Below are 70677 nucleotides of genomic sequence, written 5' to 3'. Positions count from 1 at the left end.
ATGTTGATTGACATTTCTGCTGGTGAATACAGTGTTAGTAAATGCAAACTCAGCTCTGGACAATCAGCTGCTTATATTAAAAAAAAACAGTCAAAACAGTTCAAAGGTCTGACTTCATTCAGGGTAGTTTAGCTTAAGTCAATAAGGTTATGACAAAGGTTGAAAGTTGGTCTAAATGTGTGTTTGGGCTTTTTTTGTCCTCTCTGAGATACCGTCTGAGCATAATGTTGCCTAGTGATCATGTAGGTTCTTTATTGTGGGTACAAATATATTAAACCTTGACCTTAATGCTAACCCCCCAGTGTTGCAACTAATTTGGCATGGCACAATGTCAGTGGCTGCAATTCCTAAAATGATTAGGAGTGAATGAATTTAGACTAAATGTTTCCCCAATAAGATGCTGCAACAAAAGTCACTCTATAGTAGAAAACAGTCTCTGCACTGTGCACAGCCTTTTCGACTCAATTAAATGTATAAAAATTTGCTTCAGAATTCAGGATGACATTACATGGCCTTCAAAAATACATAATTTTTGTGTAGTATCACCTCTAATTCCCATAGGGGTTGAAATTTTAAAACAAACATAAACACTTTGTTTGACAAAGACCAGCATAACCATCAAAACCTAGGTCACCTTTTACCACTAAGTGAAACCTATCTTTCTGATGATTACATGGACACCTGAAGAGGCCCACAAGCCCGAATGTCTGATATTTGGCAGATGATTTCTCATGATCTGTGCCTTTTGCACAGGGTGTAACAATTCAGATTCAGCTCTCTGAAAGGTGCATGAATTTATGAACATACGGAGGTGCTTGTAGAGGAAAAGGTGTCCAGGCCATGCTTCCCAGTTCGGGAACAGATGGACAATTATGTCCTTCGTCAAGATCCTTTGAATTGTTGGGCCAGAAATGTATGACCTTCAGGCAGAAAAACATGTGAGGGATGGCTGGAGATGACCTTACCCAAAAATCCAGATATTTTAAAGCTAAATGATAAGACCACTCTCTGAAGACAGCTTTCAATCACAAAAAGCGAAACATGTTTTCAATAATCACCTTGAGACATGTATTACGGCCAGAGCGTGTTTAACAATACAATAAAGGAGAGGACATTAAAATTATATTTTATTCTGTCCAATATCAAACTAATTAGTGTAGCTGGTACTGAATAATGATTCTGCGGTAGTCTTGTTAATTAATGTGAGTGGCTTGTTTTGAAAGAGACGAAAGCACCTTCCATTAAAACTCAGAACAAATTAATTTCCAAAATAACACCTGATGAACTTATGTTTCACAGCCTCGGGCCAAATGTCATCAGTCTGCCTGGAAACACTTGCTTGCCTTTGCTTGCCCATCAGGCCCCTTGTTCCACCCTCAACCCCCTGGGTAAAAAGTAAATTGGCTTGTTTAGGATGACAGTATGACGCCACAACCCCTCCAGAATATACACAATAACAAGTTTTCCCGTGTGTGTAATGCTTCAGTGCATGACTGAAATTAAAAAAACACTTTATGCTCATTGATACCTCCTCTCCACTCCTCTCCATATGTGGCAAGTCCCAAGTCCTCTCCCAAACTTTTATCTATATTTACAAAAAAAAAACACATGATAAAAGAAAGCCCTAGATTATGATTTAACCAACCATATATTCTAGCAGATGTATATAAACAATATTATTTACGGTTGGAATATTTGCCATATTTGCAATGGAAGTCCATATTTACTAATGGGTTTTATGATCTTAAATTTGACAAGATTATGACAGATTTCTTCTAGTTTCTCCTGATTTATGCACATTATCTCTGATTTTTCTCAACAATAGAACAAGTCTGTGAGAGTCCATCCACTGCCTGTGAACTGAGATGTTTGTAATTGTGGCCTATTTTGTTCTGGAGTTTAAGCAACTCTTCAAGCAGGGTTGTAAAGTTTAAATGGTGCTGCTTTTGACAAATATAAAAATTTGATGGCAAACACATCTCTGCTTAACAGAAATATAAATGTAAAACCAAAATATCCCAGATACGAATGCTGCCATCTTGTGCTGAAGATGTGATTTGGAGTCAGAGGGTGCAGAGCAGTGATGGAGTCAGGCAAATGATCAAGTTCCCAAACCACACACCCTTCTGTTCCAGACACGAATATCACTCAGCTGTCGACCATGATGTTTCACCCTCTTTCTAAAGCATAATACTAAACATATAAGAACTTCTCAAGGAAACCATCTGTGGGAAAAGTTTATTTGATATATACTTATGTGCCCTCTGGTAACATGGAGGGAGAAGGGTTTATGACCTGTACTGGAGCTGGCCACCAGGGGGTGGTCAAGATGTTTTAGCTTCACAGCTTTAAAACATTAGGATATGTGGGTCATCAGACCGACAAACTTATTTTTATTCTACAGTCAAATAGATAGATACTTTTTTGATCCCGAGGGAAATTGCTAGAAATGAAAATCAGTATTAAACACATTATTATTGTGAAACTCACATAATATTGAAACAATGATTTTGTTTAAACGTGACGCACTCTGAATTGTGTGCAGATGTTTGTTTATGGAGATTATACATTGTGTTAAAATAGTCCAAAGTAAAGAAATCCTCAATCCTTAAGTGGTTTGATCACACAAACTTGATAAGACAAATGGTTTCAGATGTGTGTTCTTTGAGGCAGAGTTTAGAGATGACTTAATATGTAAGGGCGAGCATGTGTCAAGCTTCACCTTTTAATTTTTCAGTAAATTTTAAATGTGTTCTGAAGAATCACAATAAAAACCGATCAGATGTTGTCTGTCACACCTTTTGGACTATCAGTTTTTTTCAGTGATGCTAATGAACAAAAAAGTGAGGCAGACTCCTTTGCTGGTCATAATGCAGGGCACTTTAAGACGCAGGGCTTCTCTTCACTGTCTGTGTCTCTGTGTCTTTGTCCCACTTTTTCAATTGGCTTATTGTTTCAACATAAATAAACACATAACCAACAACAGATAAACAAAACGTGTGTCCCCCTTGTCAAATCTGAACAAAGTCACTGAACTTTAACCATAACCTGGTACTGAACCATGCAATATCTTTGCTTAGTGCAATATTATTAATCCGTTGGCATCATATAACACACTGACAATGCAATATCTACTTATACTGTGCATATCTATCTATTTATGCTATTATCACTTATTTATTATATGTGTGAGTTGTTGTTGTTGTTGTTGTGAATTTTTTTTTTATCTTTTGTCTCTATTTCTCTATATTTTAACTTTTTATCTTGCACTTTATCTTTTGTATGATTGAACTAAAATTTTGTTGTACAGCTGTGCAATGACAACAAAAGGCATTCATTCATTCATTCATTTATTCCTATGAACATATGGAACGGACAAGCTGTTAAAAATATCCCATAAAATTGCCTGGACCCCAAAATATTCAGAAAGTAGTAATGAACAAGGCAGCAGGGACCCGTAGAACCAATCCTAGTTATAGCTCAAATGGCTTGCGGAGGACAAATAATGCAGGTAACCCTGTAGCTGGTGCTCCTGTCTCTGATTGAACAACAAATGATCTTCAGCAGAAAAGTAGAAAAGAAACAAACTAACTAAAGTCCCATATATTTGTGTCTCAAGTCCAACAGACCTCAAGTTTACTCTACATAGATATGTATATTATTCATGTCACTTTCATTTAAACCATTGTGAACTGCTCAAGGCACACCAGCTATAGTTCTGAGGTGCTCCTGGTGTAATCCCTCCAGTGCGTTCTCAACAATGTTCTCAATGTGCTGAAATATAAAATATATATAATAATGAAATATAAAAAATATAAAAGAATTAGATGCATGAACTGCTTTCACTGAGCAGCAGCTAACTTCTCACTAAAGTTTAGTCCAGACACCTTGCAAAGGAAACTAGTTTTAACGTCTTGTATCCTTGATCTCATTCTTTTGGTAGTACTCATGACCATAGGGTTGGAATGTAGATTGACTAATAAATCCAGGGTTTTGACTTCAGGTACGGCTTCTCAGTTCTTTGCTGACACAGCACCAATCTTGTCTGTAGCTCATCTCACCATCAATGGTGAGAAATAACCTAAGATACTTGAACTCCTTTATTTGGGGCAGTGACTCTATTGAAGTTCTCCAGCAGAGTGCCATGGAGCACCATAGCATCAGACTTGGAGGTACTAACCTTCATCCATGCTGATTCACACTCATTTGCAAGCTGGTGCAAACTGCTTTTGCAGAGATGTGGGTCTGTTGGCTTCATCATTTCACGATCTCCAGAGATGCGTTATGAAACCACGTGTTATGCCCTGGTCAAGAGGTATCATCCAGGGTACCCGGACTAGAAGTTTTTGCAAACACAGAAGCTGAAGCCCTTTCGGCCTCCAAACACAGGTATGTGGCTTTAGGAGACATGTGGGCCCACCAAGTCCTAAATGACTCCTTTTTCAGCTTGGCAGCTTCCCTGACCACAGGCCTGCACTGGTGCGCTCTTTGGTTGCCATGAAAAAAGGCACAGATGACCTTTTGACCATGACTCCAAGCAGCCACCTTTTAACTTTGCCCATTTGCTCAATGTGCTCAGCCTCTGCATAGAGGTGAGTGTGAACGTGTTTGAGATTCAAATTACTGTTGTAGTTTCTGTGTTGCGGAAATTATTTTTATTTATTTATTTCATCAAAGAATAATAATTAAGAGATTAAGGAAGAGAGAGAGAGAGAAAAAGAGAGAGCTTTGACAAAGAGCTCTAACTAAAAAATATATGCAATACAACACTGAAACTGATTAAACAAGTTTGGGCAAACCTGACAACTTCTGTCATGAATACTTAAATATGCCAAAAGTGTTGAATAGAAATTACTCATAACATCGCTTCTTTAATCCATTCTATTTGTCTGCACGTATCCTATCCTACCAATTCGTCTTCTTCCTTCCGTCTCTTCTCTGTCCTCACTGTCTGCATGTCTCTATAGCTAATTAATCTATACTTTAACATACTCATCAGACCCCTCTTGATCACAGCTTGTATTTCTCTGTATTTCTGAATCAGCTCTATCTACATGACTGTCTGCAATGCTTTTCTGTTCTTCTCTTTCTGCCTTTCTCTCTTTTGCCATCTGAACATCCAGTGGCTTAAGAAAATATAGTGAAACAGCCATTACTCAGGGGCTTCAATTACCTTGAATTGCACATGCCCACGAGGACAACTGTGATACAATTGCAGTTTCCATAATGTTTAATACTAAGGAGGTTGTTTTCAGAAACAATAAGACTTTTCACCAAGAGCATAAGATACTGTGAGTCAAAATCTTGTTAAAGGCTTACTTACAAGACAGATATATATATAAAAAAATAAGCAAATAAATAAAAATCTGTATCTTAATACTAAGACTTGTGTCCCAGGGCACCTCTTCCCTTCCTTTTCTGACTGCCACAGAGGGATATATTAAGCGGGTTAAAAAAAAAAAACAAAAACAAAAGCGATACGACCCGAGGCAGCACAACATACAGCATGTAAAATATTTTCTTTGCTGCACATTCTGTGGTGCTTTGTTTTGTAGCCTGCAGGCTTTGCCTTGGTAATCGCATGCACAACATCCTAATGACTCATTAATTTCACTATATTAAACCTGTTTAACACCATGCAAGAATAAAAACATGCAAGGCAATAAAAGACAGACAGTCTCCAAAAAAATCATTTAACATTAAATAAACAAACAATTTAGGACAAATTTCTGAACTTTGATATTGTTACCATGATTTTAAAGCAAATAAGTGCCTAACGATTACAATGTATAGTATGTTGTGTAACACTACATGGTAGTGTACTCAAATAATGGATTTTGTATACATCTCTCTGTAGTGTGTATTTGTGTGTGAATTTGTGTGTCTTGTATGTAATTTAGTTTAGCAGCCCCTTGTGACACGGCTCTGCTGCCTGCCTCTTCACATCACTGAAGGATGAGTTAGGCCTAGTCAGGCATGACATCGTGACATGACACAGCTCATGTCTTTCTCCATTATGGTCCAATGCTCTTCCAGTTCCTTGTTATTGTTTTTACTGTGAAAACTGGAGCTCTTTTTCCATTTATCAGAAGCCCAGGGGATATGAATTCAATCTGACAGCTGTGATATGAGGCATGTAGCATATATAGGCCACAGGGCCGCGTCTCTCACCTGACAGTATAGACTGGATAGCTTGTCTGTGTAGTGTTAATGCATTGAAGACTATGAATGTCTTTCATATACTTGTATTAAAAATAGATCTTTACCTTATGAGAGACTTTCTGATGATGATTTTTCCTTAACAGACTTCACTAGAAATTTTGCACTTCTGTAAATACTGTGTTTGTCTGAATGGGGTCATAAGCTTTTGCTCTTTACTGGCTTCTGACAAATGGTTTGGTGCTTTGTCAGCTTCTTTGGATCATATTTCACTGTATGGGTTACCCAAACATCTACAACTTAAGTTGATTTTCTACTTGATCTTTAGAGCTATCAAATGTGACTTAGCTTAAACAAAGGATGAATTATTTTTTGATGAGATCAGTAGAGCAAAGTCTTTCATGGAGAAGGACTGAGCTCGTCTTTTTCGGTCTCTTATGCTCTGTGATTTTTCCTCACACCCACTCCCAGCAAGACCAGAACCAGCATTGCAAAATTATGCCGGGTTCTATATCCCTGCCTGTACTTGAGAAAAAAGGAGATATCATCTTGGGGGGACTCTTCTCCCTCCATGATATGGTGGTGGAACCTAGTCTGTCCTTCACCTCTACACCTCCTCCCACACAGTGCACCAGGTAAGCTGTATTTAGGTAGTCCTTAAATTTCTGTTGCTGCAAAGTTGTGATTAAGCAACTGTAATCTCTTGTTTCCATATTTCTGTGTTAGTGTTTAATGTTTAAACAATTTTGAGTGAAATAAATTTCTTTTTTACACAGCTTCACACTTACAACCATGTTTAAAATTTAAATTGCCTCAAACATTTTCTCTCTTCTGTCAGATTTAACTTTCGAACATTTCGTTGGATGCAAACTATGATCTTTGCCATTGAAGAGATCAATAGAGATGGCAAACTACTTCCCAACATCACACTGGGCTATAAGATCTATGATTCATGCAGTACACCCCATCAGGCTCTGAAGGCTGCCATGGAGTTAATGGGGAGTGAGAACAATTCAGGGGTTGAAGGAAAAATGCAGAGTAAAATCAACTGTCATGGCACTGTACCAGCAGTGATAGGAGATGGAGGCTCTACTCAGTCTCTTGTAGTGGCCCGTTTCCTTGGAGTCTTCAATGTGCCACAGGTAGCACTACAGCTGTTTATTATGAGTTAAGGCCAGGCAGGATGCAGATAGAATTGTGCATTGCTTGCGCCACAACATTTTGTGTTGTTATTACAACTGGGGAAGGTCAAATTCAAAAGTATAGCATACATTGGCAATAACCTTGGCATATTGTAAGTTAGCTGCTTTTTCCATTTGTTCATTTTAAAATGACCATTTCTGTTTCCTTTTATTCAGGTAAGTTATTTCTCCAGCTGTGCCTGCCTGAGTGACAAAAAGGAGTTTCCTGCCTTTTTAAGAACCATGCCCAGTGACTTCTTTCAGGTAGCAGGGATTACAACATGACATAACCTCTTTACACAAACAAAAATGTGTCCACATTTTTATTTCTGAAGTAATATATATCATGCTCTTCCACTTTTTCTAGGTAGATGCACTAGTACAACTTGTTAAGCATTTTGGCTGGACTTGGGTGGGTGTGATTGCTGGAGATGACGCCTATGGTCGTGGTGGAGCAAACATCTTTGCTGATGAGGTGGGTCTCACTCCCATAAATAAAGGATTTAATCAGAATAACCCACCATTGATGCACGCCTGATGTAATTTTGCATGCATTATTTAATCTATTGTGAACAAAATATTAAGTAAGCTGTCATGTATCCCCTCTATTTTCCGCTCTCAGGTTAAAAAGTTAGGTGCTTGTGTTGCCTTCCATGAGATCATCCCTAAGAACCGAGCACAGGCTGCCATTTCATCTGTCATTTCCAAGATCCGCTCCTCTGGGGCTCGGGTGATTCTTGTGTTTGCTGTGGAACAAGATGCAGCTGCATTGTTTGATGAAGTACTCAGGCATGATGCTTATGATATGAATTTATGATCTTTTTGATTATAAAGGATTACTGAGTTGGAATTTCTGATGTGGTTGTCATTGCAAAAATGCCATCTATATGTACTGAATTTAGAGAGAGGCTCACTGGGATTCAGTGGCTGGCCAGTGAGGCCTGGAGCACAGCTGCTGTCCTGTCCACCCCCAAAAAGTACCACCACCTCCTTCAGGGTTCAATGGGATTTGCCATTCGACGAGCACACATCCCTGGATTGCAAGACTTTCTGCTTCGCTTGCATCCCTTGACCCCAGACGCCCTTAAAGATCCCTTTCTGAAAGCCTTCTGGGAAGAGATATTTCAGTGCACCCTGAGTGTGCAGGCTGAAGGTCAGCAACATAATGCTGAGGGCAAACCCCTATGCTCTGGAGAAGAACAGCTAGGAAGCGTGAAGAATATCTATTCAGATGTGTCACAACTAAGGATTTCCTACAATGTCTATAAGGCAGTGTATGCCATCATCCATGCTCTCAAGGCTATGAGAAGTTGTGTTAAAGGAAAAGGACCGTTTCCTCTGCAGGCCTGTCCTGATGTAGATAATATACAGCCATGGCAGGTACCACACAGTGTGTTCACTATTTCAGTCTAGATTAACAGAAGTTTCAGTGAAGCAAAAATATCGTTTTTAGTATTTTAGATAATACTACAAAATGATCATATGCATTTTCTTCTCTTAGCTACTTCATTACATAAGACAGGTGGAGTACCTGAACTTATATGGTGATGAAATCAAGTTTGATGAGAATGGTGACCCTGCAGCAATGTATGATCTGGTAAATTGGCAGCTGACATCAAATGGAAACATGGAATTTGTCACTATTGGCAAATCTGATGAGACAGCCACAGTTGGAAAGAAAAAGCTCCAGATACAGGAACAAAATATTGTATGGAATGGAAACCAAACCAAAGTAGGGATCTCAATAGACTAAAACAAAATTTTGTGAATTATATTTTGAGTGGCATTTTCATGATGTGACTGTGTTATGACCACTGTAGTATGTATTTCCAATTTTGCTCAGGTTCCCTTGTCAGTATGCAGCAACATTTGTCCCCCAGGTACCCGTAAGGCAATCAGACCTCAGTTCCCTATCTGCTGCCATGATTGCGTGGTTTGTACAGCTGGGGAGATTAGCAATCAGACTGGTGAGGAAAGGCTAAATGCCTACATAACATTTATGAATCTGATGTACAGTTGCAGTGGCAAAGCCACAGTATAGCAGCTAAAGCGGTTTATCTTTCCTTTAGATGCCATAGAGTGTGTGCGCTGTCTGCCAGAGTTCTGGTCCAATACTGAGAGAACAGCCTGTATCCCAAAGCAGGTGGAGTTCCTCTCCTTTAATGACACCATGGGCATCACCTTGATGGCTATTTCACTCACTGGGTCGTTCTGCACCTGTGTAGTGGTCTTCATATTCTGCTTTCACAGAACCACCCCCATCGTCAGGGCCAACAACTCTGACCTGAGCTTCCTGCTGCTCTTCTCCTTGACTCTGTGTTTCCTGTGTTCTCTGACTTTCATTGGCCAGCCCTCTGAATGGTCCTGCATGCTGCGCCACACAGCATTTGGGATTACCTTTGTCCTCTGCATCTCTTGTATTCTGGGGAAAACTATTGTGGTGCTAATGGCCTTCAAAGCTACACTTCCAGGCAATAATGTCATGAAGTGGTTTGGACCTGCACAGCAAAAGGCATTCATTACCTGCAGTACGCTGATCCAGGTAAGGTCTTCTTTTACGTGATTTGAATCGTTATTCATTGGGGAATTTATTTAAAAAATTAGAACCTGGGATTTAAAAACTTTGTTTTTACACAGGTAATCCTCTGCACAGTGTGGCTGGTTATTGCTCCCCCGACAACACGCCAATTGATGCCACGTGAGAGTGCAGTCGTCATTCTTTTGTGTGACGAAGGTTCATCCATCGCATTTGCTCTTGTTTTGGGATACATTGGCCTGTTGGCATGCATTTGCCTCCTCTTGGCCTTTATGGCAAGGAAACTTCCCGACAACTTCAATGAGGCCAGATTCATCACCTTCAGCATGCTCATTTTTTGTGCAGTTTGGGTAGCCTTTGTTCCTGCCTACATCACCTCTCCAGGGAAGTACTCGACAGCCACAGAGGTGTTTGCTATCTTGGCCTCCAGTTATGGACTGCTGGGTTGTATCTTTGCACCAAAGTGTTACATAATCCTACTAAGACCAGAAAAGAACACAAGGAAACACATGATGTCCAAAGTTGCCACTGACAAATTTTAGGAGATCTTTATTACACGTATATTTTATTTGTTGACTTCTTTTACTGTCTTTTTAATAAGATATGTTGAATTCACTTAATTTCATCAAAATGTGTATTTTTGTGAGAAAAATAATGTAAGTAAGTGGTTGCAGAGATGTTTTTAACCCCCCTGTCCTTGACTATAAACAGTCACATTTCACCACTAGATGGTAGTAGCATTCTGTCAAAGCTGCCTTCTGTCATTTATCATCTGCTACCAGGAAATACATAACAGTGCTATCACACACCATTATTCTTACTAATAACTTTCCCAAATGACTTTGTACATTCTCCTGTATAGAAATTCAACTCCTACATTACAGTAAATTATAACCTTTGTTGTAGTTAATGATCTACTTTAACTTTACAAACTCATTTGGTCAGTGATATAGCAATAAAAACAAGCAAAATAATTACAAAAACAATCCAAAAAAAAAAAAAAAAACAACAGAGAGGTGATGTTTTTCTAGGAACCTCTTGTAGAAAAGATACCATGGTTATACTTACAGTTTACAAAACACATGAATCAATTGATTTTATTTTTCCTGCTTCATGACACTCTCTGGATGTTCTCTGTGCCAATCTGAAGGACAGCTCAGTGCTAGATCTGAATGGGATTTGGCAGCAGTGTCCATGCTGATTTGACCTGCGACAGAATGATGAGGCCCAGGGTCTCTGAGGTACACTCTGTGGAAATCCCAGCTGTCACTGGTTAATTAAATCCTCATACTCCAGAGGCCTTTACATATAAACATCACGCCTGGCTGTTCCCTACAATAACAAACTAAAACATCAGACGTTTTTCCTGCTCTCCACAGCTGCTCTCAGACTAACATTGACTATCCGCCACTGATCGATCTGTTGTTCCTCCCAAGGCAGAGGAATAATAAATCAGAAGACTGTGACGTCTCTGACGTCCATCATGGAGACAGACAGTAGGAAAAGACATCAGAAGGACAGCAGTGTTTTATTTACATTGTATACCCAATTTCCATTTTCAACTCTTGTCTGTCTTCTCTCCTGACACAGATTACCATGAGATAGTGAATTTCTGTCCTTTTCTTCCATTTTTGTTTCATTTCAAAAAGTAATCCTTTAGATGGAAGAAGTATTTAATTAAGGCAAAGAGAAAAGATCATCTCCATTCAAGGGTTAAACAATTTGAATGAGAAAACACAGAACTATAATTCCTTTAAATGAATAGGCCATCAAATTACAGGCTCATAGTAGTAAAACAGATTGTTATGACTGTGTAAAATTCATTAAAAGAGTGAGTAAGTGTAGAGATTAAGTCCAGAACCCAAAAAATCCATTCCTAGAAACACAGTTGTGAAGATATAGGTTAGCTGACAGGTTCAAGGTAAACACTGAAGGAAATCTCAGAAGAGATTTAATAAAGGACATACACTTACATCTGCTTACATACAGCTATTTACTCAGTCTTGTCATCAGTGTTTTGTTTTTTTTTTATTGGCCATAGGCTGACTGAGTCTTTTCATTTAATGACAAAAGACTTTCACAAGGACACATAAGGGTTTACTTCACCAAAAAGAGAGGTTACACAAAATATTGTGTTATGAATGTGAAATTATGATATAATATTTTGGGGTGACAGAAAGTGTTAGCAGTGATTGGGCAAGAGATATATGGATGGAAAAAAACAACATAATAAAATCCAGCAGCCTTGCAGTTAAAATCTGTTTGGTGCAGCCTCTAACATTTGACTTGTTTTGGCAATGCCAAAAGTGTTGCTTCAGCTTTGTCATCTGTTTTGAGGAAGTGGTTTCTAGAGCTGTTAAGAAAATATTCTGTTAATGTCTTTCAGTTGGGGTTGTTAACAATCCGCTTCTGCTCGACAATTATACTATTTGAGACTTTTCCTTACACCCAATTTTGAAGAGTTTGCAGCTAACACCACAAATTCAGCAGGGAAATCACAATTACAAAAGCAGAAATTAGCAAAATGTGTCAGCTGCTGGATAACAGGCACATGTACTTTTTTTCAGGACAATATAACTTGTGTAGATCCTGATATATCTTACCTGGATAAATCTCCAAAAAATCATAACATATGCAAAATACAGTTGAACAAATATTACATTACCAACATCAGGCAAAATACAAATGACTTTAGATTTGTTTTAAAACATGATAAACTTTCCAAAAATGAGTATAAAAATTGAATCAATAACTCATTAGTAGCCATTTATTGCAGCTGTAAGACTATTCCATTTTACTGTGAGCTTCAGTATTTCTGTTGTCTTCGCCACCTTTTGTACCATGTTGCCATGTGACTAATAACAGCATTAGAAGGCATAACGTAGCATGACAGAAAATCACGTGACTTTGCATAATCACAATTTGAGCCAATGATACATGTATCTTGTAAAGAATGATACCGTGACCTACATTTTCTTTTCATCATCCATAATTCTGGCTTCTTTCCTGAAACCAGTTCCTTTCAGGTAGCTTTTTCTCCATCTTTCTTTCACCTATTATGTTAGTGAGAGCCACTGTCAAAGACAAGATGAGCACCATAGAAACTGCAGCCAAAACTAATGGTCTCTGCCATAATAGCACCATTCACTGAGGGCCATGCGGTAGCCTACATTATATAGGGTTGTGAATGATCTGAAGGTCTCAAAAATCCACGGAAATTGAAGTAGCAATAGTGATGATGGATGTTTTTGATATGTCTGACTCATTATGCTAATCTAATTAGGCACAAGATCCATAGGGTGTTCTAAAATGGGAGGACAGCTAAAAAATGTGTTGGCAGATTGCTATCGAGAGACAGCAGCACAGTTTCTCACACTGAATAATATAAGTGAGAGTGAGCAATTTTCACAGCGTTCAACACAAACACTCACATATCCACTGAGTAATGAGTGAATGTTTATGATGGGATGTCAAGGTGGCACCGCACTAACTCATGAGCTGATATTATGATGAGATGTTTATTGCTATTTATGCAGGCATACATATGCAGATATTTTGCTACAGCACTTTCACCAACAACATTTAATAGCTTAGATCAAATTATGCACTGAAAATATGATCCCATAAGAAAAGTGACAATGTTTGAATACAAATAACAATGAGTATTAATAATTTTGAGAATTTTTATGTATTTGTTGTTGTTTTTATGTCTCAGCTTTCAAAAGTCAATACTTTTCAAGTCTTTTCAATTTCATGTTAAATTTTTTATTGATCTTGCATGTTGACCGTGAGGTGTTGGTATTTCCCACTATTTGAACACATGGAGATTTTTAGTGTCTCTTTTAGGCCTCAGAAGAATAGTAAAACACTTGGGGGCCAAGATACAGCACAGAAGGCCATAACTTGAGGCTAGTATTGCAAAAAACATCTCCCCAGCAACAATATATTTCCCAGGAGAGTTTATATAGGCAGCCACAAAGGCCACCCAGACAGAAGATTAGCATGGTGAAGGTGATCAGTTTGATTGTATTGCAGCCCAGAACCAGTGAGAAGCCCACCACAGAGCCCACAGCACACTGAAGAGTGATTTTGGGCCAACAGCTGAACATGATGTCCTGTGCTGAACATCAGCACATAGGAAAATAAAGTTTGGTCAGAAAATAGGGCAAAAGATGACAACATCTAAAATCTCAAGGAGACATCTCATTATACAATCCAAATCATGAGGAGGAAGACACAAGGAATCATAAGGATCTTGAAGAATACAATTAATTTCTATAAGTGACCTTGTCCTCACGTTGACAGCAGGACTGACTCTGTCCTGGCAGCATACAGTGAAAGGCCACCAAGACCCCCACAGTGGGGGCAGAAAGGAGATACACAATGCAAACCTGATCCCAAACACCGTATGTCTCAGCATATAAAACCAAGAAACTGACCAAGCACAACTTCAGCGACAGCAGGAGCAGAAAACTCACCTCTTTGTTGTTGGCTGGCATCATAAAACAGAGGAGAAAAATTAGGAGACAAAGGGATAATTTACAGCATAATGTTGAATATGGTCCTTTTTTAAATTATGATTGTGATATGATAATGGACCATGAAACTGCAGTGCCCTGACACCATTACTGTCTTAGCATGATGAAACAACAGTGAAATAGTCTCCAAAATGTGATTTGGCATCATCTGGGATGGTGCTACACTTTACCAAGGGTGTGTGTCACTCATAAAGGAAGGTAGCAAATGTGGCAGCTGTCAGTCGTGCCCCAACAGCTGAGATGATTCCTATGGTGTCACGGTATGAAAGGAAATCCACCTGCTGTGGAATCCAGACTTTGTAGTGATTCAGATCAGAGCTGTTCAGGACATCAAATACAGTACAGAGAGACAAAGCACATTTGTTACTGTATTCAGGTAAAGCACATTTGTTACTGTATTCAGATAAATCTGAGGTTGTTATTATTCTCTCTGTTTTTTTTTTTCTTGCTTGCCTCCCACAAAGATGAAAAACATGGATTTTATAATTTAAGTAATCATTTTGCTATTCAACCAGTGTAGTAAAGCAAAAATAAGAGCTTGATTTATACTCAAAAAATATACAATACAATAACACAATACAAAAGTAATTAAACAGGTAAACACATGACAGAGCATTGATCCCTCGATTAAAAAATCAATTAATAAATGAAATTTAAAAAAAATCTATATGTATTTCCCTTGCAATTCTCAGGTTCCACTGTTTCACAATCTGTAAGAATTAGACTTTTAAACACTTACAGTAGTTACTCATGTAAACTGTGAGGAGTACAAGCCACATTTTGGGCTTCACCTTGATCTTAAAATAATCTTTCTGAATGTCAGAAAAAACAAACCTTTGACTATTGGTGAACATTCCTCTCAGTGACTCACTGACACTCAGACTCTGAGTTAAATAAACTTGGATCAGTGATGGGTGGTCCCACTGGTTGCTTACACGAAGAAGAAGAAAAGCTACGCTTCAGTAATTACCGGTATTTTTTTTTCTCTTTTGTATGTTCAAGCAAGTATGAACCCTCAAAGTACCTATATCTCCTTCAGCAGAAAGCAGACAGTCAAAGGAGGACATAGGCCTCCCTTTCTGTACAGCTTTTCTTGTACCAGGAGGACAAAGACGTAGGCACACGGGATCAGGTAATATTACAGGAATATTTCATCACACACTGACAACAACTGAACAGCAGAGACACTTTGAGAGAGGCTAGAATAGTGTCTTACAATGTAAAAAAAATAAGAAACATACATGCTATTGTCCACTCCACACTGTCCACATATATGAAAGTCAACTGACCTGTGAGAGGACACAAAAGGGCCAGCAGTAAAACTGTATTGTTCCCTGAGCTGAAACACACTGGTTGGTGATATCATATGAGACAGGAAGGTCTCCTCTCTTTTCAAAGTTAATCCATTCCTTCAAAGGTGTTAAGGTTTAATGGGCACTTTGTGAAGGTAGTGGTATATCAGACAAGGGTCAGCAAGGTTATTTCATCATGTCTGAAAATGATAACGCTTATGGCAAGAATGTAGAATTTCATTAACTTGTGGAAGCTGCAGCCGCTGGACATCAGAACACTGGCCTCGCAGGAAGGGACCTTTTCCAGGTTCACAGGCCAGCATATTTTTCTTCATCTGTTTTGTTCACCTATGACCCCTGAGCACAAACACAATGTCCCTGCATTAAGAGAACATCTAAATAATATTTCCCAGAGTTCCTTCATGAAAGGCCCAAGGTCAGGTAAATTCAGGATGGAATTTATGTGAGCCAGAAATGTTCCCAGTCCATAGATATCAGCTTTCCACCAGGGAAATCCTATGGTTCCAGCCAGTGAGGGAATGCTATGAGATTAAGAAACCAGATCTCATTTGCAATCCATTTTGTATCTACTACAATCTGATGGACCACTTTCTCAAACAAAATCTGTCAAAGAAATGAGAAGCAGAGGCCTATCATGTACCTAAAGGGATGCATCTACTCCTTCTAATATCTGTATGCCTCTGTGATGCTTAAACGGTTTCAATAATCCTATGCATTGTCATCTTGGATAATGAAAAACAGTGATATTGAGAATCAAGAGAGAACTGCAGATGGTAAAAAAAAGAGACAAAATATTAAGGGAGTGAAAAAGAAAGAGAGGGGATATGTAGTGACACTCTCAAAATAAGGATTTACAGTACCTTCAGAATCATTTCATGGTAGGAAACACACCCCACTTCAACTGAGGATATATGTTAAGATCTGAATCCTGGTTTAGTCAAAATCATCATTTGCAGACACGAGCCCCAGTCAAGTTCACTTCATCAGGCACAGTGGCTTAGCCACAGCTCACACTAGTGCAGCACAAGTGAACATTATGGACAAGAGCAGAGGGTAAGTAACTCCCCTGTGAAGAATAGTAGTGGTTATTAGACTACCAAAGAAAAATAAATGGATGTAAAAATTAAAGTTTAAAAGGTGAGTATGAAAAACAGAAATATTGTGGCGTTTTACTTGGAGAAACCCTGCATTTGACTGGAGCAGTGAGCAGTGACTGTTCAGCGGCCAGGAATTAGATCCAGTTTTTGAGGCCAGTGTTTCTGTCAGAGGCTATTGTGGGATCTTCTCTCATAACTCTCTCTCATTCTCTCATAACTAACATTCATGTGGTTGATTTGGAAGAAAACAGAAGCCGCCAGAGGAAGCCCATTTGGGCACAGAGAGAAAGTGCAAACTGAATACAGATGGCTGAAGTTAGACCTGTTGGGGTTTGAATCCACAAGCTTCTTCTTGTGTGGCAGCAGTGTAACAATGTGCAGTTGAAAGAAAAGACATATGGTAATATCACAGAGTGTTGGAAATACTTCACAACAAAACTAACAAGCATGTGAACACCCTTGGGGGTGTTTGCCACAACAATGGAGGGTGAAGTGCGAGCCTTAACAATAATTGCGTCTGTAGGCACAGATCCGCAGACTTTGCTAAACAGTTACAAAAGGCAAGTTATTGCAAGGCAAGTTACTGCTGCCAGATAGCCAAAGGAGATCTGGGTTATTGTTCATTTCCTCCATTGCAAAGATCATAACCTGATTCCAGCAATGAGCTCACTTGTTAAAACAGCATCAGGTAAGGAAAATTAGAGCAGGAAAGATGAACATCAGACAGCAAGATATATAATGATAGATGATGATCATCGTATGATGACACAGACTTAGTGCAGCTGCCTCTTTATATATTACTCACATATTCTTTATTCTTTTATATACATGTTTAATTCTCACATGTATACACACACATTTCAACATACATATATGCTTGAAGCTCACATACATGTAATTTGTCTCTTTGTTTTTTCCCATTACTTTCACTGACACAAGTTCCTCCTTCCTCCCTCGTTCCTCCTTGAAAAAGTACAAGTAGCTCAAAATTGTACTAAGGTAAAGTCCTTGATTACATTCCACCATTAGCATTATGCTCTGCCTCTGAACGTGACCCCGCTTTCAGCCAATCAAAGCTCAACAAATAACCTGCCTTCTGTTTATGCTATAGTCCTTCCTCGTCAACTGTACTCTTTCTCACACATGCACATTTTTCTCTTACAGACATTTAATTTTTCCAGTCAAGCATATTGTATATGAATTTATATTATTACTGTGTACATTGACTGCGTGTGCATGAGAGCAAAATTTGTGCAAGTGTGAGTTAAAATATATAAATCTAAGAAAAATAAGAAGAATGTGAACGTGATTTGTATTTATATACAAGGGCCAGAATAAATTATGGTTTGTGTGGCCTCCCATTGAGCCCCCCGATCACTACAACTCCTGCCTGATAAACACTACCTGGAACAGACTCTGCTGGCAGGGCTCCTCTCCATGAACACACTGTGTCGTCCCAACTGAGGCAGCGGAGGAGCAGAGCACGCAGACATCATTTGGAAGACAGAAGCACAGTGAGGGAAATGAGGGATGAAGTATAAACAACTCTGATTAGTTAACATGCGAGACATAGCATGTAAATACAGCAAGATGAAAGTGATGAATGCAGCAAGAGCCAAAAGAAAAAAAATAAAACAAAGCATCCTGGGGAGAGAGTTCATAACCTTTATATAAAATGCTCTTTAAGTTTTTATTAATGAAGAGAGTAATCTAATATTTATACAACGTATTTTACAAATAAAGTGTTATATTTTCTTTCCCAGAACAGAAATGCATTTCTCAATTTGGTAACATGGATGGATATGTGCTTTGAGCAGCAGTGGTTGTGGGTCCTCTCTTGCCACACCAAAGGAAGGAAGAGGAGGATGATGCATTTGATTTACAGAAATCACTGCCACATGTGAATGAAATCAGACTGTGCCTTTGCAGCTGGAGAAAATAGGTTTCTTACTGAAGGAAAGGTTCGTTCAGATCACCGGGAATGGCATGCTTCAAAATAGATGATGCAAATGTTATTGTTATGTTAAAGTGAGACGCTAAAGCTTGTGTTATGAGCAACAGCCTTTTTCTTATTGTTGCACTTATTTTGAAAGATCTAAAAAAACACCTGAGTAAATTTTGGATCTTTGACAGTCAACCTCAATCACGCTCTTCATGGACAGCAGGGGCTGTGTAATTCCATGTAATTATACAATCAGTTTGACCTCATATCTCTCAAATCTAACCATACTGATTGGCTATATGGGGACATGTGAGTGTGCTTGTCAAGATGTACAAATAGATTAGAGAGGCCTGTTAAAGATGAAAGGGTTTAGAGAGAGAAAGGGAGAGCTGTCATTTTCAGGAGCAGGCCCTGTCAGTGATAAGTGTTCATCCAATTACAGCATAAGTGTCCTCTCCTTTCTGTACACTCTTTCTTCCTTTCCCCTCATTCTTCCTGTGCTCTCCACTTTCTAGACCACCTGATCTCTTTTTCCTCTGCTCTTCTCCTTCAGCCTTTGTTGGTTCCTTAAATAGTCTGCAGTAATTACTGTTCCTCTCCTCCTCTCTCTCCTCCCGTCTTCCCTCTCCATAACCTTTAAAGGAAAAGTTTGATGTTGTGGGAAATATGCTTATTCACTTTGCTGACGAGAGGTAGATGAGAAGATTGATACCACACTTATATGTGACATTGTTCAAATATGAGGCTGTCGCTCACTTAGCTTATTTTAGTGTGAAGACTGAAAACAGGAGGGGCAGGGGGCCAGTCTGTCTCTCTCCAGAGTTAACAAATTTTGCCTCCAGCACTTCCACAGCTCACTCATTAACATATTATATCTCATTTGTTGGGCAGTTAGCACTGTCACCTCATAGAAAAAGGGATCCAGGTTCGAATCCAGGAATCTGGGCCCTTCTGTGTGGAGTTTGCATGTTCTCCCTGTGCCTGTGTGGGTTTTCTCTGGGCACTCCGGCTTCCTCCCACAATCCCCAAAACATGCACATTAGGTTAATTGGCTACTCTACATTGCCCTTATGTGTGAATGTGTGTGGTTGTCTGTCTTTGTGTGTCAGCCTTGCGATGGCCTGACAACCAGTCCAGGGTGTACCCTGCCTCTCGCCCGTAGTCAGCCTGGATAGGCTCCAGCCCCCCTGCGACCCTGATGGATAAGCTGTTTAGAAAATGGATGGATGGATGGATCTCATTTGTTTAATCTACACAAAAGAGCGGTCTCTAGAGAGATTCCAGGAAGCCACAGCTTACAGACAACAAACTTCCATTAGCATAACCCCTTGATGTAACCCAGCTGATGTTTCTACAATTTAGAGATGTTTGTAGGCTGTTATTAAGGCCAGGTGAGGTGTTTTCCAGTGTTTTACTCATATCTTCATGTTAAGCTAAGCTACCTGACAGCTGGCTGTTGTTTCATTTTCATACAAATATGAGAGTAGTTTCAGTCTTGGATAACTCTTGGCAAGACACATCCCATATATCAAACATTTCCTGTAAAGCTCTGTGACTTGTTTCCTCAAAATAACCTCGCTCAAAAGACCTTGTTCAAAGATAGGTCATAATTCACATAAAACCCCACAACCATGCCATCATAAGACTGAATTTTGATCAGATGCTGTACACCAAAATGCGTTATTTGTTTTCCTGTAGCTCTGACACTGACCCATATCGACCTAACTGAAGGAGACCCAGTATACCCTGTAGAGACAACATTGCCAACCCCAGGTGCAGCAGCTCATCCATGGGGAAACAGGAAGAGGAGCCCAGGGCTTAGCACAGCTGGGACTAGGTCCACAGAGAAAAGAATGTCACAGGAATGGCCTCACCTCCAAAAGATGGGAGGAAAAAAATGCACGTTTCTGTCAGTAATATTATGATTTTTGTGAGGGTTGCAGAGAGGGGAACAGTCTAAGTTTAGATGGGATTAACGAAGGGCTAAAGATGGACTTCATTCCAAGTCCACCAGATTTGTTCCACCTGGCCCCGCTGAATTCCAGTGTCAACTCTTCACAGCATGGAGCCTGGCATCGCACCCATCACAACAAGAAGATCAGAGCAGAGAGAGGTGCCCAAGAGAGGTGAGAAACCCACATTCTACACAGAAGACTCAGCAAAAGTTTAATTCAATAACTCTTGACGTACCCTCCCAACACTTTGTTATTGTTTCTATATTTGTCTCTCTAGATGTGGGTCCAACAGCTTCATCCCACAAACTCTTCTCTGTTCTGCTGATCGTAGGATGGATTGCTGGCTGCACAGCAGTTGTGTACTTTGTCTTCATTTTCGCTTGGGTACTTGATTCCATATTCAAATATATGCTTGCATATGTATATATCAGTGTGTGACCAGTACTGTATATATGTATTTGAAAACAATGGTTTGACATGAAACATATATTTGTATGAGTACCCCAGCATTAGTATGCAATTATTCATTTTGGTGATTCCAAGAACTCCAGAGTCACTGAAGGCTGATAGGTATTTTAATTTTTTTTTTTGCCAACTGGATTGACAAGAAATGTGGCACACATATACACGGTCTCACATCGCCTTTGGCAATCCCTCAGTTTTTCATGTAGTGTTACCATGAGGTAAAAGACATTCCAATCAGCCTCAGCTATTTTTTGTGTTAATTGTGTTAATGCAATGATCTTAGATTTTGAACATGGTAAATACTCTACTTGCTAAACATGTCGATGTGAGCATGTTAGCACGCTGACGTTAGCATTTAATTCAAAACATAACTATTAATATGCACATCATCACAGGGCTGCTCTTTGGCTGTAGACTCTTGAGAAAGCAAGAAGTATTACACATGTATGTATCGCACATACACGATACATACATGTACAATATGTCCACTTCAATTCATACCCTCCATTCAGTGGTCAGTAGTAAGTGTATAGTATATTATACAGTGACTACAGCACTGGATTGTATAGTATAGTACGCACTGACTGTAGCGAAATTGTAGCCTCAGCTAGAGTATTTTTTTCCACTAATGGATTCTGATTTATTTCTCTCTTGGGCAGAAAAGACGTATGCGAGGAGAAAACTGAACTTAACACAGAAAGTAAGTTCTCCTTCAAGTGGACACGGGGAAGAAAAGATCAACATTATGTTCTGATATTAATCTTCTAGACACATACTGTCAGCTATTTTCAGATGTGGAAAAAAATGGTATCAAAGTGAGCAATGGACTGCATTGGATCTCTGCCATGGTCCAGTGGTAATGATGTTTAGCTCTGAAGAAAGCTTCCTTTTATTGACATGAATAATTGTTTGTTCTATTATAAATGAATCAAATAAACATTTCTGCATTTCTCTCCCCTTCATTTTACGTGACACATCATATATTCTTCTCTACACTGTGAATTATAACTCTATTCAGGCGTCACCATTAGCATCAAATAGATGTCCTAACGAGAACACACTGCTTTTTCTATGAACAGTGTCAGATGTGATACGTTGCCCTTCACTCAGCAGAGCTCTTCAGAGCTCAAGTGGAAAGAAGAACAGAAACTAAAAAAACAAAAAAAAAACAAATACTGTACAACATGTATGTTCACCTTTGTGTGTGTGTGTGAATGAGTGTGTGTGCATGTGCATGTTTGCGTAAGCGTGTCTTCTGTGTATTCATGTCACACTCCTCGGCATCAAATATATTGGGTGTTAGGACTGGCACTGCTGTTGCCATGGCTACCAAACGTCTGTTTTGTTGTTTTTTTGCTTTTTTTCATAGGATGTGAAGACAAAAACAATGGGAAAGAAAATTGGATGGGGAGCTACACTTTTTTTAACACTTTTAATTGTTACGAGCAGAGTCGGCCAGAGGGCCAATATTAAACATAAGCACTTGATGAAATGTTTTACTTCGGGCAGATTACTAAATTTAAGATTAAAGCTGAATTAAGTACAACCTCAAAGATTTCAGCCAGCCAGTGTTTGGATTTCAGCTTGAAGCAATCAAACAACTAATTTTTGCCCGACATGTCAGCTCATAACTTGCCATTACACCTGAGCCTCCAAATCTGTAATAGTAGCCTCGTCAGCTTTAAAGAGCATTTTGAAGTCTGCATTTAATAACAGGGAATTAGACTGTCTGTTTGTTACTGTGGGTTGTGCCAGCCCCACTTTCCCATCAGCAGGAGGTGTAAACCTCATAAGCCTGCACAGGCCAAATAAGCCTGATAACTTGGTGTCAGGTTGAACATGTGCACCAGATGCAAACATCAGCTTGACGGGGTAATGAGCTTGAGATGCATCGCTTATACACACATGTTGTGCAAATAAATGCTAACACATAGTAATTCAGTACTTCAAGGTAATTCAGTAGCATCAGATTGTTTATAACTGGTAGAATACTTATTTGTTTACTACAATGTCAACAAAACAGTACCTCCCACTCCACTCTCCCCAACCTTCACCTGCTAATAAGATGTCTTCCAGGTGAGGTGCATTAATACTGTGTGTTTACTATTTAGATTTCATGTTTATCCTAAAATGAGGCAAATGGTGCAACAAAATGTTTTCTTGCCTTGTGGATTGCAAAAAAGGAACCCTGCATGCGAATTTGATGCTCCTTCCTGACTCATAGGGAAATTTCATGTTGGTTATAACAGCAGCTGTGGGCCAGATTCAACTGTTCTTTTGAAATAAATAAATAAATTAAAGCTTAAAATAAATTCAGATGCCAAACGCCACAATCGGAGTATGATTTTGTTGGGTAACTAGAGAGCTCCTTTATTTTGATGTAACAATCACTCCAGAGGCAGGAGAATAAATTCCAAAAGAATTTCTTTAAAAGCAGAGAAGAAAGCATGTCTCCGGATCAATTTCAAACATGTGCCAATTTATGTCTCTATGACATTTTTTCACAGTGACTCATAATTTTAGCCAGCTGTATCTGTGCATCACAGACGCGCAACAATGCAAGAAACGACAACTACTTATGGATTATTTGGCCTAACGAGCATCGAAAGAGAATGCAAAATGAATCCTGTAACTGAGACAAGTCCCACAGAGAACTGCATTCCAAAGAAGTGACATTTCCCATTGTGACAGAAAGTGTGTTACATCAGCTGAACCAATTAAGTGCTGTGACCTTCATGCCAGTCCGGAACTTGAAGCAGTTAATTAGAACCACAATAGTTTACATTGTCACTGACTGCACTAAGATGTAAGACTAATGAAACTGATCTTTCACCTGTCTGCCGCTAAAAGAGGATCAATGCTTCGTCTAATGGCGGCATTGTCTGCAGCTGCACAGTACCCTCACTGAGGAGGGTTTACGGATGAATGTTGTTTTGATTGATTAAAGCTATTTACTCATTTGAAACAACTTCTAAAATGGTTGGGTAAAAATTGTAATTATTTGGATTTGAGTGATTAATGCTCCTATATCTGGGGGGTGTGGTTGAACTACTGCGTGATTAAAGAAGAATAGGAAAATGTTAAGTGTGCTGCAGTGGCTTGATTGCAAAGTGAGAATAAAAGAAGGAAAAAAAATGAAATAGTGTGAGTGAGCTGCCAGGACCTGTACCTGTGTTTTTAAGCGCATTAGCATAAGCAGACAGGCAGCTTAACCTGTTAAAAAGAAATAAAATCCAACACAGAGATCAGCTAGTTTACATTTGCTGTTTGAAGAGAAAATGTAATCTGTAATGGATCCTACACATCTGAAGTAATTTAAATTTTGCATTAAGTCAATCACCACAGGATATGTTCAACAACCACAGGATGTCACTCTTACATAATTATGGAATGAGCACATTTACCTTTGTCAAGAATCAAACATTAGTGTATATTCTGAAAAAGATCTAGTTCTAAGTGGCTTAAAAATCATTTTGTGATTGACAACATAGCCAATAATGGAAAAATATTAGAGAGTAAAGTAGTATTTAGTGGTATTTAGAGTAAATATTGAGTGTTAGAGGCTCACTGTTTTGCTTGAGGGTATATTAAAATTTGTAATGTGCTAAATTTCAGGTGTTACAGTTCTCCTTAGGAGCACGGTGTGTTACTTGTTTCAAAGACATAAATCTTTGAAACAGTAAAAGTTGTTTACTGCTGCTGTCTGTGCACTCACCAAGAAAAAATAGTGCATTTTCAAATGACACTTAACTTGTGTATTAAACCAACAGCACAAATAACAATGAGACTTTCAGATGGGCAGAATACTTCTTTATGCCTGAGAGTGCATCAGTATTAATCCTGTGGCAATTAAAAGTTTTTACAGGAAATTCTGCCTCTTTAAAGTCGAAATGGGTTGTTATCGGTGGCCTTTAACAATGAGAGCACAGCAAGTACACTTCACAATAAGAGCTCCTTTCAGATCAACTGTGCAATAACACAGGGCCCACTCTAATTGATAACCTGAAACACTTTCTTACTTATGATACTAATAAATAATTTGATTGTGAATGCACATGTGTGGTTTTGTGAATGTGTTATTTGCAGATGTGGGTTGCCCAAAGGGCACATGAGGGAAGGCGGAGTCACTGAGATCAACAGAAGTGAGCAGAATGTACGGAGACCTAAACAAAAGAAAGGTCCAACATGGCTAACTTTATTAAAAACTTCTATTATATTGTTATATATATTCTTTTCCACTCAGAGATTTATTTATTTATTTTGCTCAAGTTATTCTTCTCTTTCTTACTACGTTTGAAAGCTTGAAAATCCCCCACGACCCGTGTTACTTGAGAATAAAACCTTAGCCATCCATAATGTGCAAAGTGCAAAACAGCTCCCAGGAACATGCTGAGGTGCTGTAATGTTAGCTGTGATGTTAGCAAGCATAGCTGCTAATGACAGGGAAGGTGAGAGCACGAGGAAAGTGGGTGGTGTGAACAAGTTATCTGCCAAAGTGCTATCAGCCAGAGAGAGTGAAAGGGGAAGCCAGGCAGTAAATAAGCAGTTGCAACTGATATTCAGCTGAAAACAATACTTGAATGAGTGAAAGAGGTGAAATTGCATTCAGATAGAATCATGCAAGCTTATTTTGTACGTTTACCATATATTAAATAGAGTATAAAGAAAAACTAAGCAAATGAACATCTGGAAACCGTAAGAATGGCAGTTTGTTTTAAACTTGACCATTTTCTGGAATGCAAAGTAAAACCCCAAAATATGCTGTTGGTATATTTTGGTAAGAACAATCACAATATGCCAATACAATACATTGTTAAAAATGAAGAAATAAATAAACTTAAACTCATAAACTTCTCAACTTTAATGTTGTGTATTTGCCCAAGTGTGTGTTAGTTCTGGCCCCTTTTACACTCACCAATTCTTCAAGATATTTTTGACACTTTGCTTCAAAGTTTGGCTATATTTCCAGTGCTCCTGCTTGGCCCCCCTGTCCTATACATCCTGTGTGTTATAATTCTCTTTGGCTCTCTCTTTTACCTCTTAACTTCTTGAAGTGTTTCTTTCTTATTCCCTGTACATCCCAGACTGTTTGCCTCTCCGGTTTCAGCCTGGGTGCAAGCCATTCCCTGGCCAGGAAATGTGCTTGCTGGTTCATTGCAGTATGGGGGCATATTTATGAGTTGGCAGCTTGGGAGCAGCCATAAAGATACTGCACATTCATTTATTTGCATTGAGCCTATGACTAACTTCACACATTAGTCGTAAATGCTTATAAGTCCAATCACTGTTAGAAGAGTTTGGACTAATGCTGCATTTAAATTAACATTTCCTTTCCTCCCAGTCTCTGTGGAAATTACAAAATGAAATTAAACCCCATATTCCTAATACTCCCCTCAAGTCAATAATGCTGTATAAGTGAAACAGAATGTAGGGATATCTGTCTATGCCTTAACTATCTTTTGTAACATTGCAGACTGTACACTTGGAAAAATGGGCAGAAACTACTTCTGTGTTTCATGTAAAACATTTTACAAGAATTCCATGTGTGTTTATGTATCTGAAATGCAGAAAAAATAAAATAATAATAAAAAAAACATTAAGTCAAGTCAGCATGACCAAGCTATCCTGAACATTCATATTCGTATACAGTGCAGAATTCAAGCCCAGCATTTAATAATGCTTCTCATTTTAATGCTCTGCCAAAAATAACTGCCAATGCTTAAGATGTTATGTAAAACATAACATTTCTTGGTATCAGATTTACGAGCTAGCATTTATTCAGAAGAATCATTCAGATGCTAAAACAACACAAGTATGCACAAACACACACATGAAACCTCGCCTGCAGGCTGAGAATGTTATTTAAAGATTTATTTTAAAAGAAAAAAAAAACTGCTTCTCATTATGATTATCATTATTATTATTATTATAAAGTATCTAAATACAGGCAACTGAGGTATATCTGTCTTTCTACAGGTGGAGTGTGTGAGAGACAGAGAGAGAAAGAGAGAGAGAGAGAGAGAGAGAGAGAGGCAGAAAGAAAGAAAGCCTGAGGGAGTGAGTGACTGACAGAGAGAGGAAGCCTGCACAAACAATGACGCGTACAAGTTACGTGGAAATAACAATGTATAACGGTTAAACATGGAGGGTGTGGTATACAGTCTGAAGAAGTGGTATACATCATTCATTTCACTAATTTCTGTAGAATAGGCAAAGGCAAAAATTTCCACAATTAATGACCTTATATCACAACCTCGGTTACATTTTAACATAGAAAATATAGCCATACAAAACAATGAATCCTATACTGGAATCCGCAGACTTCATACATCCTTCTGCATTCAGAAAAAATGCACGCACTTTTGAAAAGTCCATTAGGGTCCGGCAAATACTCTGTAAGTTTAAAATAGATAGGATAAACACATTCCTTTTCAAAAGCTTAATTATATCTTCTGTCAACTGTTTTTACTTCAGTGTGGAAAATAATCATAAAAAAGATGGATATTATGGTGCCTTTCATGTGATTAAACCAGCTATGACATCACAAACCTTTCTCAAAGTAATAGTTCAACATAATGCGAAATACACCTACTCACTTTCAAATTAACTGAGAAAATAGATACTCTCATTACCACTCTATCAGCCAGTTAACATCAGCTACAGCCAGGAGGTGGTGACATTAGCTTAGCATAAAGACTAGAATCAGGTATAGCTACACACTTACAGCACAACAGTTCACGCAATACATTAAGGTTTCCTAAGGTCTTGTTATCACGATTTTGCTGCCAGGCAACTCGTGGACACCCAGCCAAAAACAGTTAAGCACATACAGGTTAAAAAAGTTTACATTGTAATTATACAATTCTTTGAACTGAGACAGGCTAGCTCAGTCTTTATGCTAAGTTAAGTTAAATAGCTTCATTTAACTTGCCGCAACAAAGAATATAAGAATGTGAAAAGTCAAACATTATGTAATTATTTGACTTGAAAACAACTTCAACAGCTTTAAAATAATTTTGATGGTACACTGACTTGTAATAAAGAAAACAATGCCTTTATCATTCCTACACCCCCAAATGGCTGTTGTTGCACTTTGTAACTTGGGCAAGTGGGTACAATCTCCAGTAGATAGTACATGACACTTTATGGCATGAAGTCACACAATACCAACTATATTGCTTATAAATTTTATGTTTTCTGGTTTTCACTCTGATGTCCTTTTGCTGCTTTGCCTCAACTCTCAACATTTACAGTTTCCTGATAACCTTAGCTTTACTTGTTGCTAAAGTATCTGCTGCTCCCATTATATAGCTGGCACAGTTAGCTGCTAGCCTAAACTGGAGTGGGAGCTAGAAGCATTGGAGTGTTGGTTGTTTACAGGGCTAGTACAGAAGCTTTGGATTGCTGGGAGAAGGAGATTTTCAGTCCCAGAAACGGTAATGCTGGCGGGCATCGGTATTGGTGGACTGCCTCAGCAGCCTCCGTGAACACCATTATGACAAAGGCGAAAAGACCGAAGACAACGAAGCTATGGTAAGATGAGAAAGAGTGACAAAGTCAGAGTCCAAAAAAGAATGAATTTCAGACTAACTTTTACTTATTGGTGAGAGCTCAGCAAAACAAAAGGAAGCAAGGCAGATGCCAAGCTGGCCTTCTTGTTTTTGGACTATCAACATCAACTAATTAACGTCAGGTGGCTTCTTATGTCTTTTGTTGTTGCATTTGCTTGATATTTGGCTGTGCAGTTAGATTTGTGGTAAGCAAAGTTCTTGTTTTTTTTTTTTTTTTGTCATAGGTAATGTCATCACAACAAATGTATGTGCACAGTTAATTTCAATCAAAAATGTTTAAGGGCACCAAATTGCTAAAAGAAAACCCCAAAACACATTTTTTGCATAATGTTGCTTTAACGTTTCATTTTCTTATCCTTTGTTCCCCCCCAAATAAACGTACACATTCTCACTCACAGTAGCACAACAGATCATGTAAGCAGTCCCCAACCACTGGGCCGTGGACCAGTACCAGACCGTGGATCACTTGCTGCTATTTTATTTCCATTGTATTAACTATATCTGCAGGGTGTTTTATTTTGAAAAATGACCCAATCAGCTCCCCATCACTTCTGTGCCTCTTTCCCACACTTCCCACACTCTGTCACAGTTTTGATACCCTATAAATTAAGCCCACAAGTTAACCCTAGCTAAAATGCAAACTACAAATGTCACTGGAGAGCTGCTCATTTATGAGACAGCAGGACACTCTTAGACTGCCAACAAAAAGAAAGCTGCATATAAAAGAAAATACCAAGAGTCCCACTTATATTACAGGTGATTCACTTACTCCAAGCCTGCTCTGTATAATATGTGGAGATCAGCTATCCAACGAAGCCATAAAGCCTTCAAAACTGCTTTGCCACATAGAGACCAAGCACCCTGCATTAAAAGACAAGCCTTTGGAGTTTTTTGGAAGAAAAAAAAAAAAAATCTCAGGGCTCTCACTGATTCTGTGTTGTGGTGAGTTGTATTATTATGCACTTTATTATGCTTTATCATGTGTGTGCAATGGCTGGTCTGTGGAAAAATCTTACATGAATTCAGTCCGTGGTGCATAAAAGGTTGGAGACCGCTGATGTAAGGCATACCAGTTTGCTTGACAAACAGTGGGCAGCGATCATAATGACTTAGAAAGACTGGAAAACACACAGCGACATCCACACAGAAACACACAGGAGGTTCAGTGAACGTACAAAAAAGGTCTGGTGTCTGTCGATTGTCAGCTCAATGATTCATGACCAGCTGTCATCTTAAAGGCAAAAACGTCGTTTTGGTTTATTTGACATACTGCTAATGAACAGCAGCCACCTGTCAACTGCAGTTAAATCATTAACATTAAATATAGAACAGTATTACATAATATGTGATTACGATTAAATATTTACTGGTGTTTTCAACAAAATAATCTTTTCTGTAATAATTTAGCTAAACTAGTCCCACGTATTAACAAAGAGTACATTACAAGTACATTGTAGAGTGTATGTAGATGAAGGCTGAAACAACCCAGAACCAGAAACCAGAGGCTTTATGAGAGGCATACAGCTCAATCCCACATACAGTACAGTGGTTCAGCCCTGTTACATGTATATAAGTGTGAGTAGGTGTGTGGTTTATTCATATGTCAGTGGGTTTGAGCACATTTGTCTGTCTACCCTTTTCTTCAACAACTTGTCCAGCATTCTGCCTGTAACACACTCAAACACACATTGGCAGACTCACAACAGACAATAAAACAAGATGAAAATGGAAAGAAGAAAAATCAAAAAGACAAGGAGGGATTTCATTCAGTGAGTAGCAGAATAATCAGGCTGATTGAATGAACTACGGTATCAGAGTTGGAGAGACAGTGCTCCGTCTGTCCGTCAGGGTACACTCCACTGCATTCCTTGGGGGAAGTGCATACTGCAGTATCAGTCCACCAGCCCTGGTCCTTCCAGTAAAGAGCTAACAATAGCTTCCACTTCCCTATAGTCCTGCACAAGTGCTCCAACAGTCAGTGGGGAGAGGTACTGTGAGAGAACAGGGACCATCCACATGATAACAGTCCCAATCCCAGAGGTCTGTGGATCACCACACACGGCAGGTGTTCTCAGGGACCATGTAGCTGCCCTTGTTGCAGCTGAATGCTTTGGCAAATTCTGGGAAATTTTGAAGGGAGCCCAGCACTCTGTAACACACACACAAAGATTGTTGGTTTGGGTTAAAATTGCTATATTAGGTTACTTGTCATCTTGTCAAGGTTTCTAGATATTGGTGACTACTATAATTTGTTTTCCTGCCTTTTGTTCCACATAGCTGAGTCATGTAAATGTACCTGAATTTCCCTGGACTGTGTACATCTACTTTGATGGAATTAACAGCTTGCTCTGGCCGGTATGTTCCACACCACACCTGAAATGGACAAAGATTGGGACATATTGCATTGTATCAGTGCATTGTCAAAATATTCTTTATTCACCTATCCAGCAAATGAAACATCAATCCATTCTTCCATTTAGGAGTTGTCAAGTTGCAATCAGCCTCTAGTTATCCACCCTTCTATCCATCCATCCACCCATCTTTAGATCTATCAGAAATCAACCATCTATCCACCAAATTATCCATGCATTCATCCATTAATTTATTATATCATTACATATACTGTATCCATTGATCTTCCTATGCCGCTTATCCATCAGGGTCCCAGGGGGACTGGAGCCTATCCCAGCTGATAACAGGCAAGAGGTGGGGTACACCCTGGACTGGCCACCAGTCAATTGCAGGGCGGACACACAAAGACAGAAAACCACACACGCACACACTCACACCTAGGGGTAGCATTGTAGGGTAGCCAATTAACCTAATGTGCATGTTTTTTTGATTGTGGGAGGAAGCGGAAGAACCCGGAGAAAACCCATGCAGGAACAGAGAGAACATGCAAACTCCCTCAAAACTGTCATGCCTGGTGTTTTTTGGTTATGCTTTGTCTTTTGATTTCTGTCCATGTGCCATGTTCCATGTTTGTCTTGTGCTTCCATGTATTATGTTCAAGGTTTTTGTCATGTCCTGTTTTATTTTGAAAATGTCTCTTCCCCTGTGTGCCCTGTTTTCATGTAGCTTTGCTTTGGTTTTCCTGATTGCTTTCTCCCTCCTGATGTGTGTCACCTGTGTCTCGTTGTCATGTCTATTTAGTCCTTGTCTTCCCAGTCACCTTTGTCTGAGCGTCTGCATTTTTTCCCCATGCCATGCCAGGAACGTGTTGTTGGTTTTGCCTTGCCATGCCATGCCATGCCTTGTTTTTTGCCACAGTAAGTGTGTTTTTTTTGAGTTCAGTTTCGTTTAATTAAAGACTTTTGCTTGGATCTGCCTGCCTGCCTGCCTGCTCTTTTGACTCTGCATCGGGGTTCAGCTCTTTTTGCGTCGGCGACACCGACCAAACCTGACAAAAACTCTCTTACTGTGAGGCAACGGTGCTAACCACAGCACCACCGTGCCACCCTGATATACTGTATATATTCCATAAATTCATCAATTAAGCAGTCAAACAATCAAGCATTCAGTCAGTCAGACAAATTCAACCATCCATCATCCATTAACTACCTGAGCAAAGTTGAGGAAGAAGAGTTGATCATGGGAAAGGTCAATGCCAGGCAGTGGTGGCTCGTTTCCATTCTCTTTCACATAGTTTTTATAGGCCTGCAGTATTAATAGAGGGAGATATTTATTAAAAAATAGCTCAAAATGAACCATTATAAAAAGACTTAAAAGGACTGTATAAACCTCGTCAAAAACATTCCATGTTATACCTCTTAAACAAATAAGGGTGTTCTTATTAGTAAATGTCCTTAATGGGCCTACCATTTCTGACTCATTACCATTCAGTGTTAACTTGGGAAATAAGCAATAAACCAAGAAAGTTAAATTTTAAATACACTATTCTAATATTGGTAGTTATTTTATTGTCTTTATAAAGCAGTATCATTTCTGAGAATATTACCTGTAAACACCTTCTTCCTATTTGACTCGGAAGAAATTCTGAGGTCGCAACAATGCACAAGCTGCTGCAGCAGTTTATCTAAAATATATTCGAGCAACTAAATTGTCGTTGGGGTCACTTAAAAAAATACACTGTCACATTTCCTGTCCAGCATGAAATTCTGATTATAGCATATGGATGTGTTGCTAATACTATTCATCCAATAATAACAAGAAAGGAATTGACCTCAAATGAGTGACATAACTGACAATGTCAATGTAAAGAAATACAAAACAAATATTTGCATGAAATTATGATTCATGTATAATAAGAATATTTGTTGTCTCTTTGTGCATTCAAATGCCATCTTTCTGTTCACCTCTGGTCAAAACTGCTGAAATCAGCAACAACATTGTGTCATTCATCGATGTATTTTGCTAAGGGGCCAGTCAGTGACCTGACTCAATGAAAAACTATTAATTTTAATGAGCAAAAACAATAACAAACCGCAGACTGAATGTTATGCGGTCATCTTTAAAACGAGGCTTCTAAACCCAGTTTCTTCCTTTGTTCTTTGGCTCATTACCTGATATGCCTGTCGTATCCCTCCATTGTCAGCAATGTTCTCCCCGAGGGTGTTGTTACCATTTAACTGGAGAGGGAACATAAAGAGAAAGAACGCAAACATTGGCAGGGGAAATAGACAGAGTGAGATAGTAATTTTTCCTCTGTATTTCAGCAATTTACAGATATCACTCTTTGGGATACAAGAAATAATCCAATGGGATAAGAGAGGCATTGTTCAAAGCAATAGAGCAGATGTGGGCAGACAAAGAGAGGGAGAGGGATTGAAATGTCAACACAAAATATTAAAGGAAGCTGAGGCAGAGAAGAGATGAGCCTGCAAAACCAGGGGAAAGATGGAAATGGATAGGCTGGCAAAGGTACCAGAAAAGCAAATAAAGGAGCCACAGAGCAAAGCTTGGGGTATTATTTATGAGAAAACACTGCTGTAAATTCTATTTAAAAAACTAGAGATTAGATCTACGAGGATAACATACATGAAGTCCATCGGCCAGGTCCCAGGAGAAGTTGCTGTACTGATTGACAATGCACTTTGACAGCTCCAGGAACCTCTGAGTGGAGTCTGGTGTCCACCAGTCCTTCAGGTCACCATCCTTATCATAGTTACGACCTAAAACAAGAAGCCAAATGCATGAAGATGAAGATGGCTGGTTGAATTTTATCAATAGGAGAGAAAAGACTGTGACAGCTCTAAAATGCTACAAGTGATGTCAATTATATTTTTTAATTTCATATCGCTCATTTACATTGTGTATGCAGGGGGCTTTTAGATGTGGTTTGCAATGAAAATGAGGACAGTGAAAAATGATCTGATGTGGCATATGCAGAAATGGAATTTCAAAACACATATTTTGTGATGTGGTACCAGAAAGGGAAATATTTTGTTCCAAATACCAATATAATCTGCCAAAGCTGCCTCTGGGAGAAACACAGAGAAACAGTGTGGAAAATCATACCATTGTCATCAAAGCCATGTGTGATCTCGTGACCGATTACCATGCCAATGCCACCATAGTTGAGAGATTTAGCCTGGCCTTTACTGAAGAAAGGCGGCTGGAGGATACCTGCAGGGAACACTGGCACCAGAGAATCACAAAACAACTAATTAGGTCTTTTCTGATTTTAATGTATAATTTTGAATTGTTGCACACATATTTTCTCATGTGATGATATAATGTGCGTTTGTGAAAATACCTATTTGGTTTTTGCTGGATGAGTAGAAGGCATTGACAACAGCTGCTCCAGTTACCCACCTGGAGAAGACAGAAGGGTGGAGTAAAAGAATGGGACACTGAACAACACCATTAAAATTCAATGAAAGATATTAAATTTATCCTGTGGTTTCTAACAACAAGCTAATTTTAGCATTGCTGTTGTGCTTAGTGGAGAGCAGAAGTGTATGAGCAAGTGGGAGTTTGTGTGGGAGAATGTGAATACACGGTGCTAAATACATAACAGTTTGTCACACAGAAACACAAGTAATTTACAATATTTGTCTTTCATTTTTAATTCAAATTATTACCCTATAATAAGCCTGTTTGCTAAGCAATTTTTATTGTCCCCACAAGGGAATCTTACTCCTCTTTGTTGACTTTGACTCTGAGTTTCCGCAGGCGTTTCTTCTGCACATACTCCAGGTTCTGTAAGATGTTTTCAAAGTACTCCTCTGCACTGTAGGCCAGCTAACACCAACACACAGCCAAGGAAACAGGAGGATTAGCCATGATAAGAGCTATCAACACGTAGTCATATATTCTCCAGGAGAACTCATAAAAGCCAAGAATTCACAAAGATGTTTTCACAGAACTGATATGCATCTTCAATGAACCCCTCTGGATTCTGTTACACTAATTCAGTGAAAGAAGAAAAACATTCATAATCGTATGTTTTCAGACACCCACATCTTTGTACTCGTTGTTAAGGTATTCATCATCCATGATATTGTCAGAGTAGCCGATCCGCTCCCGAATAGCTCGGGCCTACAGAAAAGTAGAGAAGGAAAATTGACAAACAAATGTCAGTCATCTTGTATTCTAAAGAACAGAATACAACCCAGTACAACACAATATAATACAATACAACAGACAACCAATACCTTCTCCTCAGCTGCTCTCTTGGTCTGTGCATCCATCCAGGTCAGATCATCGAGGGTACTAATGAACACTTCTCGTATGTCTTTTATCATCTCCTCCATCTGATGCCCCCACACGCACACACACAAAGAGAGAAAGAGACCCAAATATGACATTATAACAATGAAATCTATATTATGAAAAAAGCTCGACATTAACCGTCAGCCAGTACAAGCTGTCTATAGTGTGGGAGTTTTTTTTCCTGAAGGTCTCCAGAGAGGATCCAGTGGAAAGGACTCAGGAGGAAAAAAAGAAGAAATCTTCCATGATGTTGTGCAACACAGTCATAAAAACACACATCCCTGACACAGGCCTCATTATTACCCAGTCACATATCAGTGTAAGAGCACTCAAGGTTACACTCCCACTGTGTAGGAGTCTGATGACCTTGGGTAATTTTATCTGCGTAATAATGTTCATGTGATTAATATGACAGATGGAACAGTAACAAAAAGATCACCAATTATTTTTATGTATGAGTAAAAGGAAGTTAAGCAATGGGAGTTAGGTCATTACTAGTGACTAAAAGTGACAAACAAAAATTTGGTAACCTAAGTTAAAAAAGAAAAATAAAAAGTTATGAGGAAATTCCTACTTCTTAACCAAAGTCTCAGCTTGTTGTTTTCAAATTCTGTACAGCAAAAGTCTGCTGTACTGGATGCAAATTTGCGGATTCATTATTGATAACGCTACTGATTTACATTCTGCATCTTCGGACCTTTAAATATTTAAATTTGCTTATGGATGCACCCAGCAGCTTGGAGTTGAATTTTGTGTTACTGAAATGATCCAGAGTCATAACTCTAAATGATAGAAGAGGTACTTGAGCTTAATGTCCCACCATTACCATAATATATTAAACAAACAAACTATGCAATACTGATGTAGCCAATAAACAAATACTTTTATGACAGCAGCATACTTTTCCTCACAGAACAAACTGGCGCAACTGCACTGGTGTCAAGATGATGAGATTTTCTATGTTTATAGTCAAATTTGCACAACAAGGTGCTTAAAATCTGTATTAAAAACTCACTTTTCAGGTGGAATCCTTGCTGTAAATGTATTGCTCTTTAGTTACAGAATTTAGAAGAATAAAAGAAAAAAGAGACTGACTGAGAGACAGACTGACTGACGCCACCACGATGGCATAATACTGTGCAAACCATGTGCTGTACCATCACCATTATCAGACAGTAAAGAAGCTAATTGTCTCCACAAACAAAACAAAAACAGAATAATTTAGAATTATCCACAAAAAAAGTGACCAAGACAATAAAAAAAAAAGGATGAAAGCAAAGCAAGGAGGGAAAAAATTAAAAACAGCAGTGGCAGTGAAGGTCACCCTTCCAGATCCCTCTAACCACAGTTGTGCTTTGTGAACACACAGACATTCCAGCATCTCATCATATCAGCAGACCCCTCGCTAACACACTGCATGGCCACTTGGACAACATGCTGTGGTTCACCACAAAACAGCAGGGAGCCTCACTGATGAGGCTTCTCCAAAAGCCTTTTAGCATGCAGCATGTGTGTGCAAGGGCGTGTGTGTTGTGAACATGCATAGATGTCTGTGGTTGCGCATAATGCGTTGTATTTGTATGTGAAATCCTTTAATATAATTTACATGGATCAAATTCAGGATTTATATGCACACATGAGCCTACTACCTTTGTATGTATGATGATAGTTTGCTTTAAAAATGCACTTACCCACAGCAACTGAATTTGATTTAATATGCTCATAACATCCTCTCAATACTCAAAGATTAAAATATTCATTACATGTAAAAAAATCCCACAGTAAGCAATATACTGTTATATTATTAGATTATCATATATTATCATAGTTTCATCAAATGTAAGTGGTATTCTACTGTTACAGTTGCTCATAGGTCTAATTTTAAGTTCTTTATTTACTCACAAGAAGTCTAAAATCAGAACTCTAAAATCAACTCAATTATAGTGCTTGTGTAAATATACTTAGTTATTTTCCACTGATGATCATTCTTACATATCTCTGTGGTGGAGATACGGTTGGCAGCTGCAGGTCAACCCTGCACGTTCACACACATATGTAGGACCAGGGAAAGGGGTGTTGATATGTTGATATATCACACACAGTGACACATTTGCCCACACACTCACACACACACACACACACACACACACATGCTGAAATGGGAAAAAATCCAGAGGATGACAAGAGGTTTTACGATGTGTGAGACACTAAGCATTACGACAGATGTACACAGTCATACACACAGTCTGATTCAAATAAACACAGTCATGTGCCAAAGCACACACACACACACACATGCCCAGAGTTGAGATTTACAGTGTGGGTGGTGTGGGCATAATAACAAGGACCACTTGTTTAGCTGCTTTCAATGGGTGCACGCAAAAAATACAGTGCTGTGGTGGAAACACAAGACACAAGGCTAACAAAAAAACATAGCTGAGATACAAAAACGCACTGAAATGTGATATGACTGAAACACATGCTCTCATACTGTATATATAATTGTATATACACATAAACACTGTTTTTGTGAAAACATATGCCCTGCAGATTCATCTCTATGACTCCCTATGACTGCGGCAGTTCCAAATGTCAATAAACAAGTGAATGTAGTACATATTTAATTAGTTTGCAACAACTCTGTTATCCTAGATCTAATTTAAATACAATCTAATAATCTGAAGAAAAGCCCCCCGCCCTCACTACTGACCAGTTCTTTGCTCTTTTCAGAGAAGGCCTCCTGCACATATAGTCGTCCTACAGCATTGTCCAAGTTATTGTTGACGTAAAGCGCACATTGTCGCCACACTGCTGCCTCTGACGTTGTCCCAGACAGAGCCTGCGGAGGAAGTAACAAGGCACCAATCAGTGAAAGATGCAAGACAAACCAGTCAGCATCTTGGGTTAAAGAGGCTCAGGACAATTCTTTATTTGTGCCTCCATTATGCATTACCTTAACACTTAGGACTGTAAGAAATAGGGCAGAAGGGAAATATGCATTATGAACGCGATCAGGATTAGAAAGAGTTATAAATGCGGAAGATGAAACAATAAACATCTGGTGTTTATTGGAGCCCAGCTGATATCTTGTGGCCAGAAACTGTAGTGCAGAAACATTTGGAAACATGTAGTTTTTTCAACAAGGCACTGGAAAGTTTATTTGCAGCATGGCTCTATGCTTGGCAATGTCCACCATTTCAGTGCAGATTAAAATACAACATTACTGATGGATTGCCATGGAATGGTGCGCAAACACTCATCGTCCTCACAAGATGAATCCCGCTGATTTAGAGACTTTTTATCTAACGCCACAATCAGTATTGACATCTTTATTTCAAATACTGGATGAATTACCACAAAAATCTAATAGACATTAATGTTCCCCGAAAATAAGTTATGATTTGCTGATCCCTTAATCAACATGTCAAAGTCTGACTTGTCCAATACCTGGGGTTCTTGTTTTTGATCCGGAATTAGTGGTGCTGTGAATTATGCATTTTATTTTATTTTTTTTAATTTTGCAATTAAAGAAAGTCACAGTTTGTCATTAAAACAGGGAAGTCTCATTTAGACTCAGCGTTAGCTGTTCAAGAAGAGAGTTTCTTGTTTCCAACAGCTAGCTAGTCATTGTTAAGCAAGACAGTGCTTCTTATGCAACTGCTGGGTCTGTCAAACTCTTTTAAGTTTCAGTGAAACTTTTACTTCAGCATTCACTTTCATGATGTACAAATTGTACAAAAATGTACAAAATTTGTCTTTTATACTGACAAACAACATATGTGCAATTCATTGCACAATGCAAATTGGATCAACAAATTATTTGACATCAATACAGTACATATTTTTTCCTGAAAAGTCAAATGGCAGTCCACAGAAAGTTTAACATTCAAATTTTGATAGTGGTATCCATCTCTAAAATTCAACTTTAGTTGGCTTTTCTGTTTAACTATACACGGGTTCAGTGTCACGATCCTGGCTGTGTACCTTGCGGAAGGCTTTCCTGGTGTCCCTGTAAGCTCTGCTCAGGCCCACCACCATGTTCATAGCAAAACGCCACACCATGTAATTCTGCAGATCCCTGCAAAGAGAGGAAGCATGTTCAGAGAAACTCTTTTGCTCTCACGAAGCTACGTTAAATCAGTAATGGGTGAGGAGTTGTTTTCATTGCATGCAGTGCATTCTCGCCCCCACAAACAGACTCTAACAAACAGGCACAACACACGACAGCAGAATCACACAACCAGACCTCTTGGTGTATCTGGACAGGATGAGGTTGAGTCTTCTGTAATAGTTGGGGGAGTAGTTTATAATCTTCTCGGTGTCAGGAACGCTGATGTTGACTGTATCCATTATCTTAGCCGTGAAGTAAGTCCAGTCAAATGTCTTCAGGACAAGTCAAGCACAGACATGTGTGAGAAAACAACATGAGAAAGAGGAAGGACGACGAACAAAAAGTAACTAATTCTGACATATAAAGAATGCATTTCTACCTGCAATTCAACCTCAAGGGTGAAGTTAGCATTAAGGTCACCCAGTTCCATCTTGTTGTAAAGCAACACCGGGTTGTTACGGTCCTCTGGAGTATCAGTAGCCTTGTGGCATGTAAGACAGAGAAGTTGAAAATTAAGAATCCTGTCACATCATAAACCTCCTGTTTCGTGATAAACACATATACAATTCACAGCGCAGGTCCACCAACAACAAACATGTTTGGAGTTTCAAGAGGTTTCAGGTCTGTAAATGTCAGAGCTTGCATAGTGACAGCCTTGTAAAAACCAGCAGGCGAGTGGAGAGTAAGTGAAGCATGGCAGCGAACAGAGCAGGCCAGCACAGAATGACAAACGTGGACTGTGGAAACCTGTTCATGTCTGAGCAAAGTTGTTGTGTACTGATCAGGCTGGTTAAGGGCTTGTGTTCCTTGAGAAGCTGCTCCTGATTGGAGCCACAAATTCACAGAGAGGCTAGAGGTTTTTACTACACATGGAAGAGTAGAAGGTCATTCTGTCAGAAATCATTTGGCACTGGTGCTGGAAAACACGGTTTCCTTACTTCAGTTTGTCTTCTAACCAACTATCTAGGCTTCTGCTGGGAAATTGCATAGTGTGAATGCACACTTACATTGGCGATGTCCCTCTCCAGGTCCATAACTCGTGCCACCTCCTCTCTGATGCGAGTTTCATTGATGGCCAATCCTCGATCAGTGCGGATCAGCTTAGCCAGGTCAAACATAAACTGCTCGTATGCCCGACACGCCTGTCAAACACACATTCATTCATGATATTCCTACAGTGACTTGACTTTAACAGGAAAGAAAGGAGGTGACTGGTTTGGATATAACCATTTACTAAAAAACAGATTCGACAACATGGATTTACGCACAAACACACATATGCTCAGCCTGCCTCGGGCTGAGTGTGGCTGAGTGCTGCTTTCTGCATATTAATTAAGAGTGCATGGTACATTGTAAAGTAAAACCAGAGCAAGCAGGGGATGTCTGCTCTAATCGCAAACATGTGGTCTGGACTGAGACACAACTAAATCTGTTCTTTTTTGCCTCTTTGATTTTCATCACTTACTGCCTTACAGGTTTTATTTATCATAATACACACGTGCTTGCAAATGAATGTAAATGTAGAAATAAACACAAAGTCAATTAAGGTACTATTATTTCAGCTGATGGCCCCATTTTTTGTTGGGCGCAATGTTTCCTGGAACAAACTCCAGGGGACATTTAGCCCAGACTCAGTGGCACTGGACTGAATGAACATATGGAGTTGTTTTCATTGTGCATCAGTTGAAAGCCTCAATTATATTACGTGTGTGCGCATCTGTATCTGTATACATGTGTGTGCGCAGCCTACCTCTGCATAGGGTCCGGTGCACGTGTAGTAATCTCTGGACAAGAGGCCAAGGCTTGTCTGCTGGTCAAACTGCCAAATTAAGGAGATGTGAAGAAATTGGTGGGTGGTTTATTTTCAAGCTGGACGGATATGATGTGTGATAGCATGAATACGGGTCTATGAAGCAGTGAGAGAGACAAGGGTTTTCTAGCAGTTGCACACCTACATGAATGATGTGCGAATTGGAGTCCCTGTCATCTGTGCCAACAAAAAAGTTAACCAAGAGTTGGGTTCCGTATTTCTCGTTCAGCTTGGCGATGACGTCCTCCAACCTCCACGATTTGCCTAAAGAACGGAGGAGGAAGGCAAAGTAAGCCTGAAAGAAGTGCCTTTGCATTTCATCTGCTGTGTGTGACAGTGGAAAATAATACTTTACCATAAATGGTCTCCCAGTTGTCCACAGCTATGGGCCACTCAAACACATCTGGTAGCATGTCAAGCAGAGGAGCCCCACCTCTGTGCTCAATTAAACCTTAAATGGAGCATTGGTACAAACAAGCAAAAAAGTGCTTTTAAAACTGGGTCTTTGTTTTATTACCAGTCAAAATTCAAAGAAAAGAAAGTTGTTATTATTCAAGCTTTGTACCATTTTTTAAACATCACTAATCTATGCAAATTTGGGTGCATTTTAGGAGTTTATTGATGTGACTTCTAAGCCAAAATGCGTTTGAAGGAAGCATTAACTTGCATTACATAATCCAGTAAAGCTAAAAGAAAATAATTCTTACTTTTAAAGCTAATAAGTAATGTGTATTTTTTTTACAAGTTTGATGATAGTTTGACACTGCAATAAACTGAACAAGAGAACCTTTGATGACAGTATGAAAAAATGTTCACTTTGGGATAACAGAAGATATAAAAAGAAATAGTCTGTGTGAGATCTGATGTCTGTTGACGCACTCTCATTGGTGCAGGACTTGTAAAGGGTCTTAGCCTTAGTGAGAGCAGCGGCTTCCCCCTCCACTGTTTTTTCAAGGACACCTACAAATAGAGCACAGAAACAGAACAAGCATGAATGAAAAAGACACAGGCAGAAAGATAAACAGGTTAATGAATGAGTGTACAAGTAGACAGAGGGAACGAGAAAGAAAGAGGTGTGTATATAACTTTAGGTACAATGTGCAAGTCTTTTCATCATTTTGCATTCAAGGTACAATCTAGGTGTCATCCAGAAGGATTCGATCAGTTTTATTAAAGCATGATGCTTGTCAAAAGGTGATGATTTCAAAATGCAGCAGCAGAGCAACCAGTGATCAGAGACAAGATGACATTTTTGTCAATGTTATTCAAAGGGGCAAAAAGGAAGAAGATGAAGATGTACAAATGCATTTAATGGGGAAAAATCTGAATGAAAATAATAGGAAACAAATAAAAATTTAATTCTATATTTTCTTAGTATGTAGCTATGGTTCTTGAAGAACAAATGAAGAATTGTATATTTTTCAAATGACAGCTCTTACTTAGTGTGTACAAAACTGAAAAATTTAAATTGGTAAAATTTTGTTCAGAGAACAAGAACAAGAGCAAGAAGACTTTGGTCAATATTCCATATTCTTAATTTAATATTTTAATTAATATTCTAAATTCTAGAATAATTCTAAAATCCTAGAATTCTAAATTCTGAATTCTAAAATTACCATTAATCAACAAACATTAAGTCAACTTGCCAACTTTTAAAAGATTAAACATTTTTTAAAACATTTTATTACCAAATGTATTAAACGCATAAAAATAGTTAGTACACCAGTACAGGATCACAAAATGATCCCTTGTATGTGCATGGCCAACCTTTGCTTTGAATGGCTGAATAAATAATTAAACACAAACTATTTATTATTTTCAGTGCAATTAATCATTTCATTTGGTTGATTAAGATCATTTGTGTCATTTGTTGCAGAGCTCAACGCTGTCCCATAAACCACAAATTAGATTGACACTATGCAATGCATTTTTTAAATCTCTGGTTACCATAAATTGGATTCTCAGCATGTGAGCGGTAATTAAGGTGAAGCCTGTGACCTCAAAGCAGGGAAGTCAAAGCAAAATTTAAAAAATAAAAAAGTACAGGGGGAAAGAAATCAAGAAGCAGTAAAGCTGAACGTGTGGCAGTAAAGGCAGTAAAGGGCCATTTGAAAACAAGAGTGAACACCGTTGCTTGTTTTATTGCCGGAGTTCATTGCCTCTTCAACACCTGTTGTGGGCATATGGATGCCAGTTAACTCTGCCCCAGGCTAGGTACTATTTCTAGGTAGACAGCTAATCAAAATGAGTGATAAGTGAAGGGGTGTAAACTTATTCAACTGAGGGGGAGGAGAATGCAACCAACAGTACACTTTTCCCGTGCTGCCTGAAGGTACACAGTTCTGTATCGTAGCTTCAAAGTGCAGCCATTCCCTCAGGATCTGTTCATGCTTTTATGCAACTTTGGGCGCGAGAATGAGTTTGTTGAGATAATGCAAGTTCAGCTAACACCCACCTGCTAATTTTGGTGTTTTTCTTAAAATCATCATAATGAATAGAAGTTGTTTTGTTGTGATAGTGTTAGATACACTGCATCTTTTGTCCTTCGAAAAAAAAAAGAGAAACCTCACACCTCCTCAACAGGCATCTCAGGTTTCAGCTCAGCTTCAACATAAACGATCTAATGGTTCGTCATTCAGTACAAAACGTAAAAAAAAACTGTGCCTGTACCACAGCACTATACCTCAAAACATACCTATAGCTATTTCATTTCCTAACTGAGACAGCACAGCAAGTTAACTCCGGATATCGTGATTTACATCATGCTGTTGTTTAATTCACGAGAGATCTGGTAGGGCTTTGATGTGATCCCTTCCCTTGAAATCCGACTGGTCATGGATCAGTGGTACAACAGGCTAAACTGAACTGAAAAAACAAACCATTATGTATAATAATATTTAACCAGAATAATGTGTTAGGACTTGATTTCGTTATAATTATCTTTGAAACAAGCTTCAGTGAAGACTTTGTGTAACAGTTGTTTTTGTCCGAGTCTGTTTATTGAAGTCCAGTCTTTGCTGAAACTTAACATAATCATTTATTTATGTAAGATATATAACCTTTTTGGGGGGACAACATTTTGCTTCTGGCCATGGAAAATAAGCATTTTGTCATTTTTCCTGCTTTTTAATTCATACATTTTTTTTGTTTCCTTCTAAGCACATAAGGAACAGTTAATTTTCCAATGTCCGATGTTTCACTCAATGTCAGAGCACAAACATTTATTGAATGTTTGTACTTCAACCATGTCAGAATTCTGCGTTTGGTTTCTGTATGTATTCACATGACATGCATGTGCCCACATTGCACAAAATGCTCATTGCTACATGAGGGAAATGAACTGAGATCTGTAAAATTGTTTGTTTTTATCATATTTCGAAATACTCCATTGCTGTGCATGTATCAGTCACAATGACTGAATCAACAGCTCACGCGTATCTATTCTTTAAACAATACAAGAACATGTGTTAAGTTTGTATTAAATTTGCATAAGACCTTTAGCTTGTCAGACAGGTCTAACCAAACCTGACTGAAACTATTCCTCCCACTCTCGCAATGATGTGTCAAAATAAATTATGTGACTTATGTGATATTCTGTAACTAAACTAAAGTAGTTTTCAGAGAAGTGCACAAGTTCATATCATTTAATCTAAATCTCTAAATGAAAGATATCCAACTAGGGATGAGAACTTGGCTTAGTTTGATATTTTAGAAAATATGCTTAATGGAGTTAAATAAAAAAAAATATACCGTCTACACCACTGTCATATTTGCCGGTTCAATCCAGTAGCTGGTTGGCAAGCCTGAAAACAGTCTAGCTCTGTCCAAAGGTAACAAAATCCATCTACCAGCACCTCTAAAGCTCACTTATCAAAATATTGTATCAGGTTTGTTTAAACATTGCAAAAAACGAGTGTAAAATCGACAACTCACCATTTTACAGAGGATTATTTTGCTGGACTGTTTCTTCGCCAGGGCCAGAAGCACATAACCCTTCAAATGTCAATTTTACACTTCTTTTTTGTGCTGACATTTTTGTACAGATTAAATAAACAACTTACAAAGTGTTCCAAAAAGGTTTAGAGAAGTCGAGCAAATTTGTAACATCCATCTTCTCATAAAACCCTTGACAGGAAAGGGAATAAGAAACCATCTAAACATGTGCCCCTATTGGTGGAGATCGAAATTAACCACCACCTTTATTAGGAGCAAACAATATGTTTCATTTGCAGCCTCTTCAGATTCGTTCAGTAAATTGGCCTCATTATTTTCTGTCGCTTCTAAATTTACATCTTTAAAAAGCTGCATGGAGATCTGAGGATATATTCCACATCTCAGTGCAACTCCAGAATCAATACAGGAAAAAGGATTGGTCTTAAATTACACAGCCAACTGACAGGAAACTCTCCCCTGAGTCCAGCGACACATCACTCTTGTCACCATAAGCTGGGATCAAAAGATAAAGTTGAAGAAAATTAGATTTTTTTTATTTTTTCTAGGTAATTTTCGGGACTGACATACCAGTCACAATAAAGACAGATAAAGTAGTTAGCATACTTAAGATAGTTTATCACTTCTTTTAGTCTTTGATTTCATTTAATGTCACACCAGATCATTTTGTCTGATAAAAATGTGTTCCTACTTAATTTAAGGAAAACCCACTCGACTGTCATTCAGTCAAAGAGCCCCAAAATATTCCATATTTAATTCAGTATCATTTTCACTGGTCCAGCGGTGTGAGTCATTTCTTTCCTTTATTTCTCCTTTTTTTACACTCTTTGCATGACCGCATTTCACTTCAGTCTCTTTCCACCCTTTCACTTTTCTAATCCTCCCATTTTCTAATTACCATGTGTGCACTATTTATGTGCTCGTTCAATTTTAATGACGTCCTGAGATAGAGACCCTTCACAGGGCGCTTCCTGCAAAAGGGCACAGATCATGTGTGTGTGATTGGATTACTGACTGCCTGGTGCTAATGTTTAACCATAGCAAAGGATTACCCTCTCACTCTCTATCACACACACACACACACTCACAGTCTCTCTCTCTCTTCATGTGTGTGTTTGGATTTATTTGAGAATGGATTTTGTGCCACCTGATGTTTGCTTGAGACATTGCGTACATTTGAACCAAACCACTCAGCATGATACCGAATTTGAATTTTGACTTTCTCCTCCTTGTGTTGCCGTTTTATCCTTGACTGCCTCTAGTTCCGCCAGCCATTTCAATTGTATTGTTTTCATACACCCAACGTAAGGAGACTTTCATTACACAGGGTATATTACACACACTAGCTGTAAGTTGAAACCAAAAATGAGCTGACACTTCAGGAACGTGATGATTAAGAGTTAAACTGGGCAGCTCACCACCATCACCACCACCTCTGCAACACAGGGACTCCAACGAGCTGTCTTCTGCTCACTTTGATTATGTGCCACCAAATTCTTGAAAGCTTCTACCACATGGGTAGATGTTTAGGCTGAAAATCCCTCCTGCATTTTGGTGTCATTTATGGGTGTACTGCTTCATGTCCTCTGCCGTCTATGTCAGAGTTTGATACACACAGACTTTTTGGTGCATTCAGGTGCACCTCAATCTACATCGTGTTTAATGGCAAAGTAGGTGAGTTATGGCCAATAAAATTAAAACTGGTATTTAAATAAATGAAATTGCTAATGACTAAGAATCTCGATGTGGCTGCTGCCAAATGTGCAAAAATCACAGGTGTGATTGCTGCAGGGGCCACACTAATAGCTTCAATATCCAGAGTGACAGAAACACTCACAACCTGCAGCAGCAGGTGCGAGGAGGGGAGGTGGTTGACCATGACCACTGCCAAGCAGAGGAGCAGGTGTCTGACAGGAAAGCCGCCAGACTGAGCAGAAGGAGGGTCTAGTTGAAACGATAAACTGGAAGCAGCATGCAGCAGCGTATCGGGGTCATTCCTCCTCCGAAGCAGCTCTTCACTGTCGGAGGGTGCTGTATCTGGACTACGAAGAAAGCACAGTTTGGGTATTGGGCAAATGGAGAGGCAGCCCGGCAGCAAACCCCACCTTGGCGAAAACAAGTAAGGCAAGTCCAGGTTGGGTCAGTTGTTTTTCCAAGCATGCGTAGAGGGGCAGTGTGCCCTCTGAACACTTGGCCTGTCCACTCTGACTAGCCCAGAGACACAACTGTGACAGTTGAAGAGGTCGGTGTGTTTCCTGGAGTCTCCAATTTGCTGTATTAGCACCACTTCTGGCTGTTCGTTTTATAAAACCACTGCATGAAAAAGCAAACACAACTATAGAAAACAGCCTCTATGCTTGACTCACACCGTTAACTCACTGACTTGAAACTATGAACTATGAATACACTCTTGCTGTAACCCTAACCAATCATCAGTCCTGATGTCCAAAACTAACCAACCTAGCCAATAAAGGCAACAAATCCTACCTAATCAGAGAACAAGTAGGATGGGTCATTCTGTTCCCATCCAAACAAATGAAGTTGAAATGAAGTAAGTAAGAGTGGGACATGTCATACAGGAAAAACAGTGGGATTCATAATAATGATTAAGTGGCCTAGGTCCATATTGTTTCATACTATTAATAAAACTGGTCTAGCAAGCTAAGGTTTCCTTTGATAAAGATGTGAAAAAGGCTGTATAATATATCTAAAATAATAAGTTTCCGCTGCTGCTGCCATGCTTTGGGAGAATATTACAGTCACATATTTAAGGAGACCACACGGATTGTGGTGTTCAACCAATCCTGGGGGTTCTGGTCTGGGCCAAATATGCCGGGCAAGTTTTTTTTTGTCCCAGCCTGGTCCTGGCACTGCCATCAAGCCAGACTTTGGCTTTCAGTCAATACCCTGTTGTCGGTCAAAGTAATGCTTCTTGGCTTGTCTTAATGCTTAAAAAAGTTCTGTCGTGTACCCAGTACAATGTTGGCTGTGTGCCTGCTAACAGGGGAGATTATTACCTTGGTGGAGGTCTAAACTCGTTCCTGTTATTCATAAGCATCCTAGCAGGGGAAACATGTTCGATTTGGGACTTTTATTAAATATACTTTTGTTGGCCAAGACTTGCTGCATTCATATTCATACTATTTTACTTGGCCACAAATCTCTGGTCTGCTATCTTTATTTGATATGTTTATGAGAAATACAATATTTACGGTGTTGTGCAATGGTTCTCTGTGGAATTTTGATATCAGGGAGGTCATGTGAACAAACCATTTATTTCAAAAGTCTCATTGTATTCAGCGTTGTCACAGGGTTGACAGTGTTGACATAAGTTCTGTTTCAGTTATTGTTATCATAGAAAAAACAGAAATTTAGTCTCTAAGGTCCTGTTTGTCATAGACCAGAGGTACTCTAGGAGGACCAGTACTGAAAACTTAATGGTGGGCCACAAAAACCAATTTTGTCTTGCAATTCAATGGATCTCAAATTTCCTCAGTTGACCTGAGGTCCCGTGCAAAGTGTCACTCTGCCCGCAATGCTATGAAAAATAATAATTTGGGATCCGAAATGGAGATTATGTTTACCTCACAAAAAATAAAATAGCATGCACAGCAATCTATATTATATATTTTTTTAATATTTTTTTTTTTGCCAGAAACATCTGGCAGGTCAAATCAAATCTCATGACAGGCCCACATGCCAAACATATTCCATCTGAACACTTTTCTGACATCACAGACATGCTTCAACGCTTTGGGTGATGATAAATTCTAAAAGAAACAAGCTGGTTCGTGTGTCACACGCCTTATCTCTGTGCAATGAGTTGTAGATCTGGAGTCATGCAAGAAGCCCCTCTTGTAATACAGAAGAACTCACACTAGAAAAGTCACATGCACGTGCTCGTGCACAAGGGCAGCTTGGGGTTGTCGGCTGTTTCATTTTTTCGGACCTATCCTCAACGCTTGTCTTCACTTCACCTCAAAGCCCACCCCATGGTGTGTATTTCACCTATCTTTTCCTTTATACCACTCTCCTTTTCTCTTTCATTTCACCCCAACATTAATCCTTTTGTTCTTCTTTTTATTCCTCTTTCATCCTGACATAGACCAGTTGGTAATTAAAATGCTCACGGTCAATTGGGCAAATTATTACACAGTATGCTACACCTAGGAGGAAGTGAAAAAAAAAAATAAAACACTCACGCAATTGTGGACACACACCGACACACAAAGCTGCAGTCACAATCAGTGTGCAGATCCTCATAATGAATCATTTATGGCCTTTTACAGCAGCGGAGAACAATCCTAGGCATTTACAAGCAACACAAATCTACACAGCTATACACGTGCAAACACGTGCACGCAGCCTTTTTTTTTTATTGCTGTCATGGAGCCTAGAGCGCTGCAGTGTCCAGGTGTTTCTAGGCCCCTGAAGGTGTTGACAAGAAAAGAATCTGTCCATCAGCGGGCGGGTGGTATCCAAGCAGGCGGCAGCAGCCAGCCTCGGGATCAGAGGTTGCATGTTTGATGTCACCTCCAGAGCAGAGGTCACAACTGTGCTGAGGCCCTCCATCTTGACATGAATAAGTCATAAGGAAAAATGAAACTCTGAAAGCTAGTACAACAACTGTAAATGTTCGAGAAAAACAAACTGCGTGCATGCTTCGGTTTAGACTCTAAAGTACAATCTTAAACAGACAGATCTACACGCAAAGTAGACTGGAACATGTGTGTATACAGAACTGGCAGAGACATTCCAATTGACTGGATTTAAGCCACTGAAGGATTAGGAGCAGTTCTTTTACTGCGCCATTCTTTCCTGCAGTAATTTCAACATTTAGAGCACATAAATCAGTCATTCTAAAACAGCAACTTTTTGCATTTCACCATCAGTTGTATTTGTGTATCTTTCTCTTTTTTCCTCTCTCTCTCTTTCTCTCTCTCTCTCTCTCTCTTCCAGACAAGGAGCAAATATAACCGTAAGACTTCAAGATAAATCTGCTCAGTAAAAATACAACAAAGTGTGAAATGACGCCAGACACTCACACAGGGACATGCTATGTACGTAAATGCACATACAGTAACAAAATGTTCAAAATGGGGCCTTGTTGAGCAATGTTTATTTTCCTTTTTCCCCCCTCTGTGTGATTTTTATGGGTGTTAAGACTGCCATGGCGAGGAGAGGAGAGGCGAACAGATGGGCTATAAGCTGTTATAAAGCAATGTATGCATTACAGCCGTCTATGCTTTTCAGTATTCGAAATCTCATATTATTTCTGAATCCAAAAAAAAAATATATTACACTCAAGCAAAGGAATAAGAGCCACACACACTTTTATAATTACACCACACAGAGCGCATGAAGATGCACTTTTACGACTGCAAGAGCATTACAAAGACAGAAGCTAAAGAAATGAATGCTCACTATATTACAGGCAATCTCTCAATTCTAATGAGTTTTATACCGATGTGTAAAAAGGTTTCTATCAAGAAATTGTGAGTAAAAAAAAGTGAGTACAGTGAGAGCTGTCACTTTGAAGAACAAGTTCAAGACAAGAAAATAAAATGAAAAGTTTAAGAAAAAAAGTTAACATTTTGTTGACTAAAGGTTCTCTGTATTTTTCACCCAATAATTTGTTATGAGCAAGTACTATGAAAGACTAAGCATCATGCATATTAACTGTGGACTGAACAAACAAATCTATCCATGACTGACCATGTTGAGGCTTATCTTTATTAAAATAATCTGCATGTCACCAGTGATGCAAGGGCAGACAGCAAAAACAAAACAAACAGAAAAACGTTTCACCAAGACACGAGACTGCAAGTTTTTCCATCGAGATTGGAAAGATACAGTTGTTCAAGGCTGGTGCAAATTATCTGAGTCCACAAGACAGGCTGCACTTTAAACTCTGGTTTTCCTTTCATGCTAAGGATCAATTTCTCTCACCCTCTGAATCACTGTTTCTCCTGCAACCAATTCACGCTGTCTTCATTATAGTCAAAGGGACTGGCATATAAATTTTAAATTTATGGTAGATGAAGAGTATCGGTTGTCCATGGAAAGTGTGTGCCCCTTGAAGATTTAGCACCCATGACTGACCTTCTCACAGACAACTTGAGGTGAAGTATGGACTGTCTCATACACACACACACATTCACAAGCACTAACACATGCACAGTGTAACTTGACCCTCTCTGCATCAACCACGCCACAAGGACACTTACAAGACTCTAATACTTAAGACACACTCGCATCCATACAAACCTGCTATAGAGATTTTTCTCACTATCATGTGTTGATGTCTTTAGAAAACAGCCTAAAAGCAATATCCACACATATACACGCACACACACTTATAACGCCAGCTCTGTTGACAGTCTCTCAGTTACATGGTAGTACTGGAGCCAAACTCCCCTGGCATCTGTGATATCTATAGAGCTGCAGTCCCTGAAGGGCAGTCCTCATATTCTCGAGCAACTGAATCAAGCTGTTCTCAGTGTACTCACAGAGCAAGTGGACTGAAAAAGACTTACTGTTCTGGGTTGCTTTACAACTCTTAATCATGGATTAAATACAGTGTTATGACTAATCACAACAGACACCGCAGGTTTCCACATCTTTTACAAATCTCAGGCCTGTCTGCTGTGTTCTTTCTGTTTGTGTATGTTTGTGTGGGTGGGTGGATGTGCCTGTGTGTAGGTATCTGACCTTTGAGAATGACCTCCAGTTCGTCTCGTAAGATGTCAAAGGTGCTGTATCTAGAGCTGGTTTCAGGGATGATGTTCTTTTTCAGCCAGCCTCCACAGGCGTACTGGTAGAAGTTTTCACAAGGGTCCACGCTAGCATCCATGTTCTCAATGAGACGAGATGCTGCACAGACACAGAGGCAACAAAGCTGAGGTAACATACTGTAACTACAATACATAGCAGGACATAGGAAAATAATGTCAAATCAATTAACACTAATTAAATAAAAAGCCTTAGTATATAATATACTTGTGAGTTATCTTCCGACCATTGAGAATCTTATTTTCTTTGGACAGTTCTGCAGTCTGTTTAATAAGTATATAGAGGAAGTCAGAGATGCCTGCCATTTAACCATGTTAGGAACCACGGTAATTGGCTTTCATCCCATCAGTTGAGAAAATCAACATCACTCACATATGTGTCTGTTTAGTATAAGGCTGTAGCCAACAGATTCCCAGCTTAGCTTAGCATAAACACAGGAAATGGGGAAACAGCAAAGTGGCTCTGTGGTAACACAAAAGCTGCCTACAACAGCACCTTTAAAGATGAATAAGTTCAGGTTATGTCAGGTGACTCTGAGTTGATTGCTGAATGTCATTAGCAGATTGTAAATATTGACATTTAGGATTAGTGGCAATTTGACAACCCAGGAATGAGACTCAGTAAACAGCCATGTTTCTCCAGAATCGCTTAGAGAAGACAAACCGAAAGCTGCTGCATGTAACACTTTTACTCAAGAAAGTCATAGCGCCTGGCCACTAAATAGCCTAGAACATAACCCTCATAAAGCCACAAAGTCTCAGTTTTATACTTCCTTGTACATGTTGAACGTGTAGATATGCTGTCTAACATTTGTGAGATTTAGCGATGTAGACTTCAGACAGAGCCACTGCCTGTTTTTAATGTCTGTGCTAAGCTGAGATAACCGGTTGCTGACTGAAGCCCTGTAGCGAAGGGATGGATAAGAAAGTGGTGTTGATCTCATTATCTTAAAGTTGATCTTTTTAATGACTGAAAAACCCATTTAAGATTACAGACCACCCTAAAGGTGCAGTTGGCATATCTGAAGAAAGATAAGTGATTGCTGAGTCCCAGGTTGTCAAATACAGACTTTTTTGATGGCCTGGGACTGAGAGTCAGCGATCAACTATCTTCTCCAGAACCGCCTACTGTACCTTTAAGACTCTGATGGTCGCCTAAATGTGTCATGCTTGTCTAGTAGCAGTAATAACATACTGTATCCCAAAAACATTTAAAAAAGGTGTAATTAACTGTTCATTAAAATATCATACATGAAAAAAAGTATAATGGCAGTAATTGAGTTCTGCCCTAGTACTCGAAAACATTTTTAAGCCGCAATTACATGAGGCAGCTGAGAGATCTCATGTGACAAGGCTGTCTGTCAAATCTGACTGAATTGGGACATTAGCACCCAGAAAATGCATCAGAAATTAATTGGCGTCTGTTTCTGGAAACTAGAAGTAGACATATAAATCTTTACTATGGCCTTGGTTTCATGAAAATTGAACTCATATAAACATTTTTTTTTGCTGAAGTGATAATGAATAATGGTGTATTTAAGAGGCTATTTGCATTAAAAGTAAATAAAAGAAATGTTAGGACGCTGGTGGTGCAATTATAGCAAGAGGCTATGAAATTATCCAAAAATGCATTTGTGTGATACATACAAGTCTCAGTTTATTACTGCAGTCATGTGGTCAAAGAGTGTTCACAATTAAAGTTATAAAAGCTCCACAACAAATGTCGAAACACTTCAGCTTTGAACACACACACTGCACACATGAATCTTAATGGATTTGCTTAAGCTGTAGATTTATGCTTATGGCCATTACGAGTTTTTCTCTTTTCTCTTGTAGAGTCCCTCAGAGGTGATCTGAGAATTATAAGCCTTTGCAACAGTTTGTTTGACCACTGGCTTGACTTAGACGCAACATATTCAAAGCTGAAGAGGCCATTTTGTCTAAGTATGTCTGAAATCCCCGGGCTTCTGCAGCAGTCTCAATTTTCCAATTCTGTCCGCCTCTGTGAAAAATCAAAGCCTTTAGAGTGAGACAATGAAGGGAACGCAGAAATAAACAAACACACAATGCTTACCTGACTGCGTGCAGTCGGCTGTGGTGCAGATTTCATCTACAGGAAAATTCAAAACAAATCAACACTCAGTGGAATTGTGGCAGTCATCATTCATTATGTCAAATGCTCATTCTCTACTTCCTCTCTTTCCCTTTTCCTCCAATTCTTTTCTTCTCTTCTCATCCTTCACACGCATAAAACATCAAACTGCTCAGCGTTGCTTTCACTGCGTCAGGAATAATTAACGTGCAAAACTGTTAAATCACAATCTGACATATACTGACACCAGCACACACATGCATGCACGAACACACACACACACACACACACCAGTAAAATGTCATATAACCTTAAATACACTGCTTCATGCATTACGTGTGAATGCACATGGTGTGTACACGGATGAATGCACTGCTAAGTGCCAACACAAGTTCATTAAACTTTCTCATCTCCCTGACACTGCAGTTTACACATTTATCAATCACAAGACTGTACAAAACAATAATAACTCAAGACACTCATTTGCCAACCCAGCCAGTTTTTTATTTATCATTAGACTGGCTGTTTGTCAGGTCTTGGCCTGCTGAACTTCACAGTTATTCCACTGTCAATAATTGATCTACAGATCCGCGCTGTTGATTTTTCATGTTAGATAACTTTTGTTGTACCAAGTCACAGTGATTTATTGTCCCTGGACTTAACAGTGATTAATAAGACTTTGTACCTGCTCTATGTACCAGTTTAATGAATTTGATATCCATGTACAAATGGCAAGCACAACAACACTCCAGATATTACCGATTAGAAAAACCACGTGGTGCTAATATTGTGACATCGATCTGGAGCAGGATCGATCGGTTTATCATGACGAGGGAAGTAGAGCCGACCCTGTCTGTTCAATTTCACTGTTTTTAAATGATCCATTTCTTATTATATGAATTGATGACATCTAAAGAAAGATAAAAGATATCCATTTCTTCATAATTTACACAAATTCTAAAATGTGAAACGGCACAATATTCAGAGGTAAATAAGGTGTTGTGTAAAAATGTCCAAGAACGCAAAGAAAAGTCTAAAAATGACCTTTGGACATTGCATTCTTCTTTCTGGCTCAGTGGTTCTACTTTTGCACTCTGCTTTAAAAGCATACAGCTCGAGTGTCTTCTGTTTACCTGAAGAAAATGCTCTTATTCTGCTTCTGTGTGCTTACCATTAACCATCAACTCAACTGGAGTGATGGTCAGTGTATGGGCGTGCTTTGAAGGAGACGAGCTTCAAAAGTAAAGTTCTTAAAGTTCACTGATACTGATGGGCAGAAGAAACAAGAGGATGTCCTCTGTGCCAAGTGGCTGCCAAAAATAGCTTTTAATTATATGACACGTTTTTTTTCTGATCCCTCTGGTTTTTCTCAATGTCTGATGAAGATCTAAAAAAAAAAAAAAAAACGTTTTCCTTCGTCAGCACTCACCAGTCTTCTGAGTGGCAAAGAGGATGATGAGGGCGACGATGACGACGAAGAGTAAGGAGACGATAGTAATGAGGCCGATCTCCAAGGAGGTCCAGCGGGGCTTCTTAGCCGACTTGGGGGGGTTGGTCTCTGTCATTCTCAGGTCTCCTCCTTCAGTTGCTGGCTGTATCAACTCACCTGAAGAGAGAGGGAGATCCACAGACACTGAAACGATTAACCTACTGACAGGACATTAATCGGCAACAAGAGAGATAATCAGTTAACCATCACTTATCCAACAAACACACCAAACCTTTTCTTGTTGCAGTTTCTTAAATATGAGAATGTGCTGCTTTTCACTGGTTTATATGATTGTAAAATCAACACCTTTTGGTTCTAGACTGTTAGACAAAGTGATCAATCTGATGGTGGTGATTTTCTGGCATTAGACGAATCGATTAATGGATTTACTTAAAAATTAATGGATAGATTAATTGCTAATGAAAACAATCTCTGGTTGCAGCCCTCACAAAAAAAAAACAAGAGAACATACTTGACATTTGGACCAAAGAATGTGTAGGAACTAAAAGATTTATGCATTTGTCTTGAACAGACATATTTTCATCATGTCAGTTGTCATAAAAAACAAATCCAATTCTCGTTATCAAATAAGCTTTGATGTTATCAAGCGAACAACTCCTGCTCTTTGTGGTTTCTTATATGTGAGGGTTTTGGCACGTTTTCAACACACCAGATTCAGCTGAAATATATTAATTTTGACATCAATGAAGAAAACATTCTGCTGAGTCTCTAGATTTTTTTTTTTTTTTTTACAAGCTGAAAAAAGAAAATACAAAGAGTGACGGGGAGATAAAAAAAAAGACACATGGCAGTGATAAGAAAACATGAGAAAAAAGAAAAACAGAATTATTTTTTTCAACCAGTTTTGGAGCAAGAGATGAGAACAATGGATGGTCTTACCCTCTGGTGGCAGTACACTCCAGACAAAAACAAACAAACAAACAAACCAAAAAAAGAAACACACACTTCTGAAGAATGGTAAACAAGAGAGACCTTTCCTCTGCTCCTCACTATACAGTGTTGCTTTCCTCTCTGGGGCCAAGTGAGAACTTTACAAAGTTCATGTAGCAAGCAGTTAAGTCTATCTCTGAAGGCAATTAATCCTTAATCCTTTACCAACAACACACACACACACACACACACACTCATGCTCTCATCCACAGCCATGATCTCACACACACTTTTACAAGCTTGTGTCATGAAGCGCCCGTGCACATGGGTGGGTCTCTCAGCTCGCTGGCTGAGATGAGAGTGCAGCTCGACCAAAGGACAAAGTCTCTTAGGTTTCTTTGAACGAGCAGACAGCCACAGGCACACAACAGAGTGCACACACACCCACATGCATCACTCCTACGTATAAACTGCTGAATGTCAAATCCCCTATCATTCTTCTTCATGACTAAACAACGGCCTGATGTGCAGTAAACTCCCCAGGTTACAGTCATTATCCAGCCTGGTAATTGGCCATTACTGCATACACTAACCACAGCTCTCAACAAGCTGCTGTCCCAACTCCACTCCTGCACTACAGCATGCATGACTTCACCACAGGTCATAATTTTAACCACAGGAGAGTGGTAATGGATAAGTTTACATCTGCACAATTTGTGTTGTAAGGGTGTGATTCTACAACAGGCAAAAAAAAGGCAAGTGAAAATGGATGTATAATGAGTAACTGAATGTGTAGAAAGAGAAGATGATAGAGGAAGATGACATAAGTTATGTTTAACAGAAACAAACGCTCAAAACTTTGAACTTTTTTTTTTTTTTTTTTTTTGCAGACACATCGCTGTGACAGCAGTCCCACAGCTCTAATAAAACCACTGTGCGTGTCAGCTTGGAGAGGCTGTACATTATATTTATTCGCACTAATCCTGGCACGTTCTATGCCAAGAAATGAGACGCTTTCGAAATTCATTTAAAAGGAAAAGAGACGTGAAGACGGAGTCGAGGAATGCGCAAAAGAGAGTGAGAGGTGGGGAAGAAAGCCATAAAAACTGAGTGGGACACTGAGAGGTCCTAAATCATGTTTAAGTGACTCCCTCTCAATGTGCTGAGGCACGTTAGGTATGAATCTTAAGGACCACTTGCTGTATGTTCCTTTCATTCATCGTCCCTCCTTCATACTGCTTACCAGTTACAACACAGTAGGAACTGTGCATGTTGAAAGTCAGGTATTCTCTCATTCACAAAATATTGCTTAGTCTAATACGTGCATGACAGTGATGATGAAGTTGCTCTGTGGGGTGGAGGAAGGCCTATGAGTGTGAGTTATATTTGTAAGGTGAGCTGTCATGTCTGCTGCTGATGTTATTGCTCCTGTTGCAGGACGCAGTCATTGTTTCTTAATAATGTGCCTCTCAAGGGATTTTTTTTTATTATTATTATTTTTTTTCCCCCTGAGTTTCGGAAAGTATGTGCTGTCGTGTCTGTCTTAAGATAAGGAGCACCAAAAATGGAAAGGCTTGCTTTGTTCTTCTCTCTGCTCTCTGTCTGTCTGTCATGATATATATATTAAACATAAAAAAAGTTCCCCTTTCTTTTGAGACCTCACAAACCCCTTCAAAATTAAACCCATCATTCACTGAGGCACCTGAAAACACCCATGTGTCCTCACACACACACACACACACACACAACGACAAGTTAACACGAGCCTATGGAACCAAGTAGTCACTTTTTTAAAAAACCTACATGAATGTGAGCCATGAACATGTCATGTACCTAACAGAACTTGAAAAAGTAAAGGAATGCCTCCACACACACACACACACACACACACACACACCTTATAAATTTCAGCTCTGGGCCTGTAGCTGCAAAATGAAGCCTAAAATCACTTTAAACTCATTTTTGAGGGAGGACATGTGATGCCTAAACCTTATAGCAGCATGAATTGAATAGGAAAATTAACTTTAAAGGGAACGTAACAACTTAAAATATCACCAGTGCTCATACAGCTGGAGTAGAGCGAAGGAAAACCACAGCTTAGGATACTTCGGTGAAATAATATGACAGATATGACCAAATACAACTAGGTGTTAAAAACTCCAGCGATAAAAATAATCATCCGCAGCACACATGGTGATTCACAACTGAGAGAGAGACGCAGTTAGATGCGTGCCAGATCCTCATCTCCTGTTGCACGTCGGGAATTCCAAGGGGGCTGGCATGATCAACTGGTGCACGCTGCCCCGTGTCACCGAGCCGGCACGCGCCACACGCACAAAATAATGCACTCAGATGCGCGCGCGTAAGCATACACACACATGCACAGATGACACCGTGTTATAAGAAGTGCTCGGATGCGTGAGCGACTTACCAGATGTGTCGGGAAATTTTCGGTCGATGATATATATGGGCATCACATCCACTAATCAAACGTCCATCAAAATCCACAAAGGGCGCGCGAAGTGCTCATCGATCTGTTACAGACTATTGGCTTCACCCTGGATTAAACCGATCCCGGTTCTCCTCCTCCTCCTCCTCCTCCACCACCACCACCTCTTCTCCTCCTCCTCCTCCTCTTCCTTCTTCTTCCTTTGGCTTTCTATTCTAGGAGTGCATATTCACACAAATGCACGCGCGCACACACACTCACACTTGCACACACACGCACAGAGACCCTTCACTAGGCTACAACTGCCTACCACATCTACCCACAGCGGATCGCTGAATTCAAATGAGCCATCACACTCTTGCGCGGCGCAGTTGGTCAAGTGTGTGATCCACACGGGGGGGGATCCCATATTTATACAGCATATAGTGAGGCAGTGAAGCAGCCTTCTGAAGTTTCCTCTCCACCGAGTCGTTGCCTCCTCCGTCGGGGCGGCGTTTAGAAGTGACCCTGGCAGCGGCACTTGCTGTCAGTGGCGCCTAAATATCCCGAGGTTCATTTGAACGGTGTGATGAAATGATGTGAGTATATTTCCTTATAGGACATGTCCTTATAGGACATGGGGTTTATGGTTGACACAGTGCAAGACAGTTAGTTTTGGTGCGTGTCCCCTGCAGGTCCCTGGAACACTCTCAGAACAACTAATATTAGTACAAGGTACAAGATGCAAAAGAGGTTTATTTGTGTATTTCACTATCAGGTCTGACAGGTCTCCATGAGGATGTAAAAACAAAGTAAGAAGGTCTCAACATGTCTTAGAAAAAAAAAATGTCCTTTAAAGTAAATGTGCCATGTTACTAAAGTTATCAGTCTTGCATATCAAGTAAAACTGATGCAAACCAGACATTAATGTTAATTTAAATCAGTGTAAGATACAAAACAAGGTCAAAAACGTAATAATTCGCAAATCAGAGCTATTGTGTGAAGAAGTTTTGCCAAAATAGAGTTTGTGAGGTAAAATGCCGCAGTGCTGTTGGAGAAAGTTGAGTCAAAGTCTCAGTTTACCAGCAAACGTGTAAATTGTGTACACATGAACAAAGTAGCCTGTGTATTGAAGTATTGCTAAGTATTGCTGATAAAGAAACTTATTTGGATGATCTAAAGGCAGCAGTGAGACGAGTGTCAGAGATCAGGTACATTCAGTGGCAAAAAGACCAAAGAGGAAGCAAAGGAGAAGTTCCCAAAATGTCAGACTGGAATTTGAATTAGTCAGACACGTAGAGACACAGGTGAGCCATGACTGTGATGTGGCTTTGTTCCGGATTTGTTGCCCACATTTTGTAAATTTTTTTTTCTTAATCTCTGTGACATGGTTAAGTAGTCTAAAGTTAAAGGGTTTTGTTTTTTGTGTGCTTTGATGATTTGATGATGACAGTGACGACGATAACGACGTCAAATGATTGGGAATTTGCATATGGTGGTTTTTATTTTGTGAAATGAGTGGATGCTCAGTTGTGGATCGGTTAAATTGAATAAGTAAATTGAATTGCTTTCAACACTTGGGCTAAATGGCTATGAGGAAAACCATACAAATAGTCTAGTTTTCTAGATCTGAGTAAAAAAAATTATTGAATGCAGGTACTGTTTAACTGGAGAAATTTCAGTGCTAATTGGTGCTGGGTTATGTCAGCTGATACCTTCAAGTTATTTCTATTCTGTATAGATATTTTATATTCCTATAAAACTGGACTGAGCAAAAGACTTGCAAATCACTATAGTTAGAGGCTGTTTGGCTCCTGTACATGACTGCTGTCACAAAGCAATATATAACAGAAGCAGTTAAGTGCACCGCATGCAGTTTAAGGCAATACAACAGAGGTTGAACCAAGACAGATGCCACTGTGCTTCTACACAGAGAGATTAAGGCCATTACCAGCTCTGTATAACATATCTGTTGCTTTTACAGTAAAACCCTACGTGCTCAGTGATTTGTTATTCTCAGGTTAATCAGGTGATGTACCTTTTTTTTTACAGTATGGTGACACAGCTCATTATGTAGCCCAATAAAAACAACCTTTAACCTTGACTTATTTCCTCTGTTTTGTTGCTGTTTAGTGTAACGTGGCCTTTAGCTTGAGCTCTCTTTAATGTTGAGCACCAAAGTTCATCAAAGGGTCACCCCCGTAAAAGCAATTAACTCTGCAAACACATGAAGATGTCGGGTCTAAAAGTGAAATTTAACATTAAACTGAGAAAGCAAATGGAATATATGACCTAATTTCAGTAGAAGCAAAAGGAATCTAGTGATTGACAGCTTGCCGTCGTAGTTATCAGCTCCAAATTGTGTTAAGCTGTGGTTGCTTATGTGCATTTGTATATTTGGATACAGAACGCTTTACCATATGGTTATGTAGAAAGCAGCTGGTGATTTGTAAATTTTTTAACAGGAGATGGTCCGGTGGGACTAACCCTCCTCACTACCCACCAACACGCATATATCTGTTCTCACAAATAAGACTGATGATCACAGAAATATTATAGGAATACTACAGGCCCCAAATTGCCACTTTTCACTTTAATAATGGTGACACTACTCTATAGAGTATGTAGGCTGAGAAGCTGCAATCACACCCGTCTCACTTGCCTTACACCAATTATCTTTTTTCTAAGTGCACATGTTGTCAAATTAATGAAGATATGTTCTTAATTTGCTTGTGTTTAGTCTATTTGTATGTGTTTTCCTGTGCTGAAGTCTGGCGAGCTTTCTCGGCCACCATAATATATGGTATATAGTTTAAACAACATTATAAATCCAAAAGAAAACTGAGAGAAAGACAAGGCTAAGAGGAAAAACTGCAATTACAAATCTGCTACTTCAGCACCATAGACAGTGCCATGGCGTTATCAATACACAGCACACTTGGCTTCTGATATTTCAGAGCCATGGTCGGGGCCATAGATTCTAACTTTGACAAACAAACTCCACTTCCTAAACCATCTTTACTACACCACAACCATGTCATGCGGCCCTTTTGACTTCATGCTGTCATCACAACTCCAATGCCAAATATCTATTCTTAACTTAGAAGATAAATCGTTATACAAGCCTACTTTAGTGTCAACCCCATCACACCATCCATGTTTCATTGCTTTTGATAATGAACAGCTTCTTTCCCGTCTGAGTGACTTCCATCTGTGCGTATATCTTTTGAATATCTGTGAAGCTGAACTGACAGCAGTTTTCACAGGAGCTGCCTGTCAGTGCATCTAAAGAATGTTCACATTTGCTGGCAGTGCAACCTCTGTGATCATATTTTCCATCATTTTGCTGCCGTGCTCCTAAAATAAAACCCCTAGCCCCCTCTCTGTTGGCCATTTGAGCTCTGTTCACTGTCAATAAACCCAGCATGTTATGGAACCCTGGAGAGTATTGGATTTTAATTGCACTGTGCCCAGGGTGACAGGTATTAAACAAAAATAGGCACATGTGTGCAAACACAAACACTGTTATCCAGACACACATGCACTCTGCATTACTCTTTAGCTTTTAGGTAGTATTTTTCAATGAAAGCAACCAGTGCCAAACACCGTTACACAGATATACACATGCTTCAAGAAGTAACATACACATTTACCAAGTACTTTCTGGATGTAAGTCATACCCCTCAGACTTAAAAGATGTGGTTTCAATTGTAGCATGCTGGAATTTCTGCAATTATTCGTTGTTAGGATTTTGAGTGTCTAACTTGTGGCTTTGCTATGACCTGAAGGCCTAATTTATGTAGAATTTGTCGGTTACTGTCTGTAAACACACCAGTAAAGGAGTCTGGAGAAAGATAGTTCATGGTTGAGGTCATCAAAATGGTCATCAAATGGCTGTGAACCCAAAACATCAGGAATCTGTTTCAACACTTGACTATCTTTCTCTGGAATCGCTGACACGCAGAAAGATATTGCAAAATAATAAGGAAATAAGAAATGTCAGCGCAGCACAGGGTCTCTACTGATACAGACACTGCCACACACTGACGATTGACAGAGATCATTTTGATTATTTGTTTTATTCTTGCATTTTAAATCGACTATTCATTACCATCCTCCAAGACATGAGTAATGTGCACGGAACTGGTTTTGCAAGTAAGCAAACACCATGATTAACAAGCAGTTCTGCATTTGGTTGACTTGTGACTCAGAGAGAACAGGAAGTTTGTCACAGTTTCAAGGAAGATTTTTTTTTCTTCTTCAGTAAATTTAACTAGCGCAAGCAGTTGAAGGTTCTTTGGTTGGATCAAGGTCATTCAGACGGGCTCTTCTATCAGCCCCCCGCCAGTCCTCTCAGGAACTGTCAGGGGAGTGACTCTCCTATCAGCAAAAGACGGGCTGTCCAGTTATGCTGGTCTGCTGTCAGTGCACATAAACACACGCATACACACACAATCTATCACTTAAATACAGAACCACGCAAACACACTGGCAAGCACTCTTATATACTACACACAAATTAATAACTCCACTGCTGTCACTCATAGAGAGGGGCTTTGAGAGTGAGGTTTGTGCTGGTCATGAGGCAGCAAGAAAAGAAATAGGAAAGATGGAAAGAGAGATAAGAAGAGGGAAAAAGCTAAAAAAAAGGCAGCTTACCCAATATTTCCACGGTGAAACGTACAGTTTATTATTATTATTATTATTGGTTTTTGATAACATGATGGATTTGAAGGAGAAAAAGAATGTTTTAGTGTGTTCAAACACAGACTACTAGTTGTATTTATAACTCCATGTTACTCAGTATGAAATACAGTGTGTGATAAAACATCAGCTATAAGTGCACACATGGGAAATACTGAAGCAAAGCTGGATGATCAAATGTTCCCTTTTTATACACTCATAAATTTGTTTTTTGTCACTTGAAGGGCACTGTATTTACTTACTGATTTCCCATGCATACATGTCTAAACATAAGCATTATCCTAACTATAAAACAAACTTTAACTATTACATTTAATGGTTTACTCGGTGGGAACAAGCTTTTCAGCCTCACACAGCAGGTGAGTGAATGTGTCGAGACTCTGTCCCCACAACATGACTTTTATGATTTTATGATTATCAGTTGCTGTCACGAACAAAGTCACAATGGAAGAGATATCCCCTTTCATCAGTTACAATCTCTTCACTTGCCCACACATGCTTTGCCATTGTGAGGTATACCACCTCAGTAGGAATTTGCTCATGTGGAAAGAAATCACAGGTGACCTCCCATGTAGTTCAGATAAAATCATATTGCTAAAACATCCACAATTGTACTTTGAGAAAAACTGAATTTATTTTTTGTTGTTGTTGTTGTTAAAAAATAAGAATAAGAGACACATTAAATGGCACATAAATGGATTGTAGTGCTATGCTCTAATTCTGCTGTGTCTTGCACTTGTCCATGTCCTTTTGTTTCTTCTGTCAGTCCTCTGCTTTTATCTCATGGAGGCCAAAACATGTTGAACTCATTCAGATGCCAAGGAAAATCAACTTATTTAGCTTAAGCCTTGCAACTTAGCCAATGCAGCTGTGCACTTTACAGTTGCATGTAAAATATTACAGTTTTAGCTTGTTTAAAACAGCACGAATGGATGTTTTCACATCAAAAATGAATAAAATGACCCTGAATGATGTTCAAGGGGTCCCCTGTAGTGATGAACATACAGATAATTATCACCCACTCAATTTCACAGAGTGTTTTAGTATTTTCTTCTTTAATACGGCCAAAAGTCTTTTGGTTAACACTCAGTACTTTCATCAACCTGATTTCCACCCTTGGTAGGCAGCTGTTTTCAATAAAATAAAAAATAAAAAAAATTCCAATTGTGTGCTACCCAGCACTAAACAGCACACAAACAAAGTTAGCAAATAAAATAAATTGGCGAGCTAAAGAGTTACTTTTCTCAGAGGTGTGTGAGGACCAAAACAAATTTAAGAGTAAATGTTGGGCTTGGCCACAATCATGACTACATGACTAATGCTCTTTGCCTGCTGGGTGTTCAAATACCCAACTGTTTGTTTAGATATTCGGCATAACATCTTTATAAGGTTATAATATTTCAGTTATCTGAAAAATTTCCTACTCTGGCACCTCCAAGTCAATGTGTGTCCTTACACTGCTGTCTCCATCACAAGGATTCCTGAGAGGAATGAGATGAAACCAAACACATACCACACCATATTTCACCAGGATTGCCCAATTGTTCCACCACTGAAAACTTGTCCAATCACAATATTTGGTGGTGCAGGTGAGATTGAAATTTCATGTCCAAAACTGCAGCTCTGAAATTTGTGCTCTGTAGATGGTTGATATTGGGTGGACAATGTATGTCCTTGATTAACCCTGTCTCCTAGAAAATAAATTGATATATAACTAAATTTATAGGGGAAACATAACATAATCACAGCTTGGATTATGTTCAGAGATAATGTTAATTTGACTCAATCATATTTTACATTTAGGTGCCACACCTACATTTTTTTACGACTTTGGGGTGGATACTGGGCAAAAATTTCCTGGAAAACATATGGAATGTGATGTCTATGAATACTATAGTGATGTGTTCTGTTTCAACATTTTTCCAGCTTACCATACAATACTTAAACTAATAACATTTCTTCATTATGTAAAGACAAAACACAACTGCGACCAACTTTTCCCTTACAAACGTATTCACTGTTGCATACATACATATTGTAAATCAGTTGTATACACATTTCATTTCTAGGAGATAGAGCTGTCTTTCATACACACATCCACACACACACATCCACACACACACACAACACTGTCCCTCAAAAGACTCTCACATGCTGTGCACAGCTGAAGGTCAACTGGGTCAAGTTGATTTCTTTGATCTCAGTGATAATTTGACTGGGATTTCAGTTCTTTGGGTTCCACACTGTGCCAGGGACAAAACTGTTCTGCTGTGAAAATTGTGCCAGTTCAAGTCGCATTTCCATACAATTGGTCCTAAATCTGTTCTGGCAATACTTGTGGTGAAGTCTGAAACCTTCTAAATAACTCTCTTGCTCTTAATTGTCTGCCACAGGACTGCTCCAAATAAATGTGCACTGTTTGACAAACCAGCATTTATTTGTTCATTTATTCCAAAGTTCACACACTTTGGAATAAATGAACCAGAAGATTGCTGATAGCTCTCACCTGTCATGGCCACTTAGCGCGTTCTACACATTTCATCTTAGTATATAAATGATGTGACAGAAGGTGGTGTAGGTGTGTGAGTGACTTTTCCTTCATCTCAGTGTATGTGGAAATACTTGAAAAGCAATGGTGGAAGGAGTACTAGATCAATAAAGAAGAAGTACTGAAACAAAGACAAAACTGCTTCTACTGAAAGTAAAGCCTCTCTTTGATATGGCACCCTTTAATCCCTGTGACTGGTTAGACCATACAAACATCGACCTTCCAGAAAAGAGCTGAGTGCTGACTGTAACTATGTCATTTTGAATTTCAGCCTTTCCAATTCAGTGAAGCTCTCAAAAATATTTTCCTTACAACAAAACTCTTTATGTTGCAGGGAAAGGGGATTAAAACAAGAAACAAAATCACCCCAATTTAGACATAAGAGCATTGTCACTCTCTGTTCTTGTCTTTTCAAATATCAGTGATGTGTAAGTATGCGCAATTTTTTTTTTTCAGTTGCAGCAATGAGAATAGTTGGTCTAACCTGGCACTCAACAACATGGACAGGATGTTCTGTTTATGTTAGCAATGGGCTGAATTCAACACCAATTCAGTTCTTTTGTACCTTTTATATTTGCTCTGTCATCACGCTGCATGTTTGAGCAGGAATCTGGGCACGGCACAATGTGGGCACATAACAATACAGATGCAATGGTGGGATTCATCCTAATCCTTATACTGAAAACGGATTTGACTGAAAGAAGCCTCTGATCAAAATGAAAGGCATGTCTAGACAGATTCCCAGGATGGCAGGATTCTTTGAATTATTTCTTTGGTATTTGGGTTTGGGCTGTGTGAGTAACTACTGTACATTGCGACAAACGTCTTTGTGAACAACAGCATTGGCTCACGTGGTCACCTTTGTGTCGTGTTCTGGTTTCTGTGAGCGAACATCGTGCTGTTTCAAGCAATATTTGTTTTAACACGCCAACAGGATCTGTCGACCACTGCTGACATTCCAACACCTTCATTTGGGTTTACACACTCCGTTTCTTCCCCCTTCTCTTGTCGTCCTCTCTGTCCTAAATTCTCTGGCAGGAAATGTTTTACTATATTTGACTTTGAACGGTCAGCACAGACACAGACAAATGGTCCATCTTTCTTTTTTTTTCCCTTTTACTCTCAATGCACCAGGGGACTACTGCTATTTGTATTTTATGTCTTCTTCAAAGTTTCAGCTGTAGAGAGCATATGAGAATTCACGGAAATTATGCAGCAAATAAGGTCAAGGCAGCATGAAGGTGAAACACACAGCAGTCTACACAGAGAAACTAAGTTAAAACTAACTACTAAGTGCTGTTCCCCACTCTGATGTATTTTAAAGGGTTCTGGGTGATCTGGAAGTGGCTTTGGTGCTTTATGTAAAGCCACTGCCCTCTAATGTTCTGTAATGAAAGCACAGCAACTTCCAGTAGAGGCTGTAAACCCCTGTGGTGAAACAAGCTTGTTATTTTTAGTGATGTTCAAAAGAAAGATTTTTTTACGCCAGCCAAATTTTTCAAACTCATCTCTGTCTGAGATGCGCACTGGTTTGGAAAGACCAAGATTGAAAACATACTTCCCCAAGATAAGATCTGCTGCCAGTTGACTTTCTGGGGAGTTGCTACACTTCCACAGTGTTTTGAAGAGCGCTCTAGTTTGATAGCATGTCTGCCTGAAAGGTTTTTAAAAGTTTGCCCAGCCATGCTTGTCAGTGGTGTTTGGATGACAGTCAAGTGCACAGATGTCTGTCAGAAAAACCTTTAGACCAGGTCTCAATCCCACACGGTCTGTTTGTTTTGGATAATTTAGACATAGATGTTAAAGTAACATTCTTAATACACAAATGTTTATTTAATGAACAATCATATTTCAGAATTTACTTCTCACCACTTCGCCTTTCTGCCTCATTTCAAGCTGATGTCTTTTTTCTCAAAACCCCATTTGATGGTTGACTTCAAAAGCCTGTTTATTCTGAAAGGGGGGTCAGACGTATTACAGTTTACTTAATTCCTGTGACAGTAAACCATGTATGGTTATTGCATCAGAGAGAGGAATGAGCGCACAGTAGTGTGATGGGACCCGGAGGGAAAAAAAGAGGTACTAATGGGGTCTTAATGAAAATCTCTAGTCTGCTCATTAATGTAGAAATATACACACATCATGCACGTGGGTGGGGAGGGGCAACTCAGCACTTGCACACACGCAGAGATAAACAGATGGTTTTGCCAGATCACCTGCTTGTTGTGATCTCCTTTAATCTCCTCTTTCTTTTGTCATTTAATGCCATCTTTCACTCTAATTACAAAGAAAAATATAATTCTTCATCATCATCGTTTTCTTAGCACTAATACTCAGACAAGCTGTATAGGTTTGCTGTAATGTTCTCTCTGTAACCCTCCAGGTAAATTGTTCTGGGCGGGTTGTTTTCTTGCCAAATCTTTCCTTCATCTCCGAGTAATTGATTCCATTAAGCCAGGCATGCTAGAGGAATTCATTATGCTGATTATTGCTGTGCAGGTTCTTGGGATGGAGGTTTAAAGATCATGGAGAGAGATGGTGAACAAACAAAGGGATAATTTGTCACATTTCTTCACAGTCAGACGCCATGATGATTTTTGTCCTTGTAGGACTGTAGCGCTGGCCCACCTGATGCCACACTGAGTGCTTTGTAGTCAAAACTTGTAGAGCAACACCAACATCCCCACATAACACTAACAGGGTTACAAACCTAAAGGAGACCAAGAAAGAATTTAGAAGAGAAAGATCGTGGTATCCAGCTCTGGATATGCTCAGCCTATTCTAGCTTTAGACAGTATTTTTGGACACCTGTGTCCTCCTGAGTGATCCATTATCCAGGGCTATGTTTGACTGGTCCATCTGGCCAACTTTTCCATGGTGCAACAGGTCCATCTGGTGGACAAATCACAAACTATGTGTGACCTTAAAGAATATGTTCACAGTTTTTCCAACATGTCTTAAAATACTAGGCAGGTACAGTCCATATGTACACAGAAACAGTTTTGAAGGCTGTAGTCATTCCTCTGTACTGACCCTCAAGAGATCCTTTCCTAATGTGTTTGCAAGTGATGGCACACAAGGTCCACAGTCTTCATTTTGTGCAAACATAGGTTTCAGAGTTTATCTGGAGATTCAGCAGTTCAAATCAAATGTATATCTTCCAGACTTACAATCTTTTCATTACAAAATGTATTGTGTTAATGTCCCTCCACTTGAGCTCAGCAAGGAAAACACCATCAAAGTTACACAGATGAAGAAGAGGTTCCTAAGTACAAAGACTGCATCTTCGGACACCTGCTCTTTTGGATGAACTCAGGCTGCTGTAGACTCTTAAACTTCAGAATATATTTTTTGCACAAAGCAAAATTTATCCTCCATCATCTACATTGAAAGCTTGTTAGGCACAAGAATTACTAAGTTGCATTGTATGTCTCAAGACACCAGTCAGATTGCAGTTTCTCTGTCCAGACTCATATAATATATGTAGTGACTGACAGAGAGCTGCATCTCATGGTGAGATATCGAGCTTTGTGAATGGGACCGACGGACCAACCGACATATGAACGGACAGAGACAGACGTACAGACAGATGGATGGAATCTCTGGTAGTTTTCAGAGAAGACAATAAGGTACAAATCATATCGCATACTGAGTTGTTTCTAAGAATATTTCATTTCTCAATCTTTAATCTGACTTTAGTGAACATCTTTGTGCCCTCTCTACTAGAGTGTCAACACGCTGTGCCAAAGGCGACAGCGAACTGTAAGGAGAAAGCAGAAAAAGGATTTTAAACATCATATTACCCACATATTTACACTGTTGCATTTATAACTAATGTCAGAAAGGCAGGGTCAAAGGGGGCAACTTGTAAAATATGGCCAAAACTCAAAGGTGGCTTCAAAAATATAGGGGGCAGCATATCACCAGAATAGCTGCCAACTGCTGCTCACTAAACAGTTTGCTGCAGTTATCTTTGACTGTGTTGATCTGTGTCTGTGTTGATCGTTTGTGGCTCCTACAAGGACAATGACTCTGGTGACGAAAAGACAAGGCAGCTTGAGGAGAGAGGTGAAACAGGCAGCTGAGGGAGTCACACACCACTGGGGGGGAACAAATGGTATGTAGAGCTGGAATAATTTCACATCTTACCTGGTGAATTAAGGATCTATTTCAACCAGAACAGAGGTGATGGTGGAAAGACAAATCAAGACAGTTCTGGTTAGTTTTATGTATTTAATTTTTGTCTAGTTTGAGTAAAGTGTGTTCTAGTTACGAGTTAACAAGACAAATAAGCTTGTCATAGTTTGATTGAAAAGAGAAACCTCCAGAAGAGCTTCTCTGACACCAAAAAGTGTGCCATTCTTCCAGCAGATATCCCCTCATCTGGTCTTTGGATTATGCAGGCGGAGACTGCTCATTGCATGTTGGTA

The 70677-nt window shown here is 39.2% G+C and overlaps 2 protein-coding genes across 3 annotated transcripts; one reads left to right on the top strand and one right to left on the bottom strand.

Annotated features, from left to right (window-relative positions):
- Nucleotides 1-6529: 6529 nt before the first annotated feature.
- Nucleotides 6530-10552, top strand: LOC124059071 (extracellular calcium-sensing receptor-like). Its single transcript, XM_046388822.1, has 10 exons — nucleotides 6530-6794; nucleotides 6998-7301; nucleotides 7518-7604; nucleotides 7708-7815; nucleotides 7963-8129; nucleotides 8243-8720; nucleotides 8842-9072; nucleotides 9184-9307; nucleotides 9410-9882; nucleotides 9978-10552. Exons 1-10 carry the CDS (start codon nucleotides 6535-6537, stop codon nucleotides 10416-10418), a joined length of 2673 nt encoding a protein of 890 aa, XP_046244778.1. The 5' UTR covers nucleotides 6530-6534; the 3' UTR covers nucleotides 10419-10552.
- A 16490-nt stretch (nucleotides 10553-27042) lies between these two features.
- LOC124059369 (neprilysin-like) lies at nucleotides 27043-59144 on the bottom strand. Of its 2 annotated transcripts, none has more exons than XM_046389309.1 (23): nucleotides 58999-59144; nucleotides 55617-55793; nucleotides 54170-54205; nucleotides 52016-52177; nucleotides 42233-42313; nucleotides 41709-41804; nucleotides 41499-41617; nucleotides 41294-41362; nucleotides 40551-40685; nucleotides 39923-40024; nucleotides 39679-39815; nucleotides 39417-39510; nucleotides 38143-38271; nucleotides 35375-35473; nucleotides 35181-35258; nucleotides 34858-34961; nucleotides 34474-34532; nucleotides 34236-34355; nucleotides 33756-33889; nucleotides 33281-33346; nucleotides 32319-32414; nucleotides 31054-31130; nucleotides 27043-30906 (listed from the first exon to the last, which is right to left on the bottom strand). In XM_046389309.1, the coding sequence occupies exons 1-23, from the start codon at nucleotides 59039-59041 to the stop codon at nucleotides 30807-30809; spliced, it is 2313 nt and encodes a 770-aa protein (XP_046245265.1). In that variant the 5' UTR covers nucleotides 59042-59144; the 3' UTR covers nucleotides 27043-30806. The 2 variants fall into 2 exon arrangements, with proteins under 2 accessions (XP_046245265.1, XP_046245266.1); XM_046389310.1 differs by lacking the exon at nucleotides 58999-59144 and adding an exon at nucleotides 56577-56833.
- Nucleotides 59145-70677: the final 11533 nt, after the last annotated feature.

This window comes from Scatophagus argus, chromosome 5 (genome assembly GCF_020382885.2).
Source record: "Scatophagus argus isolate fScaArg1 chromosome 5, fScaArg1.pri, whole genome shotgun sequence".
NCBI classification, from domain to species: domain Eukaryota; kingdom Metazoa; phylum Chordata; class Actinopteri; family Scatophagidae; genus Scatophagus; species Scatophagus argus.
The sequence above is the reverse complement of the archived record's forward strand: the minus strand, read 5'-3'. Positions and strand labels throughout refer to the sequence as shown.

Coding starts and splice junctions, on each gene's coding strand:
- LOC124059071 (XM_046388822.1), top strand. CDS start 6,535: ATGAGATCAGTAGAGCAAAGTCTTTCATGGAGAAGGACTGAGCTCGTC. Junction 7,302..7,517: donor GAGTCTTCAATGTGCCACAG/GTAGCACTACAG, acceptor CCTTTTATTCAG/GTAAGTTATTTCTCCAGCTG. Junction 8,721..8,841: donor ATAATATACAGCCATGGCAG/GTACCACACAGT, acceptor TTCTTCTCTTAG/CTACTTCATTACATAAGACA.
- LOC124059369 (XM_046389309.1), bottom strand. CDS start 59,041: ATGCCCATATATATCATCGACCGAAAATTTCCCGACACATCTG. Junction 42,314..52,015: donor ACTGGAGGTCATTCTCAAAG/GTCAGATACCTA, acceptor CTCTATTTGTAG/GTGTCCTTGAAAAAACAGTG. Junction 41,618..41,708: donor CAACTGGGAGACCATTTATG/GTAAAGTATTAT, acceptor TCCGTTCTTTAG/GCAAATCGTGGAGGTTGGAG.